Raw genomic sequence first — 60948 nt, forward strand, 5'->3', positions numbered from 1 at the left:
CCTCAATTTTTGAAATATGTGAAATATTTTCACTTTTTACACAATTCATCCATTTCACTTTGACTAATATTTATGATTTATACATAAGAATAGATATAGCCTTGTACATATTTGTTGGAATCGTCTCAATGAATAGCTTATTAACATTCAATTGTTATACTTATTGGTAATTAAAGATATAATCAGTCAAATTTTGCATTGGCATACGTACACAAGAGAACTTAAACGTTTCACTTGTTTAAATACGGAGGGAGTATGACCTACCGTAGTCAAGTTTTGATAATTCTTAATTAACCACTGCGCTAATACCTCATTTGTAGGAAGAGATCAATGGAGTATATGATTTGCTCATAATAAAATAACCTTCTAATGATAGAATAAATCTTCAAACTCGATGACCCAACTTTCACATTCTCAACTCAGTTGAATGTTCCAAGGAGGCTGAGACAAGCAGATAATCATTTGTCGAATGATGAAGTGGAGTCTAGTTTTTATTTTGGCCCTTTGTGCAAAACATTGATGGTCCATAACAAACTTGTTTTATTGTTTTAATCTATTGCTCCTTTTCAACCAAAAAAAAAAAAAAAAAAAAAAAAAAAAAAGAGTATAAAAATAAAATAAGAGCGAAAGGTAAAAATTTGTGAAAATGGAGTTGAAATAATGGAGAAACGTGATGGGCAGGCACCATCATTAATGGATTTATAGACAAAATCCGTTAAGTGATGGTGAAATAATACAAATTTTCAAAAGTTTTAGCTTAACACCAACAAAAACAAAACAAAATAAAACCAAACAAAAATGAAAATTTTCAGCTTCAACATTTCATTGTAAAATGGTTATAACTTTCTCATATCTCATTAATTTATCATAAATGTGCGTACGACAACAAGTTATTGAAAAGCTTTTGAAATACAATTCGTGGTTCCTACAAGCGCTTGTACGATGCGCAAGGTACATACGTTCTGTTAAAAAAGCGGAAAAAACATAATATATATATATATATATATATATATATATATATATATATATATATATATATATATATATATATATATATATATGGTCAGGATCCGGTGAGAACCACCCTTTATGTGAGAACCCACACCTTATGTGAGGACAAATCTCAGCCGCTAGATTAGATGAAATCCAACCGCTGAGATTATAAGCCTGCCTAACAAACTAACCTTCAGCCTCTACTTTATCTCTCTCCTCTATTCTATCTGCAAATCAAAGCTCATCAATGGCGATTTACTTATCAATGGCGATTCACTGAGTATGCTCTTCTTTCGGCAAATTTCAACGGTTTCTTTCTGCAAATTTCAACGGTTTCTTTTTGTAAATTTCAACGGTCGCAATTTCATCCATCATTGAGGTTTGTTCGTACTTTTAATTTTGAATTGCATGTTATTTTGAATGTTCAAAATATTTTGATTTTACATCTCTGAAAATTTTGGAATTGCATGTTAATTTTCGAATTGAATTACATGTTAATTTTCGAATTACATTAATCGAATTGAATGTTTAATTGCATCAATTATTTGATTGAATTGAATCAATTATTTAGGTTTGATTAATTTGATAGAGATTTTAATAATATCAGATTAAACTTGATAGTGATTGTAATGACATCATATTAAACTTATGATAAAAAATGTTCTGAAATTTCCAATTGAATGCTCTTATTATGTTGTTAGTAGGTTTTTATTTTCAATTGAATGTTGTTATTATGTTCTTATTTTCAATCAAATTTAAAATGAGCAAATAAATTAAAATGAGCAAACCTAAATATGTATAATAGAACATTTAAAATGAGGTAACTACAATTAAAATGAGCAAATATTAATGACATTCATAAGTAATTCAAGGATCTATAAGTACTCAGTGTTTCGGGTAAAAACACTCAGTATACAGAATTGTGTATGTATGTCTGTGTGTGTGTGAGTGTGTGTGAGTGTGAGTGAGTGTAACTGTGTGTCTGTGTGTGAGTGTGAGTGAGTGTAAGAGTTTATGTATGTGGGCTTTGAATTGCATGTTCATTTGACAAATGAGCAAACCTATCCCCCCTGCCCCCTCCTCTTTCTGCTTGCAATTCTGATTTCAGAAACTGATTTCAGTTCTAATTATAGATTCTGAAATTATTGTGTGTGTGTGTGTGTGTGTAAGTGTATATCTATGTCTGTGTGTGTGTAAGTTTGTTTAAGAATCTGATTTCAGTTCTAATTATTGAGAGTGTATGTGTGTGTGTGTGTTTAAGTGTGTTTCAAGAGGTGCATATTCACAAATGATGAGCAACAACGAAAAGTTGAGAGTCAATAAAGTACCATCACAAATGCGCCAACTACTCCTACAATAGTAGTTTCTCCTAAAGTAGCACCTTTGATCACTCCTGGAGGAACAAAAGAATGGCATCCAATATGCCCCAATGAGTTGAAACCAGCTATAGGAATGAAGTTTAATAATCTTGAAGAGGGCCTTGAATTTTATAAAGGCTATGCATTTGCTTCTGGTTTCAATACAAGGAAGTCTACAACTAAAAGACAAAGAAGAAGCAAAGAATTGAAATATCAGTATATCTTGTGCAATAAGGAAGGATACAAAGAGAAAAGAAAGACTACTGTAGAAAAATATTTAAATAACAAGGAAGGGGAAAACAATGAAGAAAAAGCTTCAATCAAAAGGAAGAGACTCGTTACTCGTGTTGGGTGCAAGGCACATATTGTCCTAAAGCATTGTGATGATAACACATTCATAGTGACACAATTTCATGAGGGACATACTCATGCACTTTATACACCTAGCTGCAATCTATTCCATAAAGAAGGAAGGAAAATGAACATTTTACACAAAAAAATAATTGTGAATAATTCTAAGGTAACACTTTCAAATTCTCTTATGTTTCATGAATTCTATGTATGTTCTAATAAAAGTTGTTTGCTCATTTGACAAATGAGCAAATAATTTTTTGCTCATTTGCCAAATGAGCATTGAATTGTTTTATGAATTCTCTTATGTTTCAAATTCTCTTATGTTTCATGAATTCTCTGTATGTTCTAATAAAAGTTGTTTGCTCATTTGACAAATGGGCATATAATTTTTTTCTCATTTGAAAAATGAGCATTGAATTGTTTGCTCATTTTAAAAATGAGCAGTGAATTATTTGCTCATGTGACAAACTGTTTTGTTCTTTAAATAGGTGAATATTGGTCCCGTTACAACTTTTCGAATGATGAAGGAAATTGTTGGAGGATATGAAAACATTGGTGCATCTAAGGAAGATTTCAAAAATTTTCATAGAGATTTAAAAGCATACATTCAAGGAAGCGATGCTCAAATGTTCGTGGATAACTTTACCAACAAAAAGCTAATGTGGAGCGCTTTTTCTTTGATTTTGAGATGGATGAAGATTATTGCCTTTGTAGAGCTTTGTGGGCAGACCCCCTTTGTAAAAAGAGTTATGCTCTATTTGGTGATATGGTATCCTTTGATACCACATACCAAACCAATAGGTAATTCATTTATGTGTTATTACTAGCTATGGCTTAAATTAATGACTTTGTTTTAAATAAAATTAGTTTAATTTCTCATTACTTCTATGTGAAAATTGAATATCCCCATAAGTCTAATATTCTGAGTATGTATATGGGGCATTGAATTGCATGTTCATTTGACAAATGAGCATTGAATTATTTGCTCATTTGACAAATGAGCATTGAATTGTTTGCTCATTTCACAAATGAGCATTGAGTTATTTGCTCATATAACAAATGAGCATTCAATTATTTGCACATTTGACAAAAGAGCAAAGAATTGTTTGCTTATTTCACAAATAAGCATTGAGTTATTTGCTCAATTGACAAATGAGCAATCGATTATTTGATAATTTTTCAAATGAGTATTAAATTATTTGCTCATTTAAACTTTATTTTGTATGTGTAAATAGGTACAACATGGTGTTTACTCCATTTACAGGGGTTGACCATCATAAGAATTGCATTAATTTTGCTGTTGGTTTCATAGCAAAGGAAGATATCGTGTCATTTGAATGGCTATTCAGATCATTCCTCAAGTCAATGGGTGGGAATGAACCTAATTGTATGATCACAGATCAGGATCCAACGATGAAAATTGCTGTTAGAAGTGTGTTTAAGAAGACTGGACATCGGTTCTGTATGTGGCACATAATGAAAAAGTTACCAGATAAGGTGGAGAAATCAATCATGCAAGAAGAAACTGGTTTCCTAAAAAAATTATGTGCTTGCGTTTGGCACCTTGAAATTGAACCCGCTGAGTTTCAAGAAAGGTGGAACAAGGTGTTGATTGAATACCACTTGGAACAACATGAGTGGTTAGGTTATATGTACAAGATAAGAGACAAGTGGATTCCGGCCTATTTCAGAGATGTGTTCCTTGGAGGAATAATGCGTACAACATCAAGATCCAAAAGTGAAAACAACTTTTTCTGCTCCTTTATCAATCCTCATGTGTCACTTGTTGAGTTTTACTTGAGATATGAAGCTGCAATTGATGCCCAGAGACACACTTAAGGTCAGAATGATAATGATTCAAAGCACAAATATCCTGAGTGCAAAACACCACTAGGGATAGAAAAGCCTGCCTCACATTTATATACTAACTCTGTCTTTTATGAATTTCAATACGAGGTTGAAATTGCTTGTTTTTCCTGTGGTGTTGATGAATTGAAGAAAGAAAATGAATTGGAAGTTGCAACAGTAAGTGAAGGAAATTGGACTAGAACATTTGATGTTGTGTTTAATCCAACTAACTATGACACCACATGTTCTTGCAAGCTATTTTATAGGCAAGGAATTCCATGTAGACATATGATTTGGGTTTGGAAAGCAAAAAGGTTTGAAACCATTCCTGAGTAGTATATGCTACACAGGTGGACTACTATGGCATTAAAGAAACCAATTTTTGACTTGGGAGGAAACCTGTTGGAGCAATGTGCTAATATAATAGACAAGAAAAAATTGTTAAATGATTTATGGTCAGAGATACACACTTGTGTAAGTTTGGCAGAAGGCAAAGATGAAGATATTCAAGACCTTGTGATAAATCTTCAAGGAATAAGAAAGGATTTGGAAGCAAAGAGGATTGCAAGAAATGATGAAACAACAGCTAGAATTGCAAAAAACAAAGAGCAAGACATTGAGCTATTGATTGGAGCTAGTGTGCCAACTGAAATAATTGTCAAACCTCCAAAAGTTTCAAAGAATAAAGGGACTGGAGTTCATGTATCAAATGAAGAGAGTTCAAAAAAGAAAGCGACTGAGATTGATGTGTCAAATGTTGAAACAAGAGGTAGAAGTGCAAAAAGGCTTAAGGGAGAAAAAGAAAAGGCTGTAGAACAAAACCAAAAAAAGAAGAGATTATGTAGAGGTTGTGGTGAATTGAGTCATCATGATATTAAAAATTGTCCAAAAAAAGTGTAATGGTACTTTTATATACATATAAGATTTTGTTGAATTTTTACGTTTAATAATATATTATTAATTTTGTACTAATCATAGTTCCTTGCTCATTTATCAAATGAGCAAATAGTTAACTACTCATTTTGTCAAATGAGAAAATAATTATTTTCTCATTTGGCAAGTGAGAAAATTAGCTATTATATGAACTTGGAACAATTGCACTCCTGTTTCATCTCCCAGTCCAAAATCAGCTCTCCTCAGGTCAAATGAGCAAACATATCTTTTCTCAATCATCAAATGAGCAAGTAATTCCTTGTTCATTTAGCAAATAATCAAAAAGGTAAATGCTCATTTCTTAAATGAGCAAACATTTCTTTACTCATTTATCAAATGAGCAAGAAATTCTTTGAACATTTATCAAATGAGCAAGAATTCATTGATCTATCATTTAATGAGCAAGCATCTATTTGGTCATTTAACAAATGAACGAATATTTCAAATGAACACTGGCTGTATATAACAAGGTATGTGAAGTAAAAACAAATAAAAGATTGAATTTTAATTCAAATATAATCATCACTATAATAAAAAAGGGTAGGCTCACTAGTGGAAAATTTCTCATTCGTAACAGGCTATTTGTAACGGGCAAAGCTTTGCCCGTTACAATTAAGATATTCGTAACGGGCAAAATAGTGCCCGTTACGAATACTTATTTATTCGTAGCGGGCAAAATAGTGCCTGTTACGAATAAAGATATTCGTAACGGGCAAAATAGTGTCCGTTACAAATACTTATTTATTCGTAACGGGCAAAATAGTGTCCGTTACGAATAATTATTATTCGTAACGGACACTATTTTGCCCGTTACGAATACTATATTACACGTAAATGACCAAACTTAGCCCAACTGATGAGAGGAGAGCCCAATACTTTGCTTTTTAGGGTTTTACTCCTTCTCTCTCTCCGTCATTCACCTCTCTCTCTCCTCTCCTTTCCTCTCTCTCTCCTCTCTCCTCTCCAACCTCCTCACTTTATCTCTCCTCCATCACCTCCTTCCACACCACCTCCGTCGCCGCCGTATCAAACGCCTCCGTCACTTCCACCGGCGTCAGCGACGATCTTCCCGTCGATTACGACGAGTTTTTGCCGGAGTCGTCTCCGTCGGACCGCCAGAGAGCTGGAATTCTGCTGCATCCGACATCGTTGCCTGGACCTCACGACATTGGCGATTTCGGTTCATCGATTGGCTTCATTCTGCTGGTTGTTCTCTTTGGCAGGTGGTTTCAATTTTAGATGATTTTGTTGTTTTTTAAGATGAATTTGTGGTTTTAATTTGGTGATTTTTTGAATTGATTGCTGGAAATTTGGTGGCAGGTTTTGCCTCTGGTTCTGCCAGGTAGAAAGGCTAATGAACAACCAAGCCCGTAGGAAATTTGGTGGCAGGTTTTGCCTCTGGTTCCGCTAGGTAGAAAGGCTAATGAACAACCAAGCCCGTAGGCTTCTTCCTCTAATTTAGATCTAAGTCGTTGAACAAATTCACAGGTTCGTTTCGATTTTTTTCTCTTTTGCTTTCTTTTCGTTCTTCGATTTGATGTGCTCGTTGTTTTGATCTTCGCATTGAATTTTTTAGGATTTATAATTGGTTATTGTTCGAGAATTATTTAGGTTTTTAAGTGATTTAATAGATTTTTAATGTGATTATTGATTCAGCATTTGATCTGATTTTCAGTACGTTTGTTAGTGAATTTGTGAAATCATGCGTTCTCATCATCGGTAAGATTTGAGAATTTCTCGTCTAGGTGTTTGATTCTTAGTGTTGATTTTAGGATTTGTGATTTTGGATTGTTTATTTCAATGATCTAAAGAGGATTTTGTGGTGTAAATCTTGTAGATCTGTAAATTTTATGGTGAAATCAGCTTTTTTTTTTTTTTTAAATTTTGATTTTTTGTAAATCAACTTATTTTATGTAATTCAATTATTATTATTATTATTATTATTATTATTTTTATTATTATTATTATTATTATTATTATTATTATTTACGGGCTGATTCAATTATGATTCATTTTTTTAATTTTGATATTATTTTTTGTTTCAATTATGTTAATTTTGGTTTGTTGAAATTATTGAATGTAGGTGGAGCATATAATATCTACACAAGGGAGCTTAAGACTCAACGTCTCAGACCATAAATGTTGGGATAAAACTTGTTTTTATTACAATTACGATTTTTTTGCTCTTTTATTAGTCTTAGCCTTAAGAAACTTGCGACATTATATGAGCAAGTTGATGTATTTTAAAGTTGATGTATTTTTGAGTATATTAAATTTGTATTATACTTGTGTAATAAAAAAATTATGTGTGTATTATATTTGTGTAAAAAAAAAATTATCTCATTATTTGATAAAATGATCCAGCATGTGCTAGCACGTGCTGGATATTTTTTTAATTGCATCAAACACTATTCGTAACGGGCAGATATAATGCCCGTTACGAATAACCTGTTATTCGTAACGGGCAAAATAAATGCCCGTTACGAATAACGGGTTATTCGTAACGGGCATTATATCTGCCCGTTACGAATAACTGGTTATTCGTAACGGGCACTTGAAACGCTCGTTACGAATAACTACTTATTCGTAACGGACAATGTAAGTGCCCGTTACGAATAAGTAGTTATTCGTAACGGACGGTGCCCGTTACGAATAATAATGGCCATCCGTAACGGCAGCATACGTAACGGACGCTGCCCGTTACGGATGGGCCTTTTTTGCCCGTTACGGATGGCCTTTTTTCCACTAGTGGCTTCTGTTGGTAAAATCTGTTTATAAATCAGTTTTACATCATTCAAAGACTACTTAAAAGTAGATAAAATCTTAATTTACCCAATTCCCTAAACCAAAAAAGACAAATCATCACTACTAACTATTTAATTCCCTAACATTTAGCTTTCTTCAGTCTTTTGCTCTTTCTTCCTTGAACTTTTTCTTCTTTAGGCTCTTCTTTTTCAGCATTTTCTTCTTTGTCAGCAACAGAAACTTTACTTTGCTTTTTCTTCTTCTGAGGAATTTCTTTAACAGATTGAATAGTGTTCACTTCACTTGTAATTATTCCCAGGGTGTACTTTTCACGAAGTTTAGCCAAGATTATCAGCTGCAAAACAAATAACATAATCAAACCCTATACAATTAAGGAGATTTCAATAACATGAGCAAACATTTATTTCAATTAACATTTATAAGACAGTAACCGAAAGGATTAAGGGCTCAAACTAATTTCAATTAACCCACAACAATGAGCAATAGTGTATTTTTTTAGGCTTGCATTTTGAAAGTTCAGCAATGAAAAGGATGATTTCCTGTTTGCTTTGTATCGTTTATCATGCTTTATTGCAGGCCAAGCTAACCATTGGTAATATCCAATAATTCTCATGTTTTCTCTACACAACAAATGGGCTCAGAGCAATTTGGTTTATGATCTAAGATGGAATAAATGCTCACTGCAAATGCTTTCTCTTGACCTTGCAGGTCTAACAGAAACTTAATGAGTCGGAGTACAAAGATTTTGTCGGTTATTTCAAGGCACTGAAGTCAAAAACTATGAAAATAGGTTATGTTTTGCAATCTATTGCAAAACTGTTTTCTGGGCAAGAAAAACTTCTCCAGAAACTACAGTGCAAAGGAGTTCAAGTTTTTCTACAAAAGTGCATGCCCAAACCATTAATGTCACTAAAAAACAACACCCTCGAGCAATAAAGCATCAAGTTTTCCATAATTTAGATGTAAATCATCATTCTCTGATGAGCCAAACCATATACAGTAGCAGAAATATGAACCCGTTAAGTATTTAAAATCAATCAAGTTGCGTAACTGCGTAAGGTTTAACAACCTAATCACAAGTTTCCTCAGTGACCAGTAAAAGTAACACCACAAGTTGCAGTTGTAACTTGTAAGGCAATGGCCTAAGGTATTGCTAGATTAATGGACCATAGACCTCAAAATTAAAGTAAACATTTGATAGGAATCCTTGCTCATTTATGAAATGAACAAGTAAATCCTTGCTCATTTGTCAAATGAGCAAACATTTCTTTGCTCATTTGATAAATGAGCAAGTAATTTCTTGCTCATTTAGCAAATAATCAAAAAGTTAATTGCTCATTTCTTAAATGAGCAAAGAATTAGTTGCTCATTTGTGAAATGAGCAAACATTTCTTTGTTCATTTATGAAATGAACACGTAAGCAAATAGACCAAAACATCTTATTATTAATGAGACTAATCTGAAAGACTTACATTATTTTTCTTCAAACCAGGATCCCACTTTGCACAACCCATGTATTTTTCCATGAGTCTCATCACTGCAACTCCACAATGCAAATGATTTTTATCCGAAGACTTCCATGAACCATTAATCACAGAAATTTCCATCCGCTTGATATCATTTGCCAAAATAGAACTCTGTACATTTCCTTCACATTGAATAAAGTTTGAAAAAACAGTTCTCTGAAAATAAAAACATCAAATAAGCAAACATAATAAAATCTGATCATTCAAGTAAAAGAAACAAACATAATGTGAATAGAGATTAACTTTTAAGCCATACCAAATGTTTTAAAAGCTGTTTATGATCTCCAGCATCTTCGTTATAATCAAAAAGCTCGATATTACCATTCAGTGTGGTAGTGTTAAAACATACGAAATAGTAATGATCTTCTTCATAAACTGGGAAGAAAAAAGCTGGATATCCTTGTGTGGTACAACTGATTTCATGTACAAATTCTCATCAACCTCAAAAAACATCTTACTCCGATAGGCAACAGAATCTATCTTATAGTGAATAAGACAGTCCTACATGTTAAAGAAAAAAAAATTAATTACAACAAAAAAACAAAATAATTCAATAAAACAAAATAAATGAAAGAATTTGAACTTACGGTAGCACTAACGTCAAAAAAGAAACGAGCAGGAGAATTTGGATCTCTAAACTGCTCATTATAATTCAGAATGCTACACCAAGCATTAATGATCTCTGTATCAACTTTATTTTTATTATAAAGCTTCTCAAGATGTAATCTCAAAATTTCAAGACCATTATCTCCATTAAATACTGGTTCACTGCATAAAAAGAATAAAGAAAGTTAGTATGACTAAAACAAATGGAAGTTAATGTACAAGATAATAAATTCTATAGATAAAAAAAATACTTACAAACGATTTTTATCATCAGCAAACATTGCTCTCAAGACGCTCATCTGAACTGATGATAATGGATTGTAAATTATCATAATGCGGGACTTAAAAGGTGATCTAAGAAGCACTGATGGCTGAGGTTTGCGTTTCTTTGGAATAGAACTCTTCTTTTCAGTATCACCTTTTCTCTTATGCACAATTACAGCTTCTTGAGCATCAGAAATGAGATCTTGAGGATTAGCATTCAGAGCATCACCAACAGCTTGAGAAGCATCAGTAACAGAAGCACCAACTTGTGCACTGACAGAAGCAACTACAGGTTCAGTAGGCGCATTGCTAGGGGGAGAATCAGTTTCTTGAGAAAAGACTCTTAAACTGAATGTAGGAGTTCCAGATCCTTTGGAAAGTGAACGTCCTGAAGTAGATTTGAAACTTGAATCTCCAAGTTTTTTTAACACATTTTTAGCAACCCTATCTGAACATCCAACATCAGGAATACAACTTGCTATCTGAACACTTTCAGAAGCAATCTTAGTAACATCAATGGGTTCCGATTCATTTGGATGAACAACCATTGCATTGATTGAAGATTCAGCATGCTTTTTGTTGCTTGAAATCTCAGAAAACCTATCCCAAGCTTCAATTACTGCCGGATCTTACCAATACTCTTCATCTTGGCTAAATGAAAGAGTACTATCTTCAGTCAAAGTTTTGGAGCTCATCTTATGCTCATCACAAATGCCCATGGCATCTTCCTTCAACTTTTGTATTTTCTCGTTGCTTGGAAAATACTTGATGGCAGCTTCATGTTTTTGACTGAAATCCATGTATGCCAAGACCAGGTTTGTAGATGCTGTTGCAAGCTCCATAAGGCATTTCTGTAAAAAAAAAAAAAAAAAAAAAAAATACATAAATAAGATAAATATAAATGAGAAGAGTAAATATGAAATGAGCAAAGTGGATATGAAATGAGCAAAGTCATATAAAAATGAGCAAATTGAACTTTATATGAGCATTGAAGTTTTTGTTCATTTGACAAATGAGCAAAAAAATAATTGCTCATTTGACAAATGAGCAAAAAATTAAGAACTATAATGCTCCTACTCACAAGAAATATCCACATATTTATCATAAATGAGTTTCACAAGATTGCAGTGACCAAAGACCAACATTTACATAAAATACTTTTTCTATATTCATGAGATGCATATGAGTAACGCAAAAGCACACATATGGCCACTTGCCTCTATGCATCATACTGAGAAGAACACTACAAACTGCAATGCCAAGTCACCCCATTCCTCTTCCCAAAACTTGAAACTAAGATCTGCTCAACATACTACAACTCCACTTCAATTAATGAGTCTTGCAAACTGATGAGAAAAAACACATTACCCTCGTCAAAGCTCCCTTTACGATAATGTGTTCCCACAAAAACTAACTACTTCACACTATATGCACATAAACTAGTATATTGTGTTCCTTAGGCCGTTAAGAAAGTCAGATGGAGTTCAGAGTGTTAACACAGCCATGTAACCTATATGTGTTGAAATTAGGTCAAACATAATCAACAGAGAAAGCAGAGGTTAAAAAAAAAAGAGAAAGCAGGATGACCTTGACAAACTACTAGGCTGACAGCACCAAGAAATAGGAAAACGGGTAGAAGTTGCTTAATGACCATGCACTAAGATCTAAGAAGACAATAAAGCTGATACAAAATAACTAGAAGCAATAGTACTAGAGCAGAAAAAAGTATTAATCCTTCCACTTCTTTATTTTTTTTCTCACTTGCTTCTTTCTGTTGTTGATGGTAATTTCAAGAATATAATATGTTTCCTTTTTATTAGATCTGGCTTCTTTTTTTCTTTAAAATTTAATTTTTCAATTCTTTTTTTTTTTTATTCTCAGGCTTTATGTGCTCTTCACATTCCACGGCCAGTTCTAGAGCAAAAAATTAATTGCTCATTCAAATGAGCAAAAAATTGATTCAGATTATGATTGAAGAATGACAAATAAACAAGAATAATTGTGTGTGTTTGTGTGTGTGTTTAAGGGGTGGAGGAGGGGGGGAGTGCAGAATTAGAAGGGATCAATACTCTTGTTCAAACAATGTCTAAAAATGAACAAAGAATTAATATTGGTTTCCAGAAAACTCATATAAATACCTTCTTTGGATCTTGTTCACTTTCTTCATTTTTTGTACGAATTAGATCATATTGTTCCTAAAATCAAACAAAAACAAAACAAAAAAAAAGAAAAAGAAAGTTAGAACAAGTTGAAAGCAAATATCCTAACAAATATAAACCAAGCTTACTTATAACACATAACCAATTGCATAATTTGCTCATCTGTCAAATGAGCAAAAAAATATTTGCTCATTTCAAAAATGAGCAAGTAATTGCTTGCTCATTGCTCATTAGACAAATGAGCAAAAATTAGTTGGTCATTTCCAAAAAGAACAAAGAATATTACAGTATATATGATTACCTTATTGGCAACTACTTGAGTTTCCACTTTAGAAGGAATGAATTTTTCCTAAATAAAAAACAAAAAAGTTAAAAATGTAGGACAAAAAGGAAAAGAATAAAACAGAAAATTATAGTTAAACACCATTTTAGGCTGTGTCATGCTAGAAGAACCAACATCAAGCTTTTTAGCACGAATATTTCCAAGCCTCCCTTTGAAGAGTTCCAATTTCTCACGTGTTGACAACATAGCTGTTGTCCACCCTTTCAAGATTGGAATTTCACGTGCAGCTCGAACTTCCTCAAGTACAAATTGATCAACATATAATAACTACAAACAAGTAAGAAAAGAAAAATTAGTAAATTAAAAATCAACAAATAAGTAAGAAATACTACATTAAAAATAAACAAAAATTATAGTAATACCATAAGAAACAATAAAGACCCAGAAAAAGAATGAGTTGGACGTTCTTCCCAGAAAAGCTTGCCCTTCACGAGAGAATCAATGATATACTTTGACCAATTCAAGTCCTTGATTTTATCAACATCAGAAAGAAATGTAAGAATATCATAATTAACATTCATGTTTTGTTTCCCTGACAAAAAAATGAGCAAAACAAAAGAGAAATGAGCAAATAGAAATTTAAATGAGCAAAATAAAATAGAAATGAGCAAACTAAATTGAAAATGAGCAAATTGAAAGTAAAATGAGCATAATAAAAATAAGAAGACTACCATCCATCAGTGTAGACACACAAAGAACTACAAAGTTCCGTTTGAACATAGCACCAGCTGACTTATGCTCCTTCAAAAACTCTTTAAGCTCCCCTATTTTGATAGAGAGTGAGTTGCTTTGGAATTGCTTTTTCCATTGCTGAATGACTTTTTTATTTCTGGAAAAATTATATTTATCAATCTCTATGCCCCTATTGGCAACCCAAGAACTTCGTGCACATGGTCTTCAGTAATACGGAAAGGATCAGAATCAGGAATATTTAATGAGCGCGTCTTAGCATCAAAGTGATGCACCAACCATAAACCCAACCGCAAAGGCAGTTGGGTCACCTTCAAAAACTCCATCGACCCAAATCCTATATCTCTAACTGCTTTCAACTGATTTTGTGAAAGTAAAACTGATTCCATAACTTGAACAATGGATGAGGGTGACATCCGACTATGCAATGTCCCATGAATGTGAGACTTCAAACCTTCCACTTCATTGCCTGACTTCAAACCTTGCAATTCATTGCTGGATTTCATCTCCACTACCTTAATCATCTATTTTTATTTCTTTAATTTGTCCTTTAAAACCATTTTTCCTTTGTCATTAGAAGATCCTGTCTTGAAACTCCTTCCTTTATATTGTGGCTGTGTAGAACCACCAACAACTCCTAATTGTGCTGGCCCTGCTGCATCTTGGTCACCACCAACAACGGCTGCCCTTGCTGCATCTTCGTCACCACCAACAACTTCTAACTGTGATGCCCCTGCTGCATCTTGGTCACCACCAACTCTTAATTGTGCTGCCCCTGCTGCATCTTGGTCACCACTAATAACTCCTAATTGTCCTGCCCCTGCTGCATCTTGCTCACCAACATTAACAGCAGAATCTGTCTCAACAGATGTCCTGCTCAACAAAATAGGTATCCTTGATGTCAAATGAGCAAATACTTAGCTACTAATTTAACAAAATGAACAAAAACTTAAATGCTCATTTCTCAAATGAGCAAATAGTTAAATGCTCATTTGTCAAATGAGCAAATATTTAGTGCTAAAATGAACAACAAAACATAAAATGAACAAGTTATCAACTACTTTCAAAGCTGTGAAGAAATTAGAGAACTTGATTTTAAACTCAAATTCTTTCTCACTGATATCTACTTTACGACCTGATGTGCAACATAATGAACTAACTTCTAGGCTTCTGATGTGAAAAGCCGAACAGTAAAACGCCTTCAAACTATCAGCTTCTTGGCTTCTGATGTGAAAAATCCGAACTAAGTACACAGCAAAGTTGGTAGCTTTGTGGTGACGATAGTAATAACATTGCACAGGGAATTTTGATTGTGAGAATTTCTAAGACAAACCAAAAAGATGAGAGCCCTGTACTCCCATCTTAAACAGTTTTTTTTTCCTATTTGCTTTCACATACAAGTATTAACCTGTGGCAGTTTTATATGTATTGAAAATGACTTCCCAACATAATCTACAACTTTTTATTGCTTCTAAGTTGTGGAAATTTTGGAGGTACTCTTACAAATTAGACTCAATAATCTATTTCCCTGAAACAGTGTCGTAGCACCTTCTCCCAATACTCTCTTGAGCCAAAACTTCAAAGAATTCTTGTGCTAGTGGAAATTTCTCTTATGTAAAATTGTTATTCTTTACAGTGGTACACTTTAAATTATTATGTTATAAACTAATGACCATGCCTTCTAGTAAACATCAATTAATAAACACACTATACACCAAATAAGAAGTATTGTGTCACACTTATCATGTGATAAACTAAGTGAATGTGCTCTTTTGAGAAATGTCTGCAAACACCAGCATTAACAGCAATCAATTAACCAACATCTACAAACATCTTATCAAGAAAAGGAATCTTATATGATCTCTGTATAAACGCGCCTTCAATGCATACCCAATGTAAATAGATGATGTGATGCCATCACCATTAAAGCACGCAGTAAATTGTCAATTAAAAAGCTAATATTTCATAAATGAACAACAAAACATAAAATGAACAAGTTATCAACTAATCTACAAGAACTACCATACAAGTAATACAACTCATCAACTAATCTACAACAACAACAAAAATAATAATAACTCAAATAATAAAAATAAAATGAGCAGAAACACATACATTGTATTTTCTTGAGGAACATTTGCATTTGCAGAATCCATAGCAATTACTTCTACGTTTCCAAAAAAAAAACAAAGAAAATGTAAGATAATTAATCAAATGAAGCAAAATTAAAACTAAAATCAACTAATAATTACTCAAATAAAGCTATAATCAAACAAAAAATAAGATAAAACCAGAAAATAAAACATAATTGAGAACTAAAGTAAACCGAAAATCAAATTAAATACACAAAATAATTAAAATACCTAAAATCAAGCTAAAATCAACATAATAGCACAAATTATCAGTGATTTCTAGGTTTCCAAAAAAACGAAAAAACTGGACAATAACGAAAATAGGCAAAATCAACTTGATAACTACCCAAAAAAAACGAAAATAAAACTAAAATAATTGAAAAAAACAAAGTAAAACATTATCGACACAAATTGATAAACAATGTGAGCTGAAATCAGCGAAAATCAAACGAAAATCAAAACGAAAATCAACGATGAATGTAACTGAATGTGACCTAAAATTAATTGAAAAACACAAAAATATAAACAATAAACTCACCTTGACAAAGAATTGATGAAGATTGAAGAAGTAGTGATGAAAAATCACAGAGAATAGCAGAGAGAAAGAGAGTAGAAAACAGAGAAATTGAGTGAGGAGAGAGAAAATAGCGCGTGAAAGAGGAAGGAGGAGAGAGAAAAAATGCAGGAGTTTTGTTTGATCGGGATTTAATTATGGCCGTTGGATGTAATTGATCCAACAGTTATAATGAGTCCTCACATATAATAGGGTTCTCACATAAGGGATGTGGTCTCATATGATCCCATTTCTATATATATATATATAGAAAAGTAATCAACATATAGTTATAGTGAAAAGAACATATTATTAAAAATGTAATAAACATATACCTACAGTGAAAAGAACATATTTGCACAAAAAAAGAGTGAAAATAACATATTTCCATGTTCTTTGATTGTCAGTGTAAAATACTTTTATTTGTGACATAATGTCAATTGCTTACTGTGAAATGTTCTTTAAATTTTGTCTTTAAATTATGGTGGGTATATATAAATAATGTTCATTACATAATATTATCATGTTCTTTATTAATATTAGGGCGTCCTTAATATTATAGATGTTCTTTAAATATACAAAAAAAAAACATAAAGTTGGATGTTCATTACAAAACAGTTATATGTTCTTTAAAAAATAGTTTTATGTTCTTTACAAAACAGTTATATATTTTTTTCGCGTTTTTTGTCAAACAGACACTTGTAACTTAAAATTTTCATTTAAAACAAGTTATCACTTCCAACTTGGATAATCAAGATCACTTATAGACTGAGATCAGAGGGTATGAGTATATGAGTTAGCCCTTCGTTACTTCTCTTGGATTTCAAGTTACAAATAACATTGTTGTATATAATTTCAATATTAGTCATCCCCCCCCCCCCCCCCCCTTTTTTTTGACATGATATGATTCATCTAATTATAAATGTAGAACTTGCATATGATTGAGCATTGAATAAATCTCTTTTACTAAATTACGATAGTTGAATTAATTTAACAACTACCGTACTTTATTACTCCATCCGTTACACATTGTATTAAAATTAATTTATAAATTAATTCAACTATCGTACTTTATTACTCCATCCGTTACACATTGTATTAAAATTAATTTATAAATTATAACGTACTTCTAATAACTTTTACAATAAAATAATTGACGTATGTCTAAAAATATTTAAAAATTCAGACATACATGAGTAACACTTAATTTAGTAATTCCTGTGTTTTATTATTTGCTTTATATGTACTTTTTGTTCTATTTATTTGATCTATTTTGACAAATATTTATTTTTTACATAAGATAAAATATAATCTTGTAAACACTTGCTGGAATTATTCCAATAAATAATTAAGATATAACTAATCAAATAGTTGTACCACATAAATGTCAAGGGAAATGGAGCAATTAATAAAATACAAAGGGAGTAGCATATATAATGTATATCAAATAAAATTATATACTCTCTTTAATGGTACGGTGTACAACACCCATTATTACAGCAATTTATGGTTGGAGGAGGAGTACTGCATTTAGCTCCTCCTCGACCAAATAAAAAAAATAAAAAATAAATAAGTATACAACTCAAATTATTTATTTTGGTGTAAACTTTTATTAAACACACCAGAAATTAAAACAATTTAACATTATTAAAACAAATGCATATATAATTAGTATAACAGCTTAATCCCAATTAATTAAAATTAATTAAGTGGAGCACTTTGAAGCACAATGGTTTCAACGGTAAGACCAGGACCAAAACCAAACAACACACCCCATTCCAAGCCTTCTCCGGTAGTCGATTTGGCCTCCTTCAACGACTTAATCCTCATCTCTTCCAATATGAACAACACAGTCGCACCCCACATGTTCCCATACTCGCTTAAGACGTGCCTAGTAGTACTCAGTTTGCTCGGCTCAAGGTCGACTTCTGTTTCAATCTGATCCAATATAGCTGGACCTCCAGGGTGAGGGATCCAAAACAACGAGTTCCAATCTTTGACTCCAATTCTCTCAAAAGATTCAATCAACAAACTTTCGATGTTTTCGGAAATAAGTTTAGGTACGTCAGGAGCAATGTCCCCGACCATACCCTCTTCCCTCAGACGGGCTTGTATAGTCCCGTCTGTACCGGGAATTGTGGTCTGGTCGGCTGACACGAGCCGAAAAATAGGTTTCTCGAGAGGCTCATCAGGATCAGCACCTACGATCAATGCCGCAGCACCATCTGCGAATAAGGTGTGCGGCAAGAGATTAGTGTCATCGGGAGCATGGTAAAATATAACAGTACTCAACTCCGCGCATACGACCAAAACACGAGCTCCGCGTTCGTTTTCAGCCATGGACTTGGCTATACGAAGGAGCGTACCGCCAGAGTGGCAGCCACCCTGGCGGAGAACAAAGCGCTTGACGGAAGGCGAAAGGCCGAGGAGCATGGCGAGGTATTGGTCAGCAGCGGGGGTGTCGCAGAAAGTGTTGGTGCCAAAGATAAGGTGAGTTATCTTAGACGTCGGTTGGCCCCACTCGGCGATGGCCTTATCGGCGGCTTCTTTTCCGAGTTTGGGGACTTCTGTCGCGAGGATTGCTTGACGGGCTGATAAGGAAGAGGCCTTGCGATCGCACATTTGTGGGTTTTCTTTCAAGATCTCTTCGGTTACGTGCAAGTAACGTTTCCTAATCATTGATTTATCGCCTGAAATTATACAGTAATCAAATAAACACGAGATGTAATTAGTCATGTACAAATTTACCAAAAAGCAAAAGGTCTTATAACTTTACAAGTGGTACGACTTTTTGAAGAATCCAAATATAAGATACATTTAAGCATGTTGTTTCCTAATCATTATCACCTGCAATAATTAGTCGTGATTCACATGAATAACTTTCTTATAACACTAAACGTGAATAAAATTCAAGCTAGTCATATCATATTTAACTTCCAAAATCAAGACTTTTCATTGGGTACATGGTCACATATCAGATACACTTTTTAATGAACAAAATTTATCCTATCTAAATACATTATTTTTTCAAAGAAAATGTTATACATAGCCCTTAGGGAGTTAGGGCTACATATAAGCATTAAATCTACACTCAAAAATCGTATAAATTTAGGAAATCATAAAAATATAAACACTAATTAATTACACAGATTTGCGCGTGTTTGTGTCATGAATTCATAATTTTATACAATTTTCAAGAGTATATTTAATGCTTATATTTATCCATTAGAGCTACAAATAGCATTACCCTTTTTTCAATGCATTAAAAAATACAATATTTTTTACTCGTAATACTTTTCATGAAACATAAGATTTTCTAACTATCTTATAACATTTATTTAACTATAATCAGTAATACACTCGTACAATTACTTTTATTATTTTCAAAATAATTTTACTGAAGTCTAGCGATTTTTATTTAACAGAAAAAAAGGACACACTTAGGCCGCATTCACTTCACCTTTAAAAAAAATATTTAGTAAAATAACTTAAGTTTAGTAAAAATAATTTCAGTTCAGCAAAAAATTTCAATTCAGTAATAATAAGTTCAGTTCAGTAAAACTAATTTCAGTTCATAAAAATCAGTAACTTTAAAAAATAAATATAATAGAGAATCACTAAAATTAATTTTAATTCAGTAACATTAATTTCAGTTAAGTAAAAATAATTAAAGTTCAGCAAAGATAATTCAACAAAGATAATTACACTTCTGAAAAAATAATTTCATTTCAATAAAAATAATGTGAGGTGAACAGGGCCTTATCAGTTTATTTGTCATATTAAACCTTATCCTTTATGACTTCGAGATCTCTAGATTGTATACAACCCAATTGGAGAACTAAATTAGAATTGAAGTAGTGTTTTCATTATATATCCTTCCCATTCACTGTTGCTTCCAGAGGTCCTGACCAACTAAATTAAGTTCAATTAGATCATTCATGTTATCTACAAATAAATAAATTAAACAAGCAACAGGATAGAGTATAAAAAGAATAAAAAGCAAAGGGCATACACATGCGCTGGTACTTGCTCTTGAGACGGGTTAAATGTTCGCTATTGGTAATACGAAAGTAGTACTCAGGATAGTCTGCCTGAATAAACTCATTTGGTGGATTGGCTGTGCCCATAGCCAGGATAGTGGCCGGACCATTTCCTTTTGGAGGCATTGGAATTTCATAAATAGAACCCATTTTCTTAGGTTATTATGTTGTATGTAGGATTTATAATTAAATGAAAGCTAAGAATTCTTAGATTATATTGATGCTAGGAGTTATGAATTTATGGTAAGGCAATCAAGCCTTTATATAGTAGTAATTTATTCATTGATGTGTATATATAAATTAATTTAATGGTCATAAATTGTAACTTGCATGCATGCATCAATACAAGTCACCTCAATTTATTTTATGTACGTAATTTTGGGTTGGTAGCTATTTGACTAAAATTACTTCGTTGATTCATTATTCGACCAATCCCTATATTTTTCCACTATAATTTTTGGTTTTACCAGACTTTTATACTACAGTTAGGCATTTGGTTTTTTGTTTGTATGATTTATGATCTTAATTTTTTAATCTCAAGTCTAATTTTGAAGCTGATTTGTTAAGACTTGTCAGTTTCATGTTTATTATTGTGAGTTTACAAGTTTTTTTTTTCTTTTTTTTTTTTTTTGACTTGGTAGCCTTTGACTGATGATTTTAAAAAAGATTTCAGCTTTTGGGGAGCAACGTATTGAAACATTTTGTAAATTAATTAATATCTTGATAACAAAAGCTAATAGACAAAGTTTCAACAATAACTACCAAAAAAAAAAAATGTAAAATTTAAAATTTTGTTAGTGATTTTGACTTGGTTTCCTTTGTAGATTTAAGACTTGCAAAGCAAGGTTTTTAAGCAGTTTGTATACTAATCTCCTGAAAATTATAAAATAACTAAGTTTTTCTACCAAAAAAAATTGTAGTAATGAGGTTTAATGACATTTTCGTATGCACAACTTAGTTCTACTAATCTCTTGAGAACGTAAGAGATAAAAATTTCATCAGTATTTTTTTCTACTACACAACTTAATTCGCTAACTTGTACAATAAAAATAAATCAACAAGAGTTGGCTTAAGTGGTAAGGTGCTTGATTCCCCCTCGAGTTCAATTATATTCAGGTCTCACCAAATGCAGAAAATTCTTGTTGGGAGACTCATCCAATCACCATAAGCTAGGTGCGCAACCCGGGTCGAATTCGGATGTCGGTTAATCGGGTGGGGCAAACTAAAAAAAAGGTATTACAAAAATAGATGGACATTTTTGTAATTAAAATATTGTAAGAAACTACCTAATAAAATTAAAATGTTGTAAGAAACTACCTTATAAAAGTTAAGATATTGTAAAATACTACCTTTGTCATATTTCTGTTGTTGACCCCCTTTAAAACACCCCCGAAACCACCACTTTCATCCCCAATACCAACCCAACCTACTTGAAATTGCCTCCACCACGCAGAAACCACACCCTCGCTCCAACAACAAAATCACCACCTCTAACCCCAAAAACCACCATCCTAAAGCACAAAACTACTCTTACCAACTCGAAATATCCTCGAACCACCCTAAAATGACTTTACCACCTCGAAAACCAACCCTCGTGGTGGTTTCGAGGGTGTTTTGAGGTTGGTCAATGTTGTAAAATTAGATAAACTGTGGGAGTTCGACCAAAGGTAGTATTTTACAACATTTTACCTTTTATTAGGTAGTTTCTTACAACATTTTTATATTACATAGTTTTTAATAAAATTTAGGTTTTATTAGGTAGTTATTAACAAAAAGTCCAAAATAAATTTATATTTTCATCAAAAAAAAGTTTATAATAGCTGATCTTTGTTGCCAAATTTAACCTTTAGAAATATTATTATAATACTTAGCATAATCATAGTAAAATACGCCAATTTTTTTTTTTGAAAAAAATCAATTCTTTAATAAAAAGTCATTCGGCATCTACAAATGAAATCTAAATTATCAAATACATAAAATTGAATCAAATTAGGATTTCCTTCATCAAAACTAAGATCATTGAAAATATCTTACACTGTGGCACATTTCTCGTACATATCGCTGGAATATACAGCCTTTTCGGAGAGACGGTCTAACGATTTGTTGTAGCCGTAAGGATGATTCTCATCTGATTCGCTTGAATGCATTTGAAAACTTGACAACCATTGCGATTCCGATCCGAACAAATCTTTACCAAAGAATTGACAATTGGGAAAAAGATGATTACCTTTTTTATAATCCCTAACACTCAAACAAACCCTAAACATAAACAAACAATTCAACTAAACTAACAAAAACTAACGACTCCACTATCGGGAGACACTCCACCATAGGAAGAGAGATGAATATCTACACTACTTGTGTAGATTTATTGAAACCTAAATTGCAAAACTAAATATAATTAAGGGAAAAGGGTCGGAAATTGTCTAATTCTTCAGTAATTAAACAATTTCCGACCTAAACGGCCAAGATTTTAGAGAAACCCTAGAAGAGAGAGGAGAGGAGAGGAGAGGAGAGGCGAGACGCCAATTTTATTTAATACTTCTATTAATGTGATATTATACAAAAAATGTAGTATATAAATGATAGTGATAGTAATTATTGTATTGTAAGCCCCCCAATTTCTTTTGTACATCCGTATATAAATGATACTCCCTTTGTTCCCTTTTATTTTTGACATTTGGAATTATACGAGGTTATTAAGAAATTGTGTAAAATTGAGGTATTTTGACATAAATTCAATTATTGAAAGTACAATTTTAGCTAAAAAAAAGGAAAATTTGTCCGAGACAACCTTTTAAAAGACATTTTTTGTCTAGGACAACCTTTTAAAAGTTTAGGGATGTTTAATTCTTGTATTGAGAATTTAGATCTTTTAAGGAATGATTGTAAATACCGAATGACTATTATTATTTAATGAAATCACCCCCCTATTTCATTCAAGAAAAAAAAAATATTCTTATGTTTTCACTCAAAGCGTATTGCAATTATTTATGTTTTAATGCAATTTTTTATTTTCTCACTAGTGGAATCTTTGTATTTCAAATAACAAATTTTAAATTTATACATTGATAGATGTGTCAGTCACATTGTTAGCAAGGATATTTTTTTTTTTTTTTTTTTCAAATGAACCAAGAGAATAATCAAATTACAAATGAGGAGGGTCGGAATTTATAAATATATAACCTACCGTACACATATCATTCTTAACCACTGCGCTAAGTCGTTTGTAAGGGAGATGGAATTACAAATAAGGAGGGCGGAAATTTATAAATATACTCGTATTATCTTTCAATGCTTGCATCATATCTTCAAACTCGATGACCCGAATTTCATTTCTTCGCAGTGTACAAAGGCTTCCAAGAATCTTCGTTCCCTATTCCGTACTCAAATTTGATCATATTATCCATCTTAATTAATTACATATTAGACCATTTCAATAATTGAGCTTAATAATCGCATATTAAATGAATAATGCATGTATTCATCAGCTGATTGCATGCCGTGCAGTATTAAAAATGGAACAGTAAGATAAATTCGCAGAATCTCAGCAACCAAATAACAATTATTTGGTGCAATTTTCTAAGAGTATAAAAATAGTCCAACTTAGTTAAATGTGAATAATTCAATTATATTGTTCTGTCTTTTTCATTTTCTGTTTGAAAATTATGAACATTGGCTTTCAATTTTTAAACCACTCTAAATTGATCAGTTGGTAAATAAAACTGAATTTCAATGAGGCGAAAGTTAGTCGAAGAAGGTGAGGAGTCATATGTTGATTAGTAGGGATGATAATGACACACATGATAAATAGTGCATTACAAGTAATAGTAATTATTACTCCCTACGTTTCAATATGATAATCTCATATGAAATCAATCACATAAAATAAGAAAAGAATAATATTTGGAATCTAACATTAAATACAAAACTCTTCAAAATTAATTTTTCCTTATTTAAATTTTTTTATTTTTTTTGAAAAGTATTAGCCATAATTGCATAATTCAAGGGTGGGATTTCTAGAGCCATGATATCAATCAACAATTAATTAATTTAACCAATTAGAATTTAATATGTATAAAATAGGAAATAAAAACTAAGTTTAAATGGAATATATTCAATATGGGTACATCTTTTTGAAATGCCTAAATTAGTATATGTGACTAACATTATGAAACGGAGAGAGTATAAAAATAAATAATACAAAGTGAAAGTCAAATATTTCTTTCTTTTAAATTTTGAATTTCTACCTATGTAAAACATGTTAAACTTCTTTATATTTGGGAAAATTTGTCAGACAAAGCCTTTCAAAAGCATCATTTTGCGAAAAAAAAATTTTAAAAACTTTTTCGTTAAAAAAAAAAAACAAAACAAAACAAAACCACTGTCTTCATTTTTTTTTTTCCGAGAGGAAACTTGTTTACTTTTTTTTTTTTTGGAGGGAAACCGAGCTAATGCATTAATTTAGGGACATAAAGTCCGAGAGTACATAAGGAGATATCTCCGGAGGGCAATGATTCACCCACACTTGTTCAACCCCAAATGGCACTAGCTTACAAGGTGATGTGCAACAAAATTATCATCCCTTTTTACATGAGACCAACTAAAAAACTTGAAATTACAGCTTAAAGAAAAAATATCCTCTAAAACATTATTAAAATCAGTGAAGAAAATGAAAGCTTTTGAGAGACGATGCACAAGGACCTGACAGTCCGATTCAGTACTACCTCCTCCAAACCATGCTGCTTGGCGAGCTTCATAGCAAGCAAGAGTGCCTTTGCTTCGGCAACTTGTTTACTTATTAGCCCTCTAATTTACTTAATTAGAAAAAATGGGAGGATAATTAAGTAAACATGTTTTTTCTCGCAAATAAAATGAAGGTTTTTTTATGAAAAAACTTTAAAAGTTTTTTTTTTTTTTTGAAAAATAATGCTTTTAAAAGATTTTTTCTTACAAATTTTCCTTCTTATTTGACGTGCGCTTATTAAAAATTCTATGACAATCATTCTTAAAATGACTACCACATAATAAAATAGATGGCACGTAGTGATTGGCTCAAATATCCACATAATTATTTCTTTTTTTATTTATTTTTAAGATGTCAAAATAATTAATTCTATTTTTCTTGTCCAATGGAATCTTATATGGAGTAGTATTATTAATCTAGAATTAATCCACCAAAAAATGTAATTAATATCTTTCTTACCTACACAATTAAATACCATGAAAATTCTTTTTTCCAAAAAAAAAAATTAAAATCAATATCATCTTCTAGCAAAATACCTTTATCTGATCTATATGAATGAAATATTTTGAACCAATGAAGATTGGCTAGGCATAGAAATAGTACTCTTCTAGTTTTGTTGGGATGGGAGTACGTAGAATACAAATTAAAAGTTTAACTTCTAATAAACGGCGGAATCAGGCGACCACGATGTATAGACATTTTTTTTAAAAAATAAATAAATAAATAACTTAGCAGCACACTGATATATTGCTGTATTGTCCACTTGGAATTTAAACTTTTCATGAGGGTAGGTTTAATAGATGGTTTGGTTGGAGTCCTTGGTTTAATAGATGGTTTGGTCGCTATATATTGTTTTGTGGAAGAATGTGGGTAAAAGATTGATTTGCACGGTGTTTATTTTGGATTTTAATACTACTATAATTTTCTCTTTTTTAAGAGTATATATAATTTTCTATTTCGTATGATGTTAGATTGTTAGTGCTTAAATAATTAAATAAAATACAATAGTTTTATCCCGAAAAAAAAAATACTCCCTCCGTCCCTAAATTACATTCCTCCTTTCTATTTTGGGAATTCCAAAATTACATTCCTCCTTTCTATTTTTAGTAAGTTTTTTTTTTCTAAATATCCCAAATACACTCTCTTTTTCTGTTGTACTATTAATGTATAATTAATGTATTCTACTCTAATTCTCTTATTTTCTCTCTCCATTGATTTTCTGGGTTCTTCCACCAGGTTCTCTCTCTCTCCTCTTTTCTTCATCCTCCATCACTCTCTCTCCTTAATTCTCATGGTTTGTTGCTTCAAATCTTACGAAATTTACATGATTCCATCTGAAATAATCCCCTCTACAAAAGCCCCGTGTTAATTTTGCGCAAATAGTGTTCCTTTTTCGTAGTTTTGAAGTTTTCGGAGTCACTGTTCATTTTCTCTCTCCTTAAAAATCATCAGATCTAGGGTTAGCTTGCTCAATTGTTATTTACGACTCATTCCCTCGATTATTTTGAGGTAATTTTCGACAATCTTCAGCAATGTCTTTGCAAAAAAGTGAGTTTTCTTCTCCAATTTATTTTCGACAAAATGTCTAAAAATTCGAGTTCCAATCTTCCAAAACAACAAAATCCTCCAGTTTGGGATGAAAGGTTTGGCCCAGATCCTGATATTTTGTTTCATACCAACAGTGATGAGGATGGTTGGGAAACCGTGCCTTACGAGTGTTCGGATCGTGACTGTCACTGGCCGACTGACTGCAATGGCGACCATTCTTACAGCTTAGATGTTTGGAGGAGTCGATTTGGTCGTTACCTCTACACTAGGGAAGAATTCCAGTATTATGGGTGGTCTGTTGGTTACGGTGATGGTAAAACCCTAAGTGGTGAGGAGGTGACATCTAAAATGGCTGGAAAAAAAATGTTGATGAAGTTAACTCCTCTCCTGTTACTGAAAAAAAGTCCCCTGATGTTGAAAAAAAATTCCCTGTTGATGACAAAAAATCCCCTGTATTTGGTTATGTGAGTAACTCTAGCAATACTGTGTCATCTCCATCTCCAGTTCCTAATCACACCTTGGGCTATGTGAGTAACTCCAACAACACTAATTCACCTTTAGATGACGGTAATGTTGGCGGCTACATAAGTGATTCATGTGAATCACATAGCTAAGTATTCTTCCTCCCTATAAATCTCTGTTTTTAAAGCATTTTTTATTAGGTTAGTTAATGATGGTGTATGCCAGCAAGTGTGATCTCTTGCTGGCCAGGGGAATTATGTGTGTTTGAATGAGGAGAACGATGAATAGGAGCATGTTAGGATTGAATTTGTTTTATTTTATTTAACATGTTTATGATTTATGGGGTCTGATATATACTTTACCTTATTCTCTCAAATTTGGATTATGTTTATGTATTGTGAATTATGTGTGTTTGAAATTTGATTCTTATTTTTATAAGTATATCATGTTTGTAAAGGTTGAATTTGATGCTATGATTATGAATATGCTATGATGTTGATATGAGTATGAATATGGTTATGATGATGCTATGATTATGAGTATGGTTATGCTGCTGCTATGATTATGAATATGGTTATGATGATGCTATGATTATGAATATGGTTATGATGCTGCTGTGATTATGAATATGGTTATGATGCTGCTGTGATTATGAATATGGTTATGATGATGCTAGAATTATGAATATGGTGTGACTAGAATGATATGATAATCCTGTAATGATACATCTCCCCTCATTAATATTTGAATATTATTATGAGGATGCTATGATTTGAATATGATTATGAGGATGCTATGCTTTGATTTGAATAATGAGGATAAAATGCTGTGTTTTGATTGATTTACCAGATGATATGATTATGATATGATATCTGATGTTGATGAGTTGGATATGATTATGAGGATGCTATGATTTGAATATGATTATGAGGATGCTATGCTTTGATTTGAATTTTGAGGATAACATGCTATGTTTTGATTGATTTACCAGATGATATGATTATGATATGAAATCTGATGTTGATGAGTTGGATATGATTATGATGATGCTATGACTTGAATATGATTATGAGGATGCTATGATTTGAATATTATTATGAGGATGCTTTGATTTGAATTTAGAGGATAATATGCTATGTTTTGATTGATTTACCAGATAATATGCTTATGATATGAAATCTGATGTCTATGAGTTGGATATGATTATGATGATGCTATGATTTGAATATGGTTATGATGATGCTATGACTTGAATATGATTATGAGGATGCTATGATTTGAATATGATTATGAGGATGTTATGCTTTGATTTGAATTTTGAGGATAAAATGCTATGTTTTAATTGATTTACCAGATGATATGATTATGATATGAAATCTGATGTATATGAGTTGAATATGATTATGATGATGATGTGACTTGAAAAAGGTTATGATGATGCTATGACTTGAATATGATTATGAGGATTCTATGATTTGAATATGATTATGAGGATGTTATGCTTTGATTTGAATTTTGAGGATAACATGCTATGTTTTGATTGATTTACCAGATGATATGATTATGATATGAAATCTGATGTCTATGAGTTGAATATGATTATGATGATGTTGTGACTTGAAAAAGGTTATGATGATGCTATGACTTGAATATGATTATGAGGATGCTATGCGTTGATTTGAATAGAGGATACTATGTTATGATTTGATTGATTTATCAGATGACATGATTATGATATGATTTCTGATGTCTATGAGTTGGATACGATTATGATGATGCTATGATTTGAAAATGGTTATGATGATGCTATGATTTGAAAAAGGTTATGATGATGCTATGACTTGAATATGATTATGAGGATGCTATGCTTTGATTATGAATATGATTAGTGGCTTTTGATTGAACTAGTGATGCAAGTGGTTTTTCTATAAATGATGAGACTCCAAAATATGAGATTATATATGCAATAACGTGTCAAGATTATTTTCCATTTGATTCCACCTTACCTATGGGTGTTGAGACTTTTAGGCAGCTAATTTTGAGCAACGTTTGTGTTTATAATTAGTGATTGATGGGGACTTCTGAGATGAATTTTAGACCTAGATTTACCTGAATATGTGATGCCATGTGTTGTTTTTTTTCTTCTGTCCATCAATGATGAGACTCCGAAAGTATGAGATTATATATGCAATAACGTGTCATGATTATTTTCCATTTGATTCCACCTTTACTTATGGGTGTTGAGACTTTTAGGAAGCTAATTGTGCGCTTCATTTGTGTTCATAATCAATGATTTATGGGGACTTCTGAGATGAATTTTATTTCTACATTTTCATGACTATGTGATGCCATTTGTTGTTTGTTTTCTTCTGTCCATCAATGATGAGTCTCCGAAAATATGAGAATATATATGCAATAATGTATTATGATTATTTGCCATTTGATTCCACCTTTACCTATGGGTGTTGAGACTTTTGGGTAGCTAATTGTGCGCTATGTTTGTGTTTATAATCAATGATGCATGGGGGAAATCTGAGATGAAAACAATAAGCATATACTTGGCCTTAAAAAAAAGACATTTGATTTATATATGATGAAATAAACGTTTCATTTCATCGAGTCATTAAAATAGTTACAAAAAACTTGGTACCATTGCTTACATAGCATCACATGGCATCACATTACTTTTTCTTTGATGAGCAAACCTCGTGGTCATTGTTGCAAAATGGAGTTCCATATTTTGACAAGCCCTGTGACTCTAGAAATTCTTCATTGTTTAGTAATGATGCCCAATGATGTAGTTCTTCAGTGTACTCACTGTAGTCGAACTATCTTAAATCCATGTTACCTGCTTCTTCATGAATGTCTGTGTTATATTCATCCTGAATGCCTGCAACTGTTTCTGATGGTAGTTGATGCTCTTATTGTGTTATGTTTTCTGGTTCTTCATCTTGTTCTTCAAATGTGGGATCACCCACATCCCCATAAACTACCTTCCATGCCTTCAAAACAGCCCATGTAGGCGCATCCATTCTTTCTTTTAGGTTGTCTTCCCTTAAGAGTTTTTCTTTATTAATGTGAGGCACGGTGAAGTCATTGCCACCTCCAACCTTGAGTATCTCATTCATGACTGTTTGCAAAGTACACCACACAAAACAGAGTGTTTGTGGCTCTATCTCATAATATGCATCTTTAACTGCCTTGAGTAGCTCATCAATGTCTTTTGGCTTTTTTTTGTGTTGCAATGATTGTATGCTTCTGAAAAATCCCAAGTCCAATATGTTAAGATCAGGGTTGTTTGGTGGTTGTTGTACCAAAATGAATGTGAAATCATCTTGTTTGTAGACTTGTTGCCACTCGGGATCATCTTGAGTTATGTGTGTTCTGCAATTATCTTGTAGAATGTAAATAATCTTTGGTTGCCCATCATTTGGCCAATTTGCCTTTATAGCTGGTACAATTTGATCTATAAGCATTCTTCTTGTAGTTTCTTTTGTGATTTATTCAATGATTTTTTTTACCATAGTCCCCTTCTCCCTGTTTTTTGAGTTTCACTTGGCTGGTTCTTGCTTTGTGAATGGGAATATGCCATGTCTTCCATCAAAATAGCAATCCCCATTTTCATCAAACCTTGGCCTTGAAGTGGCTGCCATGAACATTGCCTTTGGTATTCTTGTGCTTGATTTTACATACCTATGTTTGCCCTTTTCAGACTTTGACAAATAATACCTCTGACTTTTTCTTGATAAGTTGAACCATTTCTCATCTATATGAACAAAATCGTACATTGGAAAGTATTTGTTCTTTGTCCAAGCTGTTGATCCCATCAACAGCCCTAAGACCCACTTTAATCTTGCCAATTTGTTAGCTTCTGTCATTTTTGGCTTTAAGGCATTAGTGTGGGCCTTCAAGTCCCCTCTCTGGATCATCCTAAACACTGTGCTTTTAGAAACATTAAGCATGTGTGCCAAATCTCTGATACATGACCTCTCACCAATGCTCAATTTTGTTACGTCTTCTTCTTGGATTTGGATCCTTTTTCTTCCTTCCATATAGTATTTTGGGACGGGATTGTAACCTCCCATATCTGCTTTTTGTTGTTTTGCATCATGCCATATTTGACTCACTGACCTTTTGCATATGTTGAACTTTTCTGCTGCTGCTGTAATAGCTCCTATGTGTGGTTTGTCCCCTCCAGAATGTTTCATGAGAAACATGAGGACATTAAACCTCCCTTCAGTGCTGAGCCTATTGGCCTTTTTTCGTTGCCTTTGTGGAGCTTGTTCTTGCTGCCCATTCATATGGACTTCTTATTGCATGTCATTAACATGATCCTCATGCTCTGAATCAGACTCTACTACAGCTGGCTGCGTGTTTAAGTCAAAGAAAAGTCCCCTAGTATGTCTACCAATGTCAGCTTCAGTAGGTCCATCATCGTCTGGCAGCACGTTCAAATCGATTCCCGAAGGCATGGCTCAATTTGGCAATGATGCGAAAAAGTCCCCTCTTTTCTCTGTTTTTTTTTTTTGGTAAACTTGCTGTAAAATGAACAGTGATTATGGTGGAATATTTTTGGCTTCATGTGTTTTTATAGCCAGGCACGTTGAATTAGAATTGGAGGGAATCTGAAATTTTCAGTCAGACTTTAAAAAAAAACTGAGGATCCTTGTGCCAAATTACAATGAATATGATTGGTTAAAAATTTTCAATTAGGAGCATGTGATTGGTCCTTTTTTTTTTTGCAAAGGAATGATGACATGTCATGAGTAATCACTAATCTATCTTTGTTTTAATCAAAAACATTATTTAATGTTTTGTACTTCCCATTGTATTATCTAATTATTGTTATTTGTCTTATTCTTTCCTCCTTAATTCCCGTGTAAATTTCCAAACAGGAATGTAATTTAAGGGACGGAGGGAACAGCTTTTATGAATTAATGGGTTAATTAATAAATGCGTTTTGATAATAACTTATCCCATAACAGCATTCCATTAAATTAATAATAACTTAAATGAATAATACTATTAGATCCCTAAGGGCTTGTTTGGTATCGTTTCTTGTTTTCAGTTTTTTTTTTAAAAAAACAAAAAATCAAAAACAAGAAACAAGAAAGGGGTTTTTTCCACCTTTTATCAGTTTTCGAAATTATCATGATTTTAATAAGTTTGACTAATTTTTGATTCGTTAAAAAAAAAAAACAGCGACACCAAACGAGCCCTAACAACAATTAACGGCTCCACCATAGGGAGACGGACATAATCTAACTCTTTTTACATAGAGCTTGTTAAGTTGTTATTATTGTGTAACTCTTTTTTTATTAATAATTCTACCCCTTCCCATTTACCTTCAAAAAAAGTTAAAGATTGATTTTTGATAGAATCTAAACATAAATTAAACTGCAAAAGATCTAATCTAATCTGGTCTAATCAATTATTTCTAAAATAAGCTAATATCAACTTAGGATAACGTGAAAGATCGATCTTCCAGCTTACTGTGTGATACACTAGCAAAAAATTTTATAAAAATGCTAAGGGTAATTGTGAAGAACCAAAGCCAAAAAAGGTAACGTCTTTGAAATATTGAATAGTATCAAGGCATCAAAAGATGCAAGGTCAAAAAAAATAAACAAGAAACTTTATTTGGAATTCAATACAGTACAAAAAATGAAACTGAACAAGAAGTAGAGATAAGTTACAGAGATAAGTTACGTCTTTGAAATTTTGAATAGTTTCAGGGCATCAAAAGATGAAAGGTCAAAAAAATAAACAAGAAACTTTGTTTGAAATCTAATACAGTAGAAAAGATGAATTATAGAGAAATCAGAGATAAGTAACTAAAGAATAATAATACTCAACTTAAGTGCGGAAAAATATGTTCAAGTGTCAGTCCATGAGTGTTTTGACACCAAATCCGCAGCCAATTAAAAAAAGGAAATTGATGTTGTAATATACATAATCCCTAGGGCTAAACTAAAAATGAAAATTTTATTCAAAAAAAAGATAAAAATGAAATATATATATATATATATATATATATATATATATATATATATATATATATATATATATATATAGGGAAGGGATTCGGTAAGAACCCCTCCTTATATAAGAAAACCTAGTTATATAAGAACCAATCTCAGCCATAGGATTAGATTGGGATGAGCGGTCAAGATTAAAACAAAATATAAACCAATTTAATCTTTTGAAAAAAAAAACGCAACCCATGACTTTCTCTCTCTTCCATAGCTGTTCATGACTTTCTCTCCTCAAACTCCAAAAAAATCGCCATTGAAGCTGCAATTTGAAGGATTTTCAACTTTTTTCTTCATTTTTTTGCATAAATTTAGCTACAAGGATCATAAAATAAGTCAAATTGTTCAAGCAAAGTAAAAAGCCTAGATTTCGAAATTTTCAAATTCAGGTACATATTCCTTCGATTTCGTTATATATCAATGTTTTCGTCTATACATTGTTTGAATTTGTTATTTTGTTGTTCGATTTCAGTATATTTTTTCGCAAATAAAAACCCTAGATTTCACTAATTTGAATTTGTTAATGAAATTACGAAAAAAAAAAAAGGAAATCGTAAAAAAAAAAAATTGCGAAAACAGAAAATAAAATTTGCAAAAATCTATTTTTTTGTTAGATTTATTATCTATGTTCTAAATTATTTATTGTGGCCTATGTTCTAAAATATTTGTATGTTCTAAAATATTCCTATGTAGTAAAATAATCCTATGTAGTAAAATAATCCTATGTTCTTTCTGTTGTGGCTAAAGTATTAAAATATGATTCAGCTCATTGTGTTCTTATGTACTGTTGTGTTGGTTACTTGGTTATATGTGGTTATATTTGTTCTAGTAGCTCCAATCATCATTCTATTTCTTTAATCAGATATATTCTTAGTGTGCATTTTCTTATTATTATTGTTGCACATTAAATAAACCAACCAACTTTTCTATTGCATTATGTTTGATTTTAGTAACCAAAATTTCATAGACTATATTGTATTGAGTATGTTTAAGCAGATTTTATTTTCAGCCATTATGCTTGAATTTTTTCAAGAGTTTTCAGCGATTATGTTCATTTTTTTCAAGAATGTTCAGTGATTATGCGTCAATTATTTTGAGCGATTTTGTTCTTTCTTTATTTTCCAATTTTCAGGTATTTTGCTTGAATTTTCCATTCGGATAATTCTACTGAATTCAGAGCACTTCATCCTCACCCTCGGACTGCCTATATTGCTGCTATATTTTTGTTGGTTAGAGGTAAGTTTACCATATTATAAGTTGAATATACTACTCTACTCTACTGTTTGAATGTTTGGGACTTTGGTATAATTTGGAGAATTTTATTGTTGAATGTTTGGAGAATTTGGAGTATCATATAGTTGAAACATCTCAAGTAGATTGCACCGATTGATATTGCTTAGTATTTTCGGATCAAATCAAGTAGCATAGTCAATGCATAAAGTTGTAACTTTGGCTGAAATATAATTATTTCGGTAATGGCTTTAGCTAAAGTGTTGTTACTATTGAATAAATAGTCTCTATTTTTTGTTGCATAATGAGATAAAACTTGAAATGGACATAGTGTTTAGTCAACATTTGTCTTTGGGCATTTTGTTAGACTTTATAAGTTTATGGTAACTTTGAGTGTGAACCATCGTGCAAAACCCCCTGGCAGGGATCGAACTCAACAATCACATCCATACTCCATATTCCATTTTATATCCTATTATTGCTTTCCACCTTTTGTTTTGGCAGTCTGAAGTATAGGTCCTAACATAGACAAGTTCGATTATTTGAATTATTCAGGATGTGAGTGTAGTGCTTAATCTTATGTACTTGTGGGCGTATTCTAGACTAGAGCTATGTAGCTATATGCTGATTGTATATATGTTGATTGCAATGTTGGGCTCTCATGACATCTCGTTTATTTAGAAAAAATTAGAAAATACAGAGACAAATTTAAAAAATAGGTAGAACAATAAATTTAGGACATAGGCAATACATTTAGAAGATAGAAAAATTTAGAACATAGGCAAAATAAATTTAGAACACATGCTTAAAAACTCAAGGACATGAATTAAATTTAGAACATAGGGAAAAAATTTAGAACATAGACTTAAAAATTTAGTATATAGGCTTAAAATTTTAGAACATAGGAATAAAAATTTAGAATATAAGAAAAAAATTTAGAACATAGGCTTAAAAATTTTAGAACATATAGAAATAAAAATTTAGAATATATAGGAATAAAAATTAAGAACATAAGCCTAAAATAATTTAGAACATAAGAATAAAAATTTAAAATATAGAAAAAATTTAGAAGATAGGATTAAAAACAAATTTATAGGCAGAAAATGTTTAGAACAAAGGTTAAGAATATAAACATAAATATTTAGAACATTATAGAAAAATTTAGAACATAGGAGAAAAAATTGAATATATATTTAGAACATAGGCGTAAAATATTTAGAACATAGGTTGAAATTACATTTAGTAACTTAGAACTTATGCTAAAACCTATTAGCTCAATTGGTAGAGCACTATGCTAATGCATGGAGGATGTAGGTTCGATTCCTACATAGGTTATCTTTAATAAACCATAATAACTCAAATGTTTAAAAAAATTATAAAATAAAATAAAATAAAATAAAAAATCAAATTAGCACTAAGTTATTTAGTAAGCAACAAAATTGGTTTGAAATGATAAGGATTGTTCCACTATTTTTGGAAACGTTAGTCGGACAATATTATTAAATCAAATCAAATTCTGCCAAAGTTATGAAACGTTGAGAAAAACTTTCAGTCCACACATAAGTTGACTCACTAACACTAAGTGTGCTAGAGTATTACCCGCCCAAGGAACATGACAATAATTAAAAGAAGCAAAATCAACTTTCAACCTCTTAATATCCTCATGGAACAGCTTCAAAGGAGAGTAAGATAGTCAGCACAATAGTTAGTGCATCAAACTCCAACTCAGTTCTCATGAATCCTATCTGACCAGCATTCTGAATTTCAAATCTTGCTGCTACAACCTCGGCTGGTTCTACCTCCTATCTTGCCTTCAACCTTTGCATAGCTGCAACCACTATGCTTTTCATCTCATCCCGCAAAATCACACCCAAACCCACTGAATTACCAGCAGCCAAGCACACATCTGCAAAATCACACCCAAATACCTGCTGTAGGGAGTTTTCAGCTATTCAGAGCACCAACGGCCATAGTAGCAAGCAAACACACACTGAGCATACTCTAAATAATCACCCAGCATCTTTGAGTAATTTACAGCAACCTAAATAGGATCAGACACAGGTCCTTGATGCAAACATTCGTTTCTACATAACCAAGATGCCCAAGCCAGCATATACAAAATTGCTAAGCTCTTTATTGTCAATCCTATCAGTCACCCACATGAGATGCTCGGAAAAACTAGAGGTTGGAGCATCAACTAACAGCCCCACATACTCACTTTGAGCCCATATTACAACAACATCATCGTCATCATGGCACTCAAAAATAGCATGTAAAAATGTCTCACTAGCAGACGCTATCAGCGGCAATATGGTGATGGTAAACCTCTTTTTCACAGCAATACTACCTTTATATTCTAAATTTTTTTCTACTCAATAAAATTATTTCTTATGCTCTAATTTTTTTCAGCCTATGTTTAAATTTTTTCCCTATGTTCTAAATTTAATTTTCAGCTTATATATGTTCTAAATTTTTTTCCTATGTTTTAAATTATTCTTATGTTCTAAATTTTTTCAATTTATGTTCTAAATTTAATTTTCAGCCTATGTTTAAAATTTAATTTTCAGCTTATGCTCTAAATTTTTTCCTACGTTCTAAATTATTCTTATGTTCTAAATATTTCAACTTATGTTCTAAATTTTTCCTAGGTTCCAAAATTATTTTTGCTTATATTGTAAACCCTTTCCTACTTTCTAAACTTTTTATATGCTAATGTTCTAAATTGGCTTGAATTGATTTATGGACAAACTATTGGCTTGAAATGATTAATGACTATGGAAAACTTTGTTAACTTTAAAATCACATATAGTCATACAAACTCTCGCTTTCACATTATAATAATGAACCTACGTGGGATTCGAACCCACACTTTTGTGCATTTGCACAATGCTCTACCCGTTAAGCTAGTAGGTTTAATGTGGTACCACCATGGCTAAATGATCCAACAACTTGATAAGAAGTACGATAAATAACACCAACTGCATTAGAACATAAAGAAAACATTAGAACATGAAGGTAAATTTCAAAACATAAAAAGTAATATTTAAAACTAGAGGGTAAACTTTAGAACATATAATGAAAGTTGTATAATATAAAAAAAAACAGTAGAACATAGAAATAAACTTTAATACATAAAGAGAGAGCTTTAGAACATACAAAGAAAACTTTAGAACATTAAGGATAAACTTTAGAACATAGTAAATGAAGGACTTGCCTATAACATTTTGATTTAGAATATAGTGAATTACTTTAGAACATATAGAAAAACTTTAGAAAGAACATTTGTATAAACCTTAGGTAAACTTTAGAACATAGTTGGAAAAATTTAGAACATGTAAGTAAACTTTAGAACATGTATATAAACTTTCAAACATAGGAAGTAAATTGAAATGACAAGGTATCAAAGCTAGCTCCAACCAAAAAATTTAGAAGCCCTTAGTTGTGCATACAAGTCTAGCGAATTACTCGACCAGTTGCTATATGGTGTACTCATCCTATATTTATCTGGCCCTCAAGCACCCCAAACGTGATGTGGAGACATTCAAAACCCAATATAGTAGGCAGTAATCATAGTGCTTCCTTAGCCATAGCCAATCAATATCCATAATGGAAGGTTACCAAGACTTGTATGAAGGAGTTTTTTTTTTAACTAATTAAGTTATAAGAAAAGTATATATGTGGTGGAAAGCGAAGGAGGAGAAATAGCGTGTATGCTCATGTCTTTGTTGTTTTTAGGAACATAGCCTAATGTATTAGCTAGCCTTCCAAGAAAGACGAGGCCAACTTCCTCAATATACATATCTTGGTTACTCCATTTAGTCCATTATTACCAATCTCATTGTTGCTTTGATCATAGCCCATACTCTTAGTCAAATGGGTGATGCCACTCATGCCAGATCTAACATGCCTAATTTCATCAACATAGAGTGAAAATTATAGAACATAGAGTAAAAACTTTAGAACATAGAGTGAAAACTTTAGAACATAGTAAGAAAACTGATATTAAAGCATAAAATACAACTAAAATTGCATGAATGAGTAACAGAGGAAGGAGAATTGTATTCGACATCAACTAAATCCATCAACATGCAAAAACCTAATTTCATAAACATTAAATGTAGCAAAAAATGCAAACTGAAATTAAAATCAAAATCGAACAAAAATCGAACTGATGAATAAGGAAACAAATGATTTTGTTTTTTTCCATCTATCAGAAAGATGCAAAGAAATAGAAATCACAACAAAAAAATATATATAAAAACCGAATAGAAATCGAAGAAATAAAAATCGCAAAAATAAAAATCGAAAAAATAAAAAACGAATAAAAATCGCAACAAAATTGCAACAACATCGAGCATTAAAGCGCAAAAAAATCGCAAAAATCAGGAAAAATAATCAGGGAAATAATCGATGAATATAACAAAAAAAATTTATCGAACAAAAAATCAAAATAAGAAAACAATTGTATAACAATTGATAAACTTACAATAACTTATTTAAAAAGCCGAGAAAATTCGATCAATTCCTTGCTTTTGAGCTGAGCTGCCGAGGAGAGAGAAGCAGTTGGAGAAAGAGTAGGAGAGAGAGAAGCTATTAAGGAGAGAGAAAAATAAAAACAACGTAAATTGGTTTGAAAGGAAAAAAGATTAGTTGTATAAAATCTTTAATATTACGTAAATGCCATTATTAAGATTAATTTGAGTAGTTAGATCAAAAGCTAATAAACGGTTGAGATTGGTTCTTATATAAGATTGGGTTCTTATATAGAGGAGGGTTCTTACATGAGCCTCTCTCTCTCTCTCTCTCTCTCTCTCTCTCTCTCTCTCTCTCTCTCTCTATATATATATATATATATATATATATATATATATATATATATATATATATATATATATATATATATATATATATAACATTAATTACGTAAAAATTCTATGGTAGTCATTCTTAAAATGGCTATCATTATTCTTTTAAAAAAAATGACTATCATTATACTAATTTTTTTATTGGATGATATTTAATTTATTTTTATGTTAAAATTAATTATAAATATTTTTCTATGGTTTTTCTAAGCTAGCCCCCCAAACTTATTGGATTTCTAAGCTGTATCCATGCTTTTTCAAAGTTATAAACTGTGCCCTCCACCTCACGATATTTTATCAACAATATCCTTTGACATCCATATCCGTTAACGAAAGTTAAAAGACGTTAATAATTTGACACGTGTCCTGTTCTAATTGGTCTAACACTTTAAAAAAAATTACAGAGTAAAAAAATAGAAAATAAAATAATTAAAACTTAATTAAGAATTGATTAGAAAAAAAAAACCAACCCAGCCCATCAGCCCATGTCTTCGCCGCCGGCAACCGATTGTCCACCCTCGTCGAGACAATTCCTCCCACTGGCGAGCCCCCGCCCTTTCCCCCTCACCCTCACCCTCCTTCCTTCCTTAACATAACCACGTGACGCAACCCATCCCGGAAAACCGACCACCCAGAAAATCGACCACCAACCATCGCGAAACAGCCAACAATCCGACCGTTAGGTGGTTAAGGTGGAGTGTCGGCCGGTTTTCCGGCGAGTTTAAGGGAGTGGTTACGGTTTGGTGGTGGGGGGAATTTTTTTTTTTTTAAAAAAAGATATTTAATATTTTTATGTTTTAAAATTTTTTTTAATGTTTTTAATAAGTAACTAGCAACAAATTGAAAATTAACAAACCCTAAAGTTCGATAGTTAATGTTAACGTCAAAGGTTATTTCTAATTAAAAAAAGTGAGGTTGAGGGCACAGCTTAGACGTTTGAAAAAGCATGGGCACAACTTAGAAATCGAAGAAGTTTAGGGGCATAGCTTAGAAAAACCCAATTATTTTTTTATTTCAATAATTTTAAAAACTGAATTTTATAAATTAATTAGAAAATTATAAAATTAATTCAAAAGTTTCAAAATTGATTAATGAATTTCAAAAATTAGATAGATGGTTTATAATTAATTTTGACATTAAAATATGAATCAAAATAAGCCAATAAAGAGTTAATGTAATGGTAGTCATTTTAAGGATGACTACCATAAATTCATCTTTAATTATGTTGATTTATGCGTATTTTTATAATGCATAATTTAATTAATATTGTACCAAATTAGGAAAGATGATAAATATTTATTTTTAGCCCTAAGGCCAATATAGCACTTTAAAAATAATGGTCCAAAACTTGAGCAAAAGAGCTTGCAACTTTGTAAGGCTCAATCAAAGCCTCAAAAATAATTAGCCAAAGATTAGATGCACGGTCATAGACGCAATGCAAGGAAATCCTTGCATTTATTTCAGTATTGTTGAGCCCATGAGCAATCTCATATACATGTAAGTAAAAGTGTTGTCCCATAATAAAAGAGTATATAAGTGTTGGAAAGTGAACTTTACATTGAAAAATTAGAAAGTTGTGTCCACTTTACAAAGCTAAGGGGCTACTCCCCTCATTGCCATATGATTTTAAGTTCCTCTTTGGTCCACTACAAAAATTTAGCCTTTTAGCAAATATTTTGTCTCTAAAAGTAGCTGCTATTCGGTTGGACCTCACTAGGGTCAACCCTGTATGTAAGGCTCCTTGAATTACTATTAAGTATTAACCTATTTTCTTTTACAGAGATAGTAGCTTAGTTTACCTTGATTGTGTAAAATGACAGATGATGTTCTTAACACAGATGATGTACAGTGAGTATAAAATACAATGACAACCCTTTCAGTCTATTCTAGGTAAATCTTTGGGAACATTTACTAAAAATCTAGAATCAAGTTCTACATTAATATATTTGACATTATGTTCATAGTATATTGTTCCCAAAGATTTGACATATATTTGACATTATGCTCATAGTATGATGTTCATTAATAATTTATACATTAATATATTTGACAAACATCATCTCTCTCTTATATACTTATGAAACTATGAAGCACAAGAACAGTATATTGCCCATTCATTCGACCCCCAATGTAACATAATCCACTAGTAACAATGTAGCATCACTCATCTTGCAATGACTACAAAAAGAAAACAGATAACATGACCTTAATCTTTGCTAGTCATCTATATGTTATGATTTAGTTTGCGCATCAGCGATTTGCATTCCTAAGCTGTAAGAGTTTAGACCACCTCCTGTCTAGAGAAGCAGTCCTTTGATCACCTATATCTGCAGACAATTTTTACGCGTCAGATGCAAATTTCAGGCAACAAATGATGGATACTTCGTTTTAGACATGATGGTATGTACAAGAATGCTTACAGTGAAGTTTTGGTTCAGATTTCTCACATGATTCGGAACAAGTCTCCTGATAACAGAAACAGTTCTCTGATAAACTAACCAAATTTGCCTATTTAAGAAACAAAGTTATGCTTAATTTTTCTTATAATACCTTAACTGCTGTTTGGAGTCTTATTGTGTCTTGTACAAGAGAGCCTAAGTCGGCTTCATACCCTGGTCTTACATAGATAACCTGCATCCATTATATCCATGTTAATACATCTAAAGTCTATGTCTGCGGTCTAGAAATCAGGTGAGGAATGTTGAACTTCTTACTGATGGATCATCACTGCCAATCTCAGGAAGCTCAGTCGACGAATCATCTCTGTCATCAGGCAGAACCCAAACACGTATGCTTGTGTCAATCTGTGAAAAAACATTATTGCTTCCTCTGTTTAGAGAAAGTTGCAGCATCTCTATTCACGTTTGTCAATGTGAATGCATAATTTCAACCATTTAATATACATAAATATATATTCGATTTGATGTTTTCTAGTATATGTTGAGACGCATCTAACATAATTCCATATGATATTTAGCTTTTCTCAAGAATAAATTACCAAAAATTGTCAAAAGCAGAGTGTGTGAATAGTATAAAAGTCAAAACTTGACAACTATTTCTAAACGAAGTACATGAAAAACAATATTAAACGATTGTTGGTATTGTCAACTACATTTTGTCCTGTGCAAGCTAAGTAATTACAGGATAAGGAATTGCATTATATTGTCCACAGAATCATAGATATATATGTCACATTTTTCTGAAACATGTAAAAAAAAAGATATTATAAATAAGCTAATTTAACCAAAAAAAATAGTAATATAATACCGTTCTGCAGTAAGGAGAAGAGCAACTGCTGCACTTCCTGGCAATGGTTGTAACCACCTTTCCATCTACAGACAGGCCAAATCCTGCGTGCTGGCAATCGAAGCGATTTTACGTGCAGCTTGATGTTAGTTATAAGCAAAGCCTAAGTAGTTGCAATGTATATAGAAAGGGAGGACAGATTACCTTCTGAAGGGAAAGACTGACAAAAACCTCAGTATCTTTTCGACCATCCTCAGCTAAATCATCCAACTGAAGATCCTTCAGAGAAACTAGGTACTCACAAGTCCATTGACCAGGCCATCGTCCAGTGGATGCAGGTATACTGATCACACGTCGCGGTGACTTTGAAGCTTTTCTGGTTATCTGATTCAACCATAATCACAAGGAATTAACTACTTAGCAGAAGTATATAATATACATCATAAACTTGATATAATAGCATGTTATATATTATACCAGGGGTTCTACATTTTTTCTTGCAGATCTGATTTTGATGATTTGAGGAAATGAAGGTATTGATTTTGCTGGAAATATTGGGGATTTTAATGTGTTGATGTTTTTAGCTGAACTCAGATGGGTTACACCTGCCATCTTTGTTCTCAACAAAGTTCTGAGGTCACTGATACAAAGGCATTACCACATAATATGTGGCTTATGTATCTTCTCTTTCCTCACGTGATGTGCATGTGGAGGGGTATATCCGTATATATATATATTATGTCCTCTTTTTTCACACTTTGATCCCCTCTCGAGTCTCGGCCTCTCCTTTTCCTCTCTAGAAAACTTTACAACTCAATATATCTTAAGTGGCGCAACCAATTACCTTTGAATTTTAATTTATACTTCTATCTCTTTGTCCCTAAATATAAATTTCATTTCTCTTGAACACGGGATTTTAGGAAGGGAAAAAAAAAATCATAACAAGGTATTGATAATTCTAGTTGAATAAAAAATGATTTGGAATAGTGTATTTTTTTAGAAGTGACAAATAATAACATTGTAGGGTTAGATAAAATGTATTGATTAAACAAGAATTTTAGGAACAAGAAATTGGGAAAATAGAGCTTTTATTCAGGGACTGAGGTAGTAAATCATTTTTTAAAATCCAATTCCTTAAAGCCTTTTCTATTTTTGAGAGATTGTTAGGAAAAAAAAAAAAAAAAATCTGTAACTCTATCTTCCAAGACTAACAATGAATTTGACTTCAGAGGATCCTGCTCATAATATCACAAGACTGACAATCAAAGGTGAAAGGAAGGGTTTGGTGCTTAAATTCTTGAATATAAACAGCTAAAACAAGTTCATCAACAGGAAAAAAAACTAGTAAGACAAGAGATTAAACTTATATCTGTGTTAATGAGATCTTCAATGAATTACTAATTTACAACTCTAACACTATAAAAACAGTATCATCCCCAATGCCTCCGAAGATGATCCCTGAAATAACCACACAAAGGTTGTTTCCTATCTATCTAACAAGCAAAACTCATACATGACGGATACACTTGCCCAAACCCTTCGGTGGGATGAAATTGGGGGGAAATCATAACTTTCTGTGAATTTTCTTAGAATTACAACAAACACGCAAATATAGGGAAAAGGAATGTGGGAAACCAAAAAATCGGTACAGGTTTCTGCAGTCCCGTTCTGCATCATCCTGTGAACTTAAGCTAGTTAAATATGTTCTTCCCTCGTAGATGAAATATAGTTGTTGCCATAAAAGCACAGTTAAGCCTATCCCCACAGAAATACTAGCTACAAATAGATAAAGAAGTACAAGCCCTCTTGGCGAAAAGAACACAGCAGAAGTCACAAATGCAATAAATATGTCTTTTAGGATGCCCATGAATGCAATGTTGCTGTTGAGTCCACGCATCTCCTGAAAAGATCCCTCACCTAAAGATGGTAATACATGGAGGATTGCATAAGCAGACATGATGGCAGCATACGTTACACTAATAACAGCTACAATAAGGAAGCCGATGAAATAACGATGATTTCCTGCACCAACACAGTTTCCAATCTGCAAAATAGGAATGAAATTGACAACATCATTTAAAGCATCCAAAAGTAGGATTGTTTGATTCCATGTATTCACAAGCAGGGAAATTTTTAAGCTAAGAGTCCAACAAGCTTCACTGTTTGGGTGTAAGAGCATTTTAGCCATGAAATGAAGCATGACATTGTAATCAGACAGCCAGACAACCACTCCGTAGTATAAGTAGTCGTGAAAAAAAAAAATTCTGTAACCAAAACAAGAATATGAACCAACTTTCAAAAGCAAAACAAGATCTTGCAAACTTACAAATGGGCAGTGATGATCCATGTCCAACACACAAGACCCACACGAACTGCAATGATGAGCTCTAGGTGATTTAGGCTTAGAGCAGTACTGGCAGAAAGTATAATCCTGTAATTCATCTTTCCTCACAGCTGGATAGCTACCCCACACAACTGGCGATGGAGTGCCGGCATCAGTGATGGCCGCCAGGCCGAACATAGAAACAGTAGACACAGACAATAGGAAAGTAACTATACTGTGGAATACGCCACAAAATAAGCTCACTGAAAATACAATTGGGTATACTGCCCACAAACCACCACCTACATATCCATATAAGACAGTGAAACAGAGTCACTAGTGATCAAAGCATAGATTAGAGAGATCTTTTCAATAAGATCCTAAGAATCATTTGCAAGAAAAAATACTGTTATAGGCAGGAAAGTCAGATTTGTAGAAACAAGGAAGAGAATTAGGAAAAATTGATAAATGGTTGTATTAACAATACAAAATCAGCAGTTAGGAGATGAAAAACCCAGATCTTAAAGCTGATTATGATAAATTAAAATTTTAATCATTAGTCAACAAAGTTTTCCTGTTGCTCAACTCCTTTATCCATAGACAAACTCCCCTCTTCTTGTTGCTCAAGCTACCTCTAACTTAATTCTAAAAATTAGTTATGCATTGCCTAGACTACCCCTCCGCTTAGGCTAGTTCATCATACATACTAAAAGGTAAAATAAAAAGGATAATGATCGAATTTTAGCTGAAATTGTAGAAATCAAAGCCACTGAAATTGCCAGTAAGCAAACACATAGACAATAGTCAACTGCTTAGCTACAAGAGAGATGAAATCTCCAAGGAGTCCAAGCTACCAAATGACATTGCACCAAGATAGTTGCTCTAAAAGTGATAGCAAAAGGTTAAATGGATTCACAGCTCAACAATTAGGAAAGGGGTAGCCTTTTTCTCTGTCTCTCTTTTTTCTTCTTTTTAGAGAAAGGGGGGGAGGGAAGGGGCAAGAAGTGTAAGGGAATATAAATTTAAGTAAATATGTGCCTTTATAAAAGCCTGCATCATCATCCCTGTTTGAATTGGCAGTTTGAGAAAGAGGTTATAGTATAGGACATACTACATGGCATAAATCACAGCCCAAGGAGAAACGAGAAGTCCTACACCCCTACATGCAACCCAATCTCACAAGGAAGCAAAGCCAGCACCAATGGAAAATAATTTAAAGCAGTGAACAGCCTTTCTTGTGTTGGCATATACCTACATTGGCTAGGCTGCAAGTTTGAGAAACTACAAAGAGCAGGAATGATCCTATGAGTGACCAGAAAAAATAGATTTTAAAAGGGGCATGAGGCTTACATATAACAAATGACACAAATACAAGGAGGATAGAAACAAAGCAACGATCACGTAAACGTCTCCACCGCAATTTTTTGCCTTCACGTCTGCTTTCATTTTGTTTGGTTATTGCCCCACACCAACCACACTTAAAAACTGGTGCATTTGATGGGAGAATAAGTCGCAATCCACAGCCCCAGCATATCGATTCATAATCATGTTCCATGGAAGATGGGTACTGCTCCTGAAAAGTTGAGGCAAAACAGGATTTTACGAAGTGCCTTGATACAGAATAGGATTCTGATATTGAACAACATAACACATAGATAAGACACATTCAACAAGCAACACCAGTCAACATGTTATGTTGTATCTTGGACATGAACAAGCCAATTACGAGTTCGGATAGCAATATATAAGAGGCCCTTACAGTGTTTCCAAAGTTGGGGCAGAATCAGCATCAAGGAGGAAAAATTAATCAAGTACGAAGGGGCATAATGCCATTAGGCAAGACTATCTATCTGATTGATCTGCATGTAAAGCAATCTTCTAGATATGCATTCTGACCAGCATATGCCAAATGCTAACCATGAAATGTATTACGAATTTTTTAATCAAGGCAGGACCCTAGATGCCTACTACTCCAGCTTAGTAGTATTTCACTAAATAACTCATTTTTCCTGGAACCAACGCAATGCTAACCAGTCTCCCCGCAACACCACGATAGCAACTCAAAAGAGAGTGTAACTTTGTTCTAAGTTCTACACATGACATACAAAATCAATCCCAATACAATCTGCATAGATTTTATTTTCAGAAAAAGATGATGGAATTCATTGTAAAAATACGTAATTTGGGGAATAGAACAAAAAACAACATTTTCCAAAACTAAGCAAACTCAAACCTAGAATGATATGGATCCAATAACTCGAAGAGAATAAGTTAGTATCACAAGATAGAACTATAAGCACATGACTTTGGGGATGGCTATAGCAGAATGAACCCAATGATTAAGAAACTCTTTGTCAAAATTGCAGGTGTTGCCAGATTGAAAACAAAGTCAAAAATATATATGAAATCTTAATTTAAGCCGCTCGTTCTGACATATATACCATGTTTTATAAAGCCCCATATCCATGAAGCCAAGAAATAATGATATACAAATATGATCAAAAATTTCCCCTTCCCTTTTCCTATTCTTTTATCAAGGAAGTATTAGAGCACTTTACTTTAGGACATTCCTACAGCCTAGTACTTTCAGACTAAACACAAATGCATATGCAGTTGGAGTAGAAAAATCAGGAGACTTTCAGACTAAGACACAGTTACCCTGAGGTACAGACATCGATTGATTCTCGAGAGTCGATTTTCAAGGATCAATGAAATTAAAAGGTATAAGGTTATCAGCAAGAATAAATTGATCAAGTCAATGGTACAAATATTTGGAGATGTGGAATACCCTGATCACAGTAGGATTTCAAGTCTTTCTTTCCAGCATCAATCATTCATTAAGAACAATCACACAAAAGAGAAATCAAACAAAAAAATATCCAATTAATTCAAACATATTCGTAAAAATAATTCATCTATTTATACTCGGTCAACCAGTGAAAAATTCAAATCAAAGCAACTTCAATGCAAATTGAATTGCTTTGATTACATGAAAAGATTAACTTAATCCATTGAAATCAAAAACAAAGCCAATTCCAACTTCAATTAGGTCAACCATCCAATAATCAAGCATACAATCAACTAATTTAAACTACTTCGAAATAGCATAATTTGAAAGTCAAAAACACGATTTCCTAGTAAAATTCAACCTAAATTTTTTTACAATTATGAACAAAAAGAGGAAATTACCGGAGTTTGAGAAGAGGGAGGAGAAGTAGATGCGAGTGATTGAGAGAGGAAGCCATTGTTGGAATCTTCGAGAGGAGGAGGAGAAGAACGTTGCACTGCAAAAGCAAATCACAGAGAATTTCAGAAGAAGAGAGAGAAAGTGAGATGGAGAAGAAGGAAGAGGAGGAGAGAGAAAGTGAGCTCACCGTTGACGGCGGCCATGGCGGCGGAGGAAGTCGGTGTGTTGAGAGTTAAGACAGACACCACCTCCACACAGCCATGGAATGGAAAGGAAAGGAATGAATGATTTAAGAAAGTCAAGGTTTTTCAATAACTAATAATAGTAGTAATACACTCAAAATAATTTAATTAATTAATTAATTAATATGCTTTACTCATGTTACAAGTAAAAATAAAAATTTGAATCAGTTGAACTATTTTACCAATACTTGAAACTCATTCTACTGTGCTTCCTTCAAACTAAATTTCGATGGTTAGCTTATATCAAATCACATTAGAGATGGCAACGGAACCCGTATTATGAATTATGCATTTAATCTTGGCAACAACAAAACATTTATCTCTTCACAGAGGAGTTTTATTAGCTCTTTAATGTGGCATTCAATCATTCATAACATTGAAATTAAAGGTAATAATCAGTTCAATAAAAGACATTTGGGCAGTCTCTTTGCAAAGACATTCATTTTCTCCTCATTCAATTTTATAATTGGATTATCCATCACATCTACCAAGAGATAAATCGTGCGCCAAATTGGATCGCTAATGTAGGTTACTTAATTCTTGATAGTACAAGTATTATGTTTAGTAATATCCTAATCTATTTATCAATTTCTCTTCTAATACATTAGAGATTCCTTGTAAACCGAACTATCTTTTTTTTTTTTTTTACCTTTCCAACCACCAAAAAAAATAAATAAATAAAAAATAAAAAATAAAAAATAAAAATTGAGATTCACCGATATTATGAAAATATGCTTCTTTTAAAAAAAAAAATATTATGAACATATGCAATTTTCAGTGATATAATCCGTGTAAAATGGAAATATGGGATGTCTTTTATTATATGAAGTATGTGTTTTAGATATTAAATATTTTTCTATTTGAAAAGATAAACATAATTTCTAACAACAACTTTTGTGTAATGTTGGTCACGCCGTGTGGTCAGCTAACACACGAGTAACCCCTAATTGAGTTAAAAACGAGCTAACACCGTGTGGCCAGCTAACACACGAGCTAATACCTCTTATAAATGCACGAATTCAACTATTAATATCATCAATTATTGATAAGCAAAAAGTCTAAAAAGTTATTATTTTGAAAATATAGTAACGAACCTAGCAATATCTCACATGATTATATTTTTCATCTATCTATTAACCTATACTAAAAGCAAATCCTTCCATGACACTTGTCACTGCCTTGTGAAAAAAATTTCCGCCTTTTTCGCTTCTCACTTCTCGCTTCTTTACTGACCTTGATGCAATTTTAGATAAAATTTTATCTTCTTGATTTTTTCTTTTATTTCCGTTGCTTGGTGTTATGTTAAACAGGACGATAATGTTGTTGCCCATGATTTAGCCCGTTTAACACCTTTTGGTGTTGAACAAGTTTGGGAGAACCATGCCCCTTGTGAGGTTTCTCCCTATATTTTGTTGGACAAATTATCAATATAAGAGGCACCTACAACGTTTCTTCAAAAAAAAAAAAAAAAAAAATTCATATATACCCAAATGAAATATTTCTGAATATGTTTTATATACTTTATGTAGTATTTTGTAATTTTATTGTCAAAAATATTTAACAAACGTACATGGGATTTTAACCTAATTAGTTATAAATCACAATATAGATAAGTATTAATTACTGAATAGTAAAAAAATAAAAAAAAATAAATAAAATAAAAAAATAAAAATAAAAAAGTTACTGAAAAGTGAATAGTATAAAGATCAAAACGTGTCAATTCAAAAAACAGAAGAAGTACCATCCTTTTAAAAAAAAAGGAAGAGAAATGCAATAGGAGTCTTATCCATTCCTTAATCCCATCTCCTTCACTCTTTCCTCCTTCCTTTCAGCTTCTGGACCAAATAACAATCCACACTCACTTTCACTCTCTCTCTCTCTCTCTCTCTCTGCAACCTCAAAGTTCATTTCAGATTTTAGTGTATATCAAAAATTATAAGCAGGGTTTAATTTTATCCTCATTTTTTCAATTTTCAGTTCATTGGTTTGCTTACAGTGTTTGATGGCAACCCTTTGCAAATCTTACCCCCTTTTGCTAGTAAGTGCTCTTTATTTTTATTTTTTTGGCAGTAAATTAGTCCATATATAAATATAATTACTAGTTATTAATCACTTGTTATGATCACTAATCTCTCCTTTCTTAGTTTCCTTAGTCCTGTATCTATTAGGTGAGCACATAGATTAAAGAAATGCTTATGTATTACTGAGTAGTAGTACTTAAATTCATTGAAGATATCGTCTTTTGTTTTTTACTCTTCTACTTCCCTGAATGACTTCGTCTTTTTGATGTGGATACATTATGTTATTTGTGCATTTGATTAACTTTGCATAACGAAATTCATGTACTAGTAGCAGAACCAACAATGAGAAAAACGATAATTGTAATACGAGTAGTTAATTTTGGATATCAAACTGTTGTAGTCCAAAGCAGACCTGAAGATTGGCAGGTTTAGTGACTTCAGTCTGAATGGCAACACCTAAGTTGCTGCTACCTTCATTTCTATTCAGGATAATGTTAATCGGAGAATTGTGCATAGGTTGATGATGCTGTTCACTGCTTATTTTGCTGCTCGTACGTATTCTTTAGATGTTTCGAATATTTCTTGAATTCTCTGTTGTTTACTCTGACTACTAGTCACAGTGTCAAACAAATAGTCAAATATGTATAGTACTTGCTCTAAGATCATCCGATGAGATGATACAGAGAAAGGGTCAGTATTAGTCACTAGGATCTTGTGAAACAACTTAAATCCCTCTAGACTAAAGCTAAGAGAATGCCGGTACTTGCTCCTGTTAAACCAGTCAGTCAAGCCAGTCTTCAGGTGGAAGGGATGATTACTGATGGATCTTGGAAAGTCGTCTGAAAAAATGATAATAAATAGGATTGCAGTCGACTTAGAGGGAAGGGCTTTCCCAATATGAGGGAGACAACCAGTCAATCTGATCCTATATCTCGTAGTTTCATCTATGAAAAAATTGACAAATCATCTAGGATGAGTGCTTTGACAATTGTATAATTACACTGCGGTGTGAATTCAGGATGTCCTTGTTCTTACAGTTTGTCATTCTGTAGATGTTTATGCCCCATCTGTTGTATCTATGCAGAAAAGATGCAGGAGTCCCACAAGACGAAACCTGGATCACAGCCCACGGATAACACTTAGTCCCCGGTGTGTCTTGGGAGTTTCTGCTCAAACAGTCACTGAAATCTCACATCAAGGAATAACCAACTCTCAACCAATATCTGATATGTTTGCTCTTGCTACAACTAACAACATCAGTATGCTCGAAACAGCACATATCTTCAATGAGCTGAAGCACAATATACTGTTAATAGAGTTGGATGCAGCCACAGCAAAGGCTGTCATTCCCTTTATAGGACCTTTCCTTTCAGCATTTTCCTTCCTTTTCATCCTAAGGATAGTCATGTCATGGTATCCAAGACTTCCAGTGGGTAAGTTCCCATATGTTCTTGCTTATGCACCTACAGAACCAATTCTGGTTCCTACGCGCAAAGTGATTCCACCCCTTGGCGGTGTGGATGTAACACCTGTGGTTTGGTTTGGATTACTTAGTTTCTTAAATGAGATTTTAGTAGGACCTCAAGGACTTCTGGTCCTCCTTTCTCAGCAGATGTAAGTAGTTAACACGGCTGAAAGAGTAGATGATCATTAGGCTACTTTGGTGCCTATATTATAATTTTTGGGTTCATAACTTTTAACAATTTGTTTATTTACAAATTTTTGGAAACTCAGACCCTTTTTTTTTTTTTTTTTGGTTAGTCGCTTGATGAGCAATGGTATTGTAATGTATATTCATGACAGCAACCACAGATTAATACGGAGTACTCCATTCAACACAAAATAAAAAGCCAATTTTCATATCATGTTAAAAAAAATTCTCATTTTACCTTCTGACAGAATATCTTGATTAAATTTCTTAAAGACGACTATTTAAGTGTGGCTTATTATTTAGAAAGCAAGATTTTGGCTCATTATACCTACTGCAAGATTGTCTCACAGGTGATTGTCAAAAAAAAATAAAAAAAAGATTGTCTCACAGGAATTACGTCAAGAATTTCGCATAATCTCCAAATAAGATAAATTGTGTCAACTGACATCCTGCACATTACCAATTATCTGCTAGTCTACTATCACCATCCTCAACTATTCAATCACCATAAAATAGGATTTCTTATTAAACTTCTTGCAACTGCAGAAATTTACAATAAAATGCAGATGTTGCCTGTAATGGGAAACGGAAAGCTCGAGACTAGATGGCCAATGGAAGCATAGATGATTTCTTTATCAAAACAGATTACATCCCAGAAGACCATGACTATATTTCTTTCTAGTTCAACGAGTTCACATATTACATACAAAGTATATGTCAAAATTTAGGAAAACTATAGTATCTTTGAAAAAATAGTTACATTTCTAATTCTAAACATTGCACGATCATGACCCTCGAAACAAACACGGTGCTCTCAAAAAATACAAATGAATCCTGCTCCAGTTTAGATATCTGCATCAAGGAAACTACTCGCCAAAGAAACCTGCAACATTGAACAATCAAGCATAGATACATTATATAAGTCTCAAAGTATAAATTCATAATCAAACATTAAAGTTTAATAGTTTTGTGAGAGATAAAATTATCTAGACATACATCTATAAAGCTGAAATCTGCGTGAATTTTGGATTCTACCTCACAGGGGTTTATGCATTGGAAGATGCACCATTTAGGAAAAAAACAATTACAGAAATAAATCAAACTGGATTATAAAGAATATACTTGTCTTCACCAAACTGCATCAGAAGCTCTACCATTTTGATTTTAAATAAACAAGATAGTCAATTAACTCATCATTTACGTTTTATTTTAAATAATAAATGGAGCAAGGGAAGGGGAAGGGGAAGGGAAAGGAAAAGATAGGGAGAAATCTAATATTCCTTTGCAGGATTTGCATATATTCCTAAGTTAAGCGATAGAGGGACTTTATGTTATCAACTTTCCTTCAATCCAAATTCCACTGATTTAGGAGGAAAGAAAGTTTGATTTTAATATAAGGTCTTCAATAATAAATAGTGTAGGAAAGCTACTTATTTCATTTCCCTTTCCTTTCCATCCACTTCCTTCTCAGCAAACAAATACAAAGTACATTACAAGGATACAGTAACAGAGGTGGACATGTCCAAAAATTGATATAGAAACTAATAAGGGTAATAGTGTAAGCTACTTAAGTATAGTGACATTTAACTACAAGTCTACTAAGACACTGATGAAAGTCAAAACTGAGGGTATCTCAGGATATATAATGATCCAGATTTTTGGCAAAATACAAGCTTTTTTTGCATGGAGAATGTTCGCTTCCCAAGTTCCAAGTCCATAGAATACCTAACAGAGAACTTGAGCTATAACTCAGCATCACTGCACCTATAGTTAGAGGCTAAAAACAATGACAAGATTGACAACAGTCCAAAGCTAGAGCTCTCTCAAACAACATTATGAGTAGCTAGATGACAAGGCTACTATCCAAAATTTTCTCAGCAGTAATATTACAAGATCTTTTAACTAGCTTAGAAAAAAAAAAAAAAAAAAAAAAAAAACATTAGAAAAGTACAAGGTGCCAACTATCAAATTCAAAAAAAGGACAAACCAGTCACTGCACAACTGAACACCAAATTGGTGCAAGAGTTCAGTAGCTTGATCTTCCCAAAATATTATTGTCTTGCCATTCATTGGGAGAATATAATACAATTTGGGCTAGATGCTAAGAACACTGTCTTTTTTAAATTGTAGGGTTAAGACTAAAAACATCAATCGGAAATAACTGACATAAAGCCCCTATCTCACTCCCATACTCTAGGTAAGAACCTCCACATACCCATTAAAAATAGTTTAGTATGATATAAATTATAGAAATCTAACTTCCGCAAAAGTTCTCAGCTTTCCACCCACTCTTTGATACTCAGTACCTTAAATTGCCCAAATGCTCATATATATAGATCGATAAATAGCCACTTTGGTAGAACAAAGGCAGGAAAGATAAAAATTATATAAATGAGTAAAACATTAAAGTAAGGAAGAGAAAGGTGTACCTTATCCCCAAGTTTAAATGCCGGAAGACCTTTGTATGGGCATGTGCTGCACCTAAAAGCATCTCCTAGTCCACACTGCAATTTTAGGAAGCCCAACAGGAGAGTTTCAGATAGGATGGTAACCAATAATGAGCAAACAAGCAATATAGGTGATTCGACATCAATTTAAAACCATAATGAAACATGCATAAACATCTTCAAAAGTCAAGATACTCTGAATTAAGATACCACAATTGTAAATATGATGCTACAACACATACACTTCCACAGGCAGACTGAGGATTATCTAGCTGTTCCATTGTTAGCCCCAATTTTGCAACTTTCTGTTCTTCCTCAGCCCTACCACATGAACAGTTCTTGCAGGCTTTCCTTGTGCTTCCAACTTCACAATCCCCGACTGTAATGATAATTTGGATCATCATGCATATATATTGGAGAGCAAATTCCCAGGACAAAAGGAGAGGGGGGGGGGGGGGGGGGGGGGGGGGGTGAGGAACATCCTTATTTTCCCAAGATCTTACCAGCAGGAAGTTGTGGTTTCTTCAAGTCCTCCTCAGTTAATAGAGTGTCCTCATCAATCAGATCCATATCATCATCAATTTGAACCTTGGGTAAACCTTTCGAGGCTTTGAGGGAAAAAGATGATCCAATTTTCCAAGATGGCTTCTTGGCTTTAACCTGTAATAGAAGTACACTTCTCAATTTTTTATCAAAAAAAATAAATAAATATAAATATAAATATATATATATATATATATATATATATATATATATATATATATATATATATATTAAAAAAATAAATAAATAAATAAATAAAAAACAAATCCTGTGTAAACGTGGAAAAAAACAATCATCTTGTTTCAAGGATAAATTGTTCTCATTCCGTAATCCTTATCTATATCTGACAAACCTCCATATAATTCCAATAAGTTCCTCCTTCAAAATTGTAAGCATTCATTTAGAACTACTGGATGATTATAATTTTTTTCTAAAATAATGACATTTTTATTCATGCTTTAATCAAAGGCCTATTCAAAGTTCCATCTACACATTCAATCAATCAATCAAAGCCTTAATCCCATAAGTGGGGTCAGGTACATGAACCAAAAGTTCCATCACAATTAATAAGATAATATTAGGACAACCGGTAAATGAATGTTGTTAGGCTATGTTTAGTTCTTATTTTTTCTAATGTGATCTAATTTTCATCTGAACTAAACTGATTTGATTGCCTAATTTGACTAAAATTTGACTTTATGCACACTAATCCGTAAGGTAAAAATAAATCAAGTACAGTCTAATCAGATTTACTATTGTTACCGATAGAAAATTGTACATGAAATGATAACATATGATCTGAACTTGTTTTTTTTCTGATTTGAAATAAGTAATAAGGTACTTATATAAGGTGAACTAAGCATAGCCTTTAGTCTTGATGCTTAATCAAAGTGGTCACGAATTCTTAGATTAAATGATTGATCAAAGCTGACAAATCCACTTAATTCAAAGCATGTTTAGGTCAAAACATTGTTTGCTATCAACAAACAAATACCTAAACAAGTTGCACCTTAAAAAGATGATCCATAAGTTACAAGCTACGTTCATTGTCATTTGTAGCTTTCTTATTAAAGAAATGGGGAAAAAAAAAGTGTCCAAAAGGAAAAATGGGCAAGTAATTTGGGATGTAAGGAGTATATGATAACAAGTGCCACCCACTAAAATGGAGAGAAAACCAAATTATCTAGAATGGTCTACTTACTAAGCATCCTAATTTACAGATGAAGATGTATAAATTATTCCATGAAAAAAAAAAAGGAAACGGCAAAAACAAAGGGGTCTTGATGGTCATAAAGAAACCTAAAAGAGTTTGAAATAACTTTTGATCATGATAGAAATATGGCAGAATTGATTCCCAATCAATAGGATATGAAATTCTAACACTGAAATAGGTTCATATTTCGACAGACAATACAGTGAGAACTGAGAACCACATAAGTAGTTCAGAGCTAAACAATTATGACTAGATGAGAGCAGTTTAGTAGAGCCTAAAAATTAGCAATACGATGCAAGAAAGGAAGCTTTCACAATGCCAATTCAAGCTACTTCTTCTAGTCATACATATACAAAGTTTTTGAGAAAGAACTGTGAAATGAAAAAACCTTAACAGTCTCTTATTCAAGAAAAGTGGCATAAATATTATTATGCATGGCAACAATCAAGAAATAAATGGAGCTCCACAAACAATATCGATCCCCATAAACAGTCATGTGTAATGGTAAGTATTGGTAACTATAAAATATGATGATAAAAAGTGCAAAGACAAAAATTCTTGAAACTTCCCCTTGCTCCATAAAAATATTTTTAAAACTATATCTCACCCAATCACCACTCCAGAGATGCATAAAATGTTGATGCACCTTGAAACTACATTCAAATTTTCAAATAGCTTATGCTAACCCCCAAATCCAACCCCAGCATAAACAAGTTAGAAACAGACGGTCAAGCTTATCACAGAGAAGCATGCTTTGTATTCCAATCTCTTGAAAAAAATAGTACACGTAACCAGTTCTATATCACCACATTTTAGGACTTTGATTTATTTTGTTGAACCAAAATTCAAACAGACCTTACAGAGAAACTCTTATAGACTTTCAGAATAATTTGAAGATTACTGCATATGCTATGAGGATTAAGTAATTAACACTAATGACATGCAACTAACTTGGATAGTTTGAACTCCTGATAAAGCGTCCGGTTGCTGTTGGCTAGCTTCTGGTTCCAAGAATCCTGCTACAAGTATTTTCCGCTCCAGAGAAGAAAGAATCTGCAGATTGCCATAAATATCTATCAGGGTCCAATGGACAAGTGAACACATGTAAAGTCAACTTTCAATATCGTCATCAATCCAACAATTCCAAAATAGTTAGATATTACATTGTCTGAAGGTAGATCACCAGCAAGTTCGGACAAACAAATAAGAATTCTTCCATCTGGCTTCAGAACTCTGAACAATTCAGCAAGCATAGGAGCAGCAGGAAAGTCTCGTGTTTTGGAGACACCAATAACAGTATCCATAGATGACGATTCCAAAGGCAGTGTACCTGATAAGTTCATGCCATTATAAAATTGGTAGAAAAATAATGTACAATAAACGAGGGATTTTCTACACAGGATGTAAAAGGATAATGTTTCGCAAACATTGCATCACATATTCAAGATCAGAGAAGCAACAGCAAACAGATGAAAATGAATACATTAATTTGAAATTCAGAGCAAAAAAGCGCCACCTTACAGCAAGTCAGCAATGTCTCATTGCCACTATTGTCTCATTGCCACCATTTAAAGCAACTGAATAGGAGACTCTCATTCTAATACTAAACCAAGATAATCGGTTTACATACAAGAAATCGTCCCAAAACGACATTATTGCAGTTATAAATTTCCCAATAACATCAAACCTTCCCAACACCGATTACATAAACCCAAGAAACCCTCTATAAGCATGATCCCCCATTTCCTAACTGATAAACAATCAAGAATATCAAATCGACAAATTGATACATTGAAAATTTAATAAAAAGGATTGAGTAATAGAGTATAAAATTTTATGAATATTCTCTATCAACTCTGTATCGAAAAATTGCAAAAATTACACATTTGAAAAAAAAAATTGCATACACAACAAAGATCAATTCTTCACACAAAAAACAATGTAAAAGAAATTACTTAGAGACGAAGCGAGGGTAATGATAAAAGTATTATCAAGCACTGATCCTTCGAGCTTAAGCTCATTCTTCGAACTGGATACGGTACTAAGGGGCAAGATCACATAATCGGTAATTGCAAGAATTGCCATTTTATCCTGCAAATTTCACAAAAATCAAATCATTTTGCAAAATTTTAGGGTTTAATTCGACATTGATTGAAAAATGAACAATTATTCGGCAAGAAATGAAGTAAAATTTGAAGAACGAAAATCTATAACAAAGATTAAACGATAAGTTGTTTGAGTACAAATTGATGAAAGAGAAATTCAAAAACAAAAGATGATGATTACCGTGATAAATCGAGATTTTGAAGATCAGCAAGAATTGTAGAAACCCTAAGTTCGGTGTGAAATGGGGAGTTTTAGGAGAACAAGTTTCTCAATGCCAAAAATACACTCGTAATACTCATATAGATGTTCAAGTTTGGCGGTTTCAAAAATTTACTACGTACAAGCTTCTTTTCTAAAAAAAAATAATAATAAAGGAAAATAAGGCAAATTAAAAAAAATAATAATAATAAAAAATAATAATAATAATAATAATAATAAATAAATGAAATCTTGTCAAAAAAAATTAATAGTACAACGTATAACCGCTTGTAAAATAATAAAGTAATCATTATAACACTAACTGAGTAACCCCTTTAGAAATGATTGAGTAACTCTTAGAACACTGACCAAATAACCCTTATAACACTAATCAAGTAACCTCTGTTATACTGACCGAGCATTATGATTGCCTCATAGTGTGACCACACTGACCAGCCATATATAAGAATTTGTGAAACTAGTTTTACTATATTGAAATTATTTTTTAACGAATTTAAATTAATTATAATTATTATTTTTTTACAACAATTAACTATAATTAATTGAAATGATGTTCGTATTTAATAGTATTTTTGTAAGGTGAAGAATACAGGGTTTTAATTATTAAAAAAGAGTAGTTAGGATCGAGAAAAATAAACTTTCAAATTACCCAAAAAAAAATGAAAGACTTATAACATGAAAATAAAACTTATATATATTATTGAAAAACTAAGTTTAGACCTAATTCACAATAATATTATTATGGATCTTGGTTTCAAAAAAAATATATTATTATGGATCTAAGGTTCATACGTCCGCAATTGACATTATATTAAATAGTGACTCTAATATTAACATAATGACCTTTATCAAAACTTGTGTGATATTTAATATTATTATGTACCATTACCATCTAATACCATATTATAGGTTGCATTTTGTGGTAATAAAAAGTGACGAATAAAAACAGGTGTTTGTAGATGGAGTTCCATTGACATGATAATATTTAGAGGAATTTCTTGCAAAATTATGAGTACCTACAAATATATTTATTTCCGCAAAGCATATCAAAACAAATGAATATAATAAGTTTAACTTGAACCAAATGTAAAAGAAATGAGATATAATCCAGTATTGTTTGATTGGACTAACTTCCCATGGGCACTTAAAAATCCTATGCTTTTTTTTTTTTTTTTTTTTTTTTTTTTTTTTTTTTTTTTTTTTTTGCTTTTAATGAGACGTTTGATTAACCCAAAAGTGCAAATTCGACAATGTGGAAATTCCTAAGGAATTGGAACTCCTGCATAATATAGGAATTAAATTTACCTAAATCTCTCTAAGTCAATAAAATTCCATGTTTTATGACATCTATACTTAAATATTATCAATTCTAAATTCCCTTATTTTTTTAAGTCAACCACACAAGACCTTAATATCTTTTTCTTTTTTAAAGAACAAGACCTTAGTATTGGGGTGCGTTATATTCACAAGATTTTTACTTATCTGAACTTATTAGCCCTTATTAAAACTTATTTTACTTACAAATTGAACTTGGGTAGTCCTAATTAACCCTTATTTCAACTTATCTGAATTTATTTTTCCTGAACTTATCTTATCTGAACTTATTAACCCTTATATGAACTTATTTATACTGAAATAAGTAGAACTAAGGTGAACAGAACAGGTTGTGTTATGTTCACCTGATTTTCACTAATCTGAACTTATTATATCTATTAAAACTTATTTTAGTTGTAAGTAGCATAGTGCCCATGTGACGCACGGTTTACAAATCAACATATTAATTTATAATTTTACTTAATGATTAATAATGGACTCATTAATATTAATAAATTAAACATTCATCATTGTATATACACACAAATAAAGACTAATAATGATCAATGGATAAATTAGGAAATGACAATGTAAATACTATGTTCCCTTATATACAAACATTAATCATTGTAGTAATATTTTATGATCCAGTAAAAAAATAAAATAAAATTTTAAATTATTCTCATTTCTAATTTATTTTTAATTTTTCCAAATTGTGGATTTCAATCCAGTGGAAGAGTCAAACTAATAATAAACGTCATGATAAAATAATTTTTTCCAATGAATAAAAGCTTTATGTAGGTTTTACTTACAACAAAAAATTTAAGTTTGAAACTAACTTTTTTTTTATTAGCTGCAACTAAGAAATTTTTTATATCCCACAAATAATACCCCCTTGTTACAACTTGCAAGCAAAAGAAGCGGGGGTAATATTAAAAAACAAATATGTTGAACATTAGTATGATTCATATAAATTTTTTAATACGTTCA

The 60948-nt window shown here is 32.3% G+C and overlaps 6 protein-coding genes and 1 long non-coding RNA gene across 8 annotated transcripts; 2 read left to right on the top strand and 5 right to left on the bottom strand.

Moving 5' to 3' along the window:
• The first annotated feature begins 6407 nt into the window (after positions 1–6407).
• Positions 6408–7734, top strand: LOC145587341 (uncharacterized). The gene is made up of 3 exons (XR_014101253.1): positions 6408–6709; positions 6807–6974; positions 7570–7734. It is a non-coding gene; the product is annotated as an uncharacterized LOC145587341 (long non-coding RNA).
• A 10325-nt stretch (positions 7735–18059) lies between these two features.
• LOC145587342 (chalcone synthase 3-like) lies at positions 18060–20715 on the bottom strand. The gene is made up of 2 exons (XM_081644068.1): positions 20538–20715; positions 18060–19215 (listed from the first exon to the last, which is right to left on the bottom strand). The coding sequence occupies exons 1-2, from the start codon at positions 20713–20715 to the stop codon at positions 18227–18229; spliced, it is 1167 nt and encodes a 388-aa protein (XP_081500194.1). The 3' UTR covers positions 18060–18226.
• Positions 20716–30873: 10158 nt separating this feature from the next.
• LOC145590209 (uncharacterized) lies at positions 30874–31623 on the bottom strand. The gene has a single exon (XM_081646959.1). The coding sequence runs from the start codon at positions 31621–31623 to the stop codon at positions 30874–30876; it is 750 nt and encodes a 249-aa protein (XP_081503085.1).
• Positions 31624–41532: 9909 nt separating this feature from the next.
• Positions 41533–43326, bottom strand: LOC145587344 (large ribosomal RNA subunit accumulation protein YCED homolog 2, chloroplastic-like). Of its 2 annotated transcripts, none has more exons than XM_081644070.1 (7): positions 43182–43326; positions 42897–43076; positions 42714–42803; positions 42161–42250; positions 41997–42077; positions 41867–41912; positions 41533–41773 (listed from the first exon to the last, which is right to left on the bottom strand). In XM_081644070.1, exons 1-7 carry the CDS (start codon positions 43302–43304, stop codon positions 41697–41699), a joined length of 687 nt encoding a protein of 228 aa, XP_081500196.1. In that variant the 5' UTR covers positions 43305–43326; the 3' UTR covers positions 41533–41696. The 2 variants fall into 2 exon arrangements, with proteins under 2 accessions (XP_081500196.1, XP_081500195.1); XM_081644069.1 differs by having other exon boundaries at positions 43170–43326.
• A 708-nt stretch (positions 43327–44034) lies between these two features.
• Positions 44035–48527, bottom strand: LOC145587345 (protein S-acyltransferase 11-like). The gene is made up of 5 exons (XM_081644071.1): positions 48390–48527; positions 48205–48299; positions 46366–46588; positions 45019–45317; positions 44035–44736 (listed from the first exon to the last, which is right to left on the bottom strand). The coding sequence occupies exons 1-5, from the start codon at positions 48403–48405 to the stop codon at positions 44257–44259; spliced, it is 1113 nt and encodes a 370-aa protein (XP_081500197.1). The 5' UTR covers positions 48406–48527; the 3' UTR covers positions 44035–44256.
• Positions 48528–50220: 1693 nt separating this feature from the next.
• On the top strand, positions 50221–52194 carry LOC145589346 (protein COFACTOR ASSEMBLY OF COMPLEX C SUBUNIT B CCB3, chloroplastic-like). Its single transcript, XM_081645875.1, has 2 exons — positions 50221–50482; positions 51550–52194. The coding sequence occupies exons 1-2, from the start codon at positions 50447–50449 to the stop codon at positions 52081–52083; spliced, it is 570 nt and encodes a 189-aa protein (XP_081502001.1). The 5' UTR covers positions 50221–50446; the 3' UTR covers positions 52084–52194.
• A 527-nt stretch (positions 52195–52721) lies between these two features.
• On the bottom strand, positions 52722–58755 carry LOC145589345 (anamorsin homolog). The gene is made up of 8 exons (XM_081645874.1): positions 58606–58755; positions 58275–58410; positions 57483–57649; positions 57271–57372; positions 55067–55223; positions 54806–54942; positions 54546–54620; positions 52722–52999 (listed from the first exon to the last, which is right to left on the bottom strand). Exons 2-8 carry the CDS (start codon positions 58402–58404, stop codon positions 52961–52963), a joined length of 807 nt encoding a protein of 268 aa, XP_081502000.1. The 5' UTR covers positions 58405–58410; positions 58606–58755; the 3' UTR covers positions 52722–52960.
• Positions 58756–60948: the final 2193 nt, after the last annotated feature.

Source organism: Chenopodium album, chromosome 17, assembly GCF_948465745.1.
Source record: "Chenopodium album chromosome 17, dcCheAlbu1.1, whole genome shotgun sequence".
Lineage (NCBI taxonomy): Eukaryota > Viridiplantae > Streptophyta > Magnoliopsida > Caryophyllales > Amaranthaceae > Chenopodium > Chenopodium album.

What these genes read in the sequence shown, in the direction of transcription:
- LOC145587342 (XM_081644068.1), bottom strand. Translation starts at nt 20,715, where the DNA reads ATGGGTTCTATTTATGAAATTCCAATGCCTCCAAAAGGAAATGGTCCG. An exon ending in GAGCAAGTACCAGCGCATGT is followed by an intron (nt 19,216 to 20,537) that starts GTATGCCCTTTG and finishes GTATAATTTCAG; the next exon opens with GCGATAAATCAATGATTAGG.
- LOC145587345 (XM_081644071.1), bottom strand. An exon ending in ATTTGTGTCATTTGTTATAT is followed by an intron (nt 45,318 to 46,365) that starts GTAAGCCTCATG and finishes ATGGATATGTAG; the next exon opens with GTGGTGGTTTGTGGGCAGTA. An exon ending in TGGATCATCACTGCCCATTT is followed by an intron (nt 44,737 to 45,018) that starts GTAAGTTTGCAA and finishes CCTATTTTGCAG; the next exon opens with ATTGGAAACTGTGTTGGTGC.
- LOC145589346 (XM_081645875.1), top strand. Translation starts at nt 50,447, where the DNA reads ATGGCAACCCTTTGCAAATCTTACCCCCTTTTGCTA. An exon ending in AATCTTACCCCCTTTTGCTA is followed by an intron (nt 50,483 to 51,549) that starts GTAAGTGCTCTT and finishes GTATCTATGCAG; the next exon opens with AAAAGATGCAGGAGTCCCAC.
- LOC145590209 (XM_081646959.1), bottom strand. Translation starts at nt 31,623, where the DNA reads ATGAATGGGCAGCAAGAACAAGCTCCACAAAGGCAACGAAAAAAGGCC.
- LOC145589345 (XM_081645874.1), bottom strand. Translation starts at nt 58,404, where the DNA reads ATGGCAATTCTTGCAATTACCGATTATGTGATCTTGCCCCTTAGTACC. An exon ending in TACCCTCGCTTCGTCTCTAA is followed by an intron (nt 57,650 to 58,274) that starts GTAATTTCTTTT and finishes TGAACTTATCAG; the next exon opens with GTACACTGCCTTTGGAATCG. An exon ending in CATTTAAACTTGGGGATAAG is followed by an intron (nt 53,000 to 54,545) that starts GTACACCTTTCT and finishes TCAATGTTGCAG; the next exon opens with GTTTCTTTGGCGAGTAGTTT.
- LOC145587344 (XM_081644069.1), bottom strand. Translation starts at nt 43,304, where the DNA reads ATGGCAGGTGTAACCCATCTGAGTTCAGCTAAAAACATCAACACATTA. An exon ending in GAAAAAATGTAGAACCCCTG is followed by an intron (nt 43,077 to 43,169) that starts GTATAATATATA and finishes TGGTTGAATCAG; the next exon opens with ATAACCAGAAAAGCTTCAAA. An exon ending in CTTCTCCTTACTGCAGAACG is followed by an intron (nt 42,251 to 42,713) that starts GTATTATATTAC and finishes GTTTTTTCACAG; the next exon opens with ATTGACACAAGCATACGTGT.